Genomic DNA, 72,089 nt, shown 5'->3' on the forward strand with positions numbered 1-72,089 from the left:
TCGATAAATCACTTGACAATCGTCAAAGAATGTTAGGTCAGTTTTTTTGTAAATGGGCAAAATAAGGGATTGTTTGACTCAGGTAAATATTTCACCCCACGTTCACTTAAGAACTTAATGAGGTTTGGATCCCAGAGCACATTTGCATCTTTAACATGTTTCAAGCATGCTTGTCCATATTTAAAACATATGTAGGATCAATTAGAAATCTCTTTCTTATAAAATTCCAAGCTATTAGAGTTGAACTAGTGGAATTTCCACAACTTGGATATCAAAACTTTTGTGTTCATATTTGGTGTGTGAATAAATTTTCCTTACATACATTTGTTGTAGTTTTAAATTTTTGGCATACATAAACTCTAAACTGTTCATTTGGTTGTGATCTATTTGCCTTTTTATCTCATTGTTTACAAGATAAAGGGAAAAGTGAAAATTCAAGTTTTGATTTAAGAAAAAAGTATACATGTAAAATGGAAATGCACAAATGTAGAGAGAGATAACTCCAAAAAGTGTAGTTAATTTTTAGGAATTTCAAAATCCTCCTAGTTTTTATATATTAGGTTTTGCAATCGTCAGGAAAAGGGGAAGGTGGGGTATTTTCAACCGAGTGTTGACTCCCAATCCATAAGTCATTTCTTACAAAAATAAAATTCGGTACGCATGATTGACAGATAAATCACATTACAATCATCTATGATTGTTTGGTGAGTTTTTTTTGTAACTTGTAAAAATAATGGCTTGTTTGACTCGGGTAAATATCCCACCGCTCATTCACTTGAGAATTTAATGAGGTTTGGATCCCATAGGTCATTTGCATCTTAAACATGTTTCAAGCATGCATATCCATATTTAAAACATGTGTAGGATCTATTAGAAATCTCTTTCTTATAAAATTACAAGTTATTAGGGTTAAAATAGTGGAATTTCCTAAACTTGGATATCAAAACGTTTGTGTTCATTTGTGGGGAGTGGATAAATTTTCTTTACTTACATTTTTTGTTGTTTTAAATTTTTTGCATACAAAAACTCTAAAATTTTCATTTTGTTGTGATTTATTTGCCATTATCTATTTGTTTACAAGATAATGGGAAAAGTGAACAATCAAGTTTTGATTTAAGAAAAAAGTATACATCTAAAATGAAATTGCACAAATGTGGAGAGAGATAATTCCAAAGAGTACCCGAAATTTTTAGGGATTGTAAAGTCTTTCTAGTTTTTATATATTAGGTTTCGCAATCATCGAGAAAAAGGGGAGGCGGGGGATTTTTAACTGAGTGTTGACTGCCAATTAAATCATATCTTAAAAAAATATAGCCCGTTACGCATGATTGAACGATAAAGCACATTACAATCACCTATGATTTTTAGGTCAACTTTTTTGTAAATGGGCAAAATAATGGCTAGTTAGACTCAGGTAAATATCCCACCACACGTTCACTTGTGAATTTAAAGATGTTTGGATCTCATAGGTCATTTGCATCTTTAACATGTTTCAAGCATGCATATCCACATTTAAAACATGTGTAGAATAAATTACAAATCTCCTTCTTATAAAATTCCAAGCTATTAGGGTTGAACTAGTGGATTTTTCCAAACTTAGATATCAAAATGTTTGTGTACATTTGTGGTGTGTGAATAAATTTACTTTACTTACTTTTGTTGTTGTTTTAAATTTTTTGCATACATAAACTCAAAAAATTTTATTTTGTTGATATCTATTTGCCTTTTATCTCTTTGTTTACGAGATAAAGGGAAAAGTGAAAACTCAAGTTTTAATTTAAGAAAAAAGTATACATCTAAAATGGAACTGCACAAATATATTTTTAGGGATTGCAAAGTCTTTCTAGTTTTTATATATTACGTTTCGGAATCGTGGGGAAAAGGGGGAGGTGAGGGATTTTTATCTGTGAGAAGACTCCCAATTCATAAGTCATTTCTTACTAAAATATAGCCCGTTCCGCATGATTGTCCGATAAATCATTTTACAATTATCTATGATTGTTAGGTCATCTTTTTTGTAATTGGCCAAAATAATTGCTTGTTTGACTCGAGTAAATATCCCACAGCATCTTCACTTGAGAATTTAATGAGGTTTGGATCCCATAGGTCATTTGCTTCTTTAACATATTTCAACCGTACATATCCATATTTAAAACATGTGTAGGATCTATTAGAAATCTCTATCTTATAAAATTCCAAGCTATTAGGGTTGAACTACTTGAATTTACCAAACTTGGATATCAAAACTTATGTGTTCATTTGTGGTCTGTGAATAATTTATTTTTACTTACATTTGTTTATTTTTTAAATTTTTTGCATACATAAACTCTAAAATTTTTATTTTGTTGTGATCAATTTGCCTTTTTATCTCTTTGTTTACTAGTAAAGGGAAAAGTGAAAACTCAAGTTTAGTTTTAAGAAAAAAGTATACATCTAAAATGGAAATGCATAAATGTAGAGAGAGATTATTCCAAAAAGTGTCCATCATTTTTAGCGATTGCAAACTCTTTCTTGTTTTTATATATTAGATTTTGCTTTCGTTGGGAAAAGGGGGAGGGGATTTTCTACTGAGTGCAGGGGATTTTCTACTAAGTGTTGACTACCAGTCCATAAGTCATTTCTTACAAAAATATAACCTGTTACGCATGATTGACAGATAAATCATTTTACAATCATTTTACAATCATTTATGATTGTTTGGGTAGTTTTTTTTGTTAATGGGCAAAATAATGGCTTGTTTAACTCGTGTAATTATCCCACCATAGGTTCACTTGAGAATTTAATGACGTTTGGATCCCATAGGTCATTTGCATCTTTAACATGTTTCAAGCATGCATATCCATATTTAAAACATGTGTAGGATCAATTAGAAATCTCTTTCTTATAAAATTCCAAGCTATTAGGGATGAACTAGTTGAATTATCTAAACTTGGATATTAAAACATTTGTGTTCATTTGTGGTGTGAATAAAAGTTCTATACTTACATTTGTTGTTGTTTTAAATTTTTTGCATACGTAAACTGTTAAATTTTCATTTTGTTGTGATCTATTTGCCTTTTATCTCTTTGTTTACAATCCTAAAGTCATTTCTTAAAAAAATAAAGCTCGTTATGCATGATTGACCGATAAATCACTTTACAAGCATCTATGATTGTTAGCTCATTTTTTTTTGTAAATGGGCAAAATAATGGCTTGTTTGACTCGGGTAAATATCCCACCGCATGTTCACTTGAGAATGTAATGATGTTTGGATCCCATAGGTCATTTGTGTCTTTAACATGTTTCAAGCATGTATATCCATATTTAAAACATGTTTAGGATTAAATATAAATCTCTTTCTTATAAAATTCCAAGCTATTAGGGTTGAACTTGAGGAATTTCCCAATCTTGGATATCAAAACTTTTGTGTTCATTTGTGGTGTGTGAATAAATTTTCTTTACTTACATTTGTTATTGTTTGATTTTTTTTGCATTTATAAACTCTAATTTTTTAATTTTGTTGTGATATATTTGCCTTTATCTCTTTGTTCACGAGATAACGGGAAAAGTAAAAACTCAAGTTTTGATTTGAGAAAAAAATATACATTTAAAAAAGAAATGGACAAATGTAGAGAGATATTTCAAAAAAGTGTCCGAAAGTTTTAGGGATTGCGAACTCCTAGTTTTTATATATTAGGTTTTGCAATCATTGGGAAAAGGGGGAGGCAGGGGATTTTTGATTCAGTGGTTACTCCTAATCCATAAGTCATTCCTTACAAAAAAAATAGTCAGTTACACATGATCGACTGATAAATCACTTTACAATCATCTATGGTTTTTACGTAAGCTTTTTTGTAAATAGGAAAAATAATGGCTTGTTTGACTCGGGTAAATATCCCACCGCACGTTCACTTGAGAATTTAATGAGGTATGAGAATTTGCAAACTCTTTCTAGTTTTTATATATTAGGTTTTTCAATCGACGGGAATAAGGGGAGGCATGGGATTTTTACCTGAATGTTGACTCCAAATCCATAAGTTATTTTTAAAAAAAATACAGCCCGTTACACATGATTGACCGATAAATCACTTTTTTGTAAATGGGAAAATAGTGGTTTTTTTATTCGGGTAAATATCCCACCGCACGTTCACTTGAAAATTTAATGAGGTATGGATCCAAGAGGTCATTTACATCTTTAAAATGTTTCAAGCATGCATATCCATATTTAAAACATGTATAGGATCATTTAGAAATCTCTTTCTTATAAAATTTCATGCTATTTCAATTTAACTAGTGGAATTTCCAAAACTTGGATATCAAAACTTTTATGTTCATTTGTGGTGTGTCAATAAATTTTCTTTATTTACATTTGTTGTTGTTTTAATTTTTTTGTTTACAAAAACTCCAAAATTTTCATTTTGTTGTGATCTATTTGCCTTTATCTCTTAGTTTACGAGATAAAAGGAAAAGTGAAAGCTCAAGTTTTGATTTAAGAAAAAAGGATACACAAAAAATGGAAATGCACAAATTTTGTGAGAGATAATTCTAAGAAGTGTCCGTAATTTTTTGGGATTGCAAACACTTTCTAGTTTTTATTTATTAGGTTTTGCAATCATCGGCAAAAGCTGGTGGCAGGGGATTTTTAACCGAGTGTTGATTCCCAATCCTAAAGTCATTTCTTACAAAAATATTGCTCGTTACGCATGATTGACCGATAAATAACTTTACAATCATATATGATTTTTAGGTCAGCGTTTTTTGTAAATGGGAAAAATAATGGTTTGTTTGACTCGGGTAAATATCCCACCGCAAGTTCACTTGAGAATTTAATGAGGTTTGGATCCTGTTTGCATCTTTAACATCTTTCAAGCATGAATATCCATATTTAAAATATGTGTAGGATTAAATAGAAATCTCTTTCTTATAAAATTCCAAGCTATTAGGGTTGAACTAGTGGAATTTCCCAAACTTGGATATCAAAACTTTTGTGTTCATTTGTGGTGTGTGAATAAATTTTCTTTACTTACATTTGTGATTGTTTTAAATTTTTTGCATATATAAACTCTAAAATTTTAGTTTTGTTGTGATTTATTTGCCTTTATCTCTTTGTTTACGAGATAAAGGGAAAAGTAAAAACTCAAGTTTTGATTTGAGAAAAAAAGTGTTTGAAAGTTTTAGGGATTGCAAACTCCTTCTAGTTTTTATATATTAGGTTTTGCAATCGTTAGGAAAAGGGGGACGCAGGGGATTTTTGACTGAGTGTTGACTCCCAATCCATAATTCATTTCTATAAAAAAAAACTCGTTACGCATGATCAATCGATAAATCACTTTACAATCATTTATGATTTTTAGGTCCATTTGTTTTGTAAATAGGAAAAATAATGGCTTGTTCGACTCGGGTAAATATCCCACCACACGTTCACTTGAGAATTTAATGAGGTTTGGATCCCATAGGCCATTTGCATCTTTAACATGTTTCAAACATACATATCCATAGTTAAAACATGTGTAGGATCAATTAGAAATTTCTTTCTTCTAAAATTCCAAGCTATTTGGGTTGAATTAGTGGAATTTCCAAAACTTGGATATCAAAAATTTTGTGTTCGCTTGTGGTGTGTGAATGAATTTTCTATACTTACATTTGTTGTTGTTTTAAATTTTTTGCATACTTAAACTCTAAAATTTTCATTTTTTTGTGATCTATTTGCCTTTATCTCTCTGTTTATGAGATAAACGGAAAAGTGAAAACTCAAGTTATGATTTAAGAAAAAAATATACATCTAAATGGAAATGCGCAAATGTAGAGAGATATAATTCAAAAAAGTCTTTGTAATATTTTGGGATTGCACTCTTTCTAGTTTTTATATATTAGGTTTCGCAATCGTCGGGAAAAGGGGGAGGCAGGGGATTTTTTGACAGAGTGTTGACTTCGAATTCATAAGCCATTTCTTACAAAAATATTATCTGTTACACATGATTGACCAATAAATCACTTTACAATCATCCATGATTGTTACGTCTGTTTTTTTTTAAATGGGCAAAATAGTGGCTTTTTTATTCGGGAAAATATCCCACAGCACGTTCACTTGAGAGTTTAATGAAGTATGGATCCAAGAGGTCATTTGCATCTTTAACATGTTTCAAGCATATATATCCATATTCAAAACATGTGTAGGATCAATTAGAAATATCTTTTTTTTAAAATTCCAAGCTATATGCATTGGTTGAACTAGTGAAATTTTCCAAACTTGGATATCAACACTTTTGTGTTCATTTGTGGTGTGTAAATAAATTTTCTTTATTTACATTTGTTGTTGTTTTAAATTTTTTGCATACATAAACTCCAAAATTTTCATTTTGCTGTGATCTATTTGCCTTTATCTCTCAGTTTATGAGATAAAGGGAAAAGTGAAAACTCAAGTTTTGATTTAAGAAAAAAATATACACAAAAATGGAACTGCACAAATTTTGAGAGAGATAATTCCAAGAAGTGTCCATAATTTTTAGGGATTGCAAACACTTTCTAGTTTTTATATATTAAGTTTTGCAATCGCCGTAAAAAGCGGGAGGCGGAGGATTTTTAACTTAGTGTTGATTCCCAATCCTAAAGTCATTTCTTACAAAAATATAGCCAGTTACGCATGGTTGACCGATAGTTCACTTTACAATCATCTATGATTGTTAGGTCAACTTTTTTTGTAAATGGGCAAAATAATGGCTTGTTTGACTCAAGTAAATATCCCATGCAAGTTCACTTGAGAATTTAATGAGGTTTGGATCCCATAGGTCATTTGCATCTTTAACATGTTTCAAGCATGCATATCCATATTTAAAACACGTGTAGGATTAAATAGAAATCTCTTTCTTATAAAATTCCAAGCTATTAGGGTTGAACTAGTGGAATTTCCCAAACTTGGATATCAAAACTTTTGTGTTCATTTGTGGTGTGTGAATAAATTTTGTTTACTTACATTTGTTATTGTTTTAAATTTTTGGCATATATACACTCTAAAATTCTAAGTTTGTTGTGATCTATTTGCCTTTATCTCTTTGTTTACGAGATAAAGGGAAAAGTAAAAGCTCAAGTTTTTATTTAAGAAAAAAGTATACATCTAAAAAGGAAATGCACAAATGTAGAGAGATATAATTCCAAAAAGTGTTCGCAAGTTGCAGGGATTGCAAATTCTTTCTAATTTTTATATATTAGGTTTTGCAATCGTCGGGAAAAGGGGGAGGCAGGGGATTTTTTGACTGAGTGTTGGCTCCCAATTCATAAGTCATTTCTTACAAAAATAATGCCCGTTACACATGATTGACTGATAAATCACTTTACAATCATCTATGATTTTAAGGTCAGCTTTTTTGTAAATAGGCAAAATAATGGCTTGATTGACTCGGTTAAATATCCCACCGCACATTCACTATAGAATTTAATGAGGTTTGGATCTCATCTGTCATTTGGATCTTTAACATATTTTCAAGCATGCATATCCATATTTAAAACATGTGTAGGATCAATTAGAAATCTCTTTCTTATAAAATTCTCGGCGATAAGGGCTGAACTAGAGGAATTCCCAAACTTGGATATCAAAACTTTTGTGTTCATTTGTGGTGTGTGAATAATCATTACTTACTTTTGTTGTCGTTTTAAATTTTTTGCATACATATATTAAATTAATTAAAAATAAAATATCTTAATAAAATTTAATTAATCAATTTTTTTTAAAATAAAAATGTTGTCATTCTATTTTTTTAAGATTTTGTAATACTGGATCATACTAGTGGAAACCCCGTGTATTTTTGTTACTATCTCGTAAAATAAATCAAAAAATTAAATTAAAAACTCTTTAAGATTAAATAATTTTGAGTTAGATGAAATTCATATTTTGTTTTATATTTTTCAAAAATTTTAATCGATTTTGGTCGATACAATTTAATATACATATTTTATCATTTAACTAATGTTGAATTTTAAATTTTTTGTGTAAAACATCATAAAATATATATTTTTTATATTAATAAAATATTTATAAATAAAAAAATGAAAAACCATGTAGTAGGAGTTATAAAAAATGGAAAAATGGGAAGTTTGGAAAATAGTAATGATAAGGGTATATGAATCTCTCTCTTTCTTTCTCTCTCCAACTTTTTTTAAACCTATCTACAAGTGGTGAGGATACTTTTCTTGAGGGCCTTTTTATAAGCTAAGCTACCTCACATGTTTCACCAAATCATTGCTTGCTTTCCAGCAATATGTGGTGAAGAGGGCAAGCTACAAAAAAGGTGGAGGGAGACCCTTAAAACATTAAAAATGGGGTTGTGAGGCAAGGTGAGATTCTTGCATGTAAAGCCTTATTCCCCACCCACTTCATTCAATGGGATCCACTTATGGTGAACCCCACTTGAGTCCAATTGCTTCTTTTCTCATTAAATTTTATTAATTAATAATTAATAATTAATAATTATTTAAATTTTATTTGAGAATTAGACATCATTATCTTGGTTTTTATATATTTTTAACTGAATTTGATGTGTCAACATGCTATTGGATAAAAATCTATGTGAGAATTTACAATTTCTAGGCCATATTAATAAGTTATTCGAATTAAAATTATATAATATTGTGTGAAATTTTATTTATTACCTTCTTATAAATAATATATTTCTAGTATAATGTTAAAACTTTTAACAATGACCGAATTCTAGACACTGTCCATTAACAAAATACGCTAAAAATTTGATCATATATTTAATATAAATTATAAAAATACATTTTTTAACATGTCGGATATATACATGTTTTAAGAAACGAGGAAACTAATATCTATCAACTATTGCAAATCTGATACATATCGATTGATACAAGTTATATAATGCACTTTGTATTAGCCAACCAAAGGTAACAAATTGATATTGGGAGAAAAAATTTAAATATATAAAATATTTATTTTATTTTATTAAAAATACAAATATTTTGAAATATTAATATTGTTTGGATTAAAGAAACCTGGGGTAGGATTTGTTCTACAGACTAAATGTGTTAACTTGAGTTTATGATATTTGACAAACAAAATCTTACCATAGACTAACAGTGTCCTAATTGCATTGGTGTAATTAAGATGAGTCTAACAAATGATAAAGGATCAACATGCGATTGGTTAACTTTAATTCACCAATAAATATTCATAATTATGTGATTACTGATCACATGACAAAATTATGTGACCTTAAACTAAAATTTATAATGTTATTTACTTATGAGAATACTTCATTGTAAGTTAGATCTTAATACAAGAAAATTAGACGCCAAAATAAATGAAAATAAAAATAAAAAATGATTTTTTTGGTTAGACTTAATTACCTTTACTTAGGTTTGATCAGAGATTTGGTTGCCTATGGTTTTTTGGGTGATAATTTCTCCTTTCAAATCTAACTTTTTTAGTCAAATCTCATTGAGATCTCCCATTGTCAGGTAGATCTTATCATCAATTACATCTCTTTTTGTATACTTGGAGTTGGGAGATGAATCAAGAAGGCAAGCGTGTGGTGAAGGATTGGAAGTTGACAAAGGATAGACTATAGTCGATTAGATAGAAAGATGGAAACTGCCGAGATATGGTCTCCTTCAACAAGTTCAAAGGAACACATGGGGGGTTGAGGGGGTTAGTCAACTTGAAGGACGAGATGATCTTCAACCGCATAACGCCCTTCAACACTTGAAGTCATTAGTGGAGCGCAGATGAAGCTTCATCTCGATGCAGGGGATGAAGGGGTCCTTCATCTCCACGGTTTAATTTCGATCATCTGGAAGAAGGCCTTGTTTGATCTTCTTTGAATTGAAGGACGGGCGACGCTGGCTTTTTCCCTTCTCTCTCCTCGCACCCCCCCCCCTCGCGCGTCGTCATTTCTCATTTTTTCTTCCTCTCTCCCACACTCCCTCTCGTCTCCCTGAACCCCGACGTCGCTGCTGCCATAAAATCGATCTCGTCCTTCGTCTCTGGCCACTGTCTCAGTTCCCTCTCGTCTCCAACCTCATCTCTCGGTCTTCTCTCGGCCTCGCCCTCTCTCTCACACCCCCTCTCTCGTCTCCGTGACTCCCTCTCTTCTCTCGGACTCGCTCTCTCTCGCTTATCTCTTTCTTATCCCTCCGGACCTCCCTTTCTTCTTTGTCTTCTCTGTTATGGTCCTGGGTTAAGTACCTATGTCTTCCGCTCCTAACAGGCCAGTCTTTTGGGTAGTATTGGCTAGGTGCTTAACATTTGGTATCAAAGCTAGCGCTACATCCCAACTTCGAATCCCCGTGATTGCACGGCGCAGTGTGGACCGCACGCCCTTGGCGGTCGCCGTTAATTCGGTCTCTGGTGTTGTGTTAAGGCCGTCGTGGTCGTCGGCTCGGGCAGGCGGGGTGTAATGTTATGGTCCTGGGTTAAGTACCTATGTCTTCTGCTCCTAACAGGCCGGTCTTTTGGGTAGTATTGGCTAGGTGCTTAACATTCTCCCTCTCTTCTCCCTTTTGGCCTCCCACACCCTTCTCTCTCTGGCTAGTCTCCTTTCCCCCGAAAATACCTTCCGATTTCGTTCGATTTCTCCATTTCCATTTCGATTTTCTTCGATTTTGGATATTTAGCATCGATTGCTTAATATCTACTTCGATTAGGCATCGATTGCTTAATATCTACTTCGATTAGGCATCGATTTCAACCTTCGACTTCGGTTTTCCCCAAATTTCAGAAGGTATGCCTAAACCCTAATTTTTTTCATTAAATTAGTGTTTTATTTGATTTAAATTTATTTTCAGTGCGTAATTGGGGGTTATTTGTGCATTATTTTGGGATTTAGGGTTACGGTTTATAGTTTAAATTCTTGATTCATGTATGGATTATTTTTAGGGTTTGCTGCTCAGTATTTAAGGGTCCTGTAATTAGGGTTTAGGGTTTATGGTTAAGGATTTAGGGTATTTTAGGGATTAGGGTTTTTAAGGTTTAGGAGGTTTAGGGTTTTTAAGGTTTTGGGGGGTTTTGTGTTTTTAAGCTATAGGGTTTTTTGGGTTTTGGGTTTGGAATTAGGGTGTAGGGTTTAGGGTTTAGGGCTTTTAATATATTAAGTTCTGGAATTAGTGTTTAGGGTTTAGAGTTTAGTAGGTGATAGGGTATAGGGTTTGATGGTTTAGGTTTTTTTTTATGGTTTGTGTTTCGGGTTTAGGGTTTAGGGTTTAGGGTTTAGGTTAAGGATTTAGGGTATTTTTAGGGATTAGGGTTTTTAAGGTTTAGGGGGTTTATGGTTTTTAAGGTTTTGGGGGTTTATGGTTTTTAAGGTTTTGGGGGTTTTGTGTTTTTAAGCTCTTGGGTTTTTTAGGTTTAGGGTTTGGAATTAGGGTTTAGGGCTTTTAAGGTATTATGTTATGGAATTAGTGTTTAGGGGTTTTTAGTCCAATTCAAACAAGGTTGAATCACCTACACGGACGTCCATTAGCCAACGAAACTCAACCCCCATCACTGACGAGGTACAATTCATAGTGACTGTGAAGTTATATGGGGCTCTACCAGGGGTTTTCAGTGAATTTGGACTTGATGTGTGTGTGTTGTCATTGTTTAGTGCATATGCATTAGTGAAAATAATTTAATTAATTTTGAACTATGTGAGAATGTTGTAGAGAATTTTTGAAGTGCTATGGAATGTTTTTGCCATGTGGTGAGGAGATTCGGGTATTATACATATCCACCACATGGTATTTTTTTATGGTTTGTGTTTCCGTGACGAGTAAAGGTTGTCTGATAAAGTTTTTTTCGTGAGGACCGTCTCGAATTTAGATTATACATGGCTGCAAGAAGACAACCAAGTGGTCGAACATATGATATTTGGACATTCAATGATGATAGTAAAATGCTCGATCTCTTGATTGAGCAGGTCAATCTAGGGAATAAGTTGCCTAACGGGGTGTGGAAGCATGAGGTATACATGGACTGTGTAAATAAGTTCAATGAAGACGCAGTCATGAAAAAAACTATTGAGCAGGTGAAGAATCGAACAAGAGCATGGAAGAAAACATACCAAACGGTAACGAACTGTATCAACACTAGTGGGTTTGGTTGGGATGCAACCACACAAAAAGTTACTGCATGTAATTTTGTATGGCTTGACGACATAAAGGTCAGTAAATCTGTATGGCTTGACTACATGATGTACTATAAAATATTTTTTATGTTTTCCGCGTTAGTATAACTCTATTCCAAGACGTCTAAATGATGTTTTATTCTTGTAGGAGCATAAAGATGATGAGAAGTACAGACGTGAAGGCTGCCCCCTGTACGAAAAATTAGCTGTGGTGGTGGGAAACACAATAGCGGTAGGGTCAGGAGGTGCAACCTTTGTAGATTAGGGCGATGCGGTGATCCGTGAATCGGAACATGTCTCGATGGATGAGCCAGAGAATGTTGATATAGTTAGGGATACTCCATCGCCATTATTAAGCATGGATGAGTCTCTAGGTAATCAATCTGAAAGAAGTAAACGGTCATCTTCAAGTCATCGTAGAAAGAGAACTGAAATGCCCGATGATGACACTAGTAGAAGAATCTTTGATGCAATAGATCGAATTGCTAAGACATTTGAGAATTTCATGATGAAAGACGATATTGTAAGAGATTGGGTCAAAGCCCTCAGGGAAATCCCGGACTTGCCTATAGAATTGAAGTTTTGCGCTCCTTCATGGTTGGATACGCCAAGTAAGAAGATCATGTTTACAGAGATGACAGTGGAAGAGCGGGTCAAGTGGATTAAATTTTGTTTTGAAAACTAATTGTAATGCGTTATAAATACACTATTCTTTTGGAATATTGTTATGTATTAGGTATGATATTTGAATTATGACGTTGCAAGACTTATTAGTATGGTTTGTATTTAAATTTGATATGTTGTTGTGTTTATATATTGCATGGATGAATATGGTGCTTTGAGTATGGATGTGGACAATTAAATGAATATGATTGCATAGGGATGTGATTGAATGTAGGATGTGGGAATGTGGATGAATATGGTTATTTATAGGTGTGATTGCAAATAGGTTGTGATTGAAGATTGATGTTTACTTGTGTTTATGAATTTTAGGCGATTGAATTTGTGGATTTCCATAGATACTATGACAGACGATGAAAAGGTTGCAACTATGGTTGCATTGACAACTTTATTGATCGCCATGGAAAGATACTATCTATACCATTGCAACAGACGTGTACCACGTTCTTGTGAGATGAATGGTCTATTGTATTTGCAAAAGGCACTAGACAAATCACCAGTTAAATTTCAGGAAGTTTACAGGATGAACCAACTGGTATTTCACAAATTGGCAGATATACTTACTAGTAAAGGGTTTTTATCAACCACATAGACTATCTCAGTTGAAGAACAACTTGCATATTTCCTCCTAACTGTTGGTCAAGGACAAGTGTATAGTGTCACAACAGAGATGTTTGAAAGATCAAACTGGACCATAAGTAAGTATTTCAACAAGGTGTTGGATGCAATCCTCAAACTTCACTCTGATTAGGTCAAACGCCCTTCGGAACGCACACACTCGAAGATTTTAACCAATTCAATGTTTTATTCTACTTCAAGGTAACATCACTTCCTATAACTAAATAGTTTTAGATTAATATACAAAGTTAGTAAATATTAATTGAAAATGTATAATTAGGATTGTATTGGAGCTATTGATGGAACTCATATCAAAGCCAACATTCCACTTGAAGATCAACCAAGGTTTTGGAATAGAAAAGGCTATCTCTCACAAAATGTGATGGCAGCATGTTCATTTGATATGCAATTCACTTATGTACTTGCTGGATGGGAGGGGTCAGCAGCTGATTCCCGTGTACTAAAGGACGCATTGACTCGTCGAGAGAAAATCTTTGTACCTGACGGTAAGTAATATATTTTTATGTAGCCATTTTTTTATCTATTTGATCTTCAATTATTTTATGTGGTATATAATTTCTATTATAGGAAAATATTTTCTAGTCGATGCTGGTTATGCAAATCTTCCAGGATTTTTGGCTCCATATCGAGGAACCCGATATCATTTGCAAGAATTTGGAGATAATATTCCTATAAATGAAAAAAGAATTATTCAACCGAAGACATTTATTTTTATAGAATATTATTGAGCGAACTTTTGGTGCTTTAAAAGCTCGATTTCAAATGTTAGAAGGCACTCCTCCATTTTCTTTTAAGATCCAGGTGAAAATTGTACATGCTTGTTGCATATTGCACAATTATATACGTGTAGAAGATTATGATGATATATTTGAAGATGAAGATGATGATTCGGGTGGCGAGCTCGGTGGAGAAGGTGATGTTGTCCAATTAAGTGCAATGGATGATACAGACAACGACGATTGTGATGATCTTGAGGATGTGGGTAGCCAAGTAACAAGCATTCGGAGGCAGAGTGCATTAGAATCCACAAGAGCCGCACAATTTTGAGATGCCATATCGACTTCCATGTGGAACGATAAATGATGGTTTACTCTTATTACTTTTGAACATGCGTCATTTATATGTACTAAACTTGTAACTTGTTGATTTTAATATTAAAGGCACGAACTCGTTATTTGAATAATTTTTTTAGGTTATTTTCAAAGTTGTATATGTATTTATTTATTATTTTTTTCAATTTTATTACTATATTAAACTTCATATTTAAGTCTCTGGTAAATAAAATATAATGATTAATTAATTACTTTTAATTTTGTCAAAATATAATATTAATTAATACCATGCAAATCTATCTTATGTTATTAATATAATATTTTATTCATTAATCATAATTTTTTTTATTTACTCTATTGTATTAGTGATTTAATAGTGGTAATTAAAATATTGTTAACTAAAACATTTGGTTTAATTAATTTATTTTTATAATTAATAAAATTAATGGTTTTAAATTTCGAAGATGAAGATGAAGATGAAGATGGAGTTGTCCGCACTAAGGGGAGGTTAGTCCACAATGAAGTGGAAATGAAGTGGAAAATTGAATTGAAGTGAGATGAATTGCTTCCACTTCAACTCATGTTTGGGTGTTAGTCCAGGCCAGTTGAAGTGGTTGAAAAATAGATTCTAGTGTTAGTGCTCGGAAAACAGATTCTAGTGTCCTTTTTTTAAATAAAGGAGAGAATGAGTACATAATTAACCAATTAATGATTGCAATTCATTATAAATTAATATACTAATTACGTGTGACTAGAATAAATTATATAAAATTAATAAAAATTAAAAAATAATAGAAGGGAATATAATAAATAAACATAATGGTTTAATTAATTATAGCAATTGGATAATTAACCAATTAATGATTACAATTCATTATAAATTAATATACTAATTACGGGTGACTAGAATAAATTATATAAAATTAATAAAAATTAAAAAATAATATAAGGGAATATAATAAATAAACCTAATGGTTTAATTAATTATAAAAATTGGATAATTAACCAATTAATTATTAAAATTTATTATAAATTAATATACTAATTACGTGTGACTAGAATAAATTATATAAAATTAATAAAAATTAAAAAATAACATAAGGGAGTATAATAAATAAACATAATGGTTTAATTAATTATAGCATTTGGATAATTAACCAATTAATGATTAAAATTAATTATAAATTAATATACTAATTACGTGTGACTAAAATAAATTATATAAAATTAATAAAAATTAAAAAATAATATAAGGGAATATAATAAATAAATTTAATTATTTAATTAATTATAGAAATTGCATAATTAAACCAATTAATGATCACAGTTTATTATAACTTAATATACTAATTACCTGTGACTAGAATAAATTATTTAAATTACATAAAACAGTTAAAAATAACATAAATGAATATAATTAATAAATAAATTATTTTGTAATAACATAATATATAGTATAAAAATACTTAATAAATTAAAATACTTAATAAATAAAAATAAAACACGTGACAAAAAGGTATAAAATGACAAAAACTTTCCTTGCATCCTCAGTATAATGATATTTGCCATATGGATCGATAAGACTATTTGTGACATAAACATCAGACTCCAACCCCAATTTGATAGCATATGAGTGGATCTCTTTGCTCGCATCAATTAACTGCAAGCTAGCAATTGATTTCAGAATAGTGGACAATGTTGTTTGGTTACAGTTAAACCCTTCTTTTTGCATCTCACAGAAAAGTGATATGACTTCTTCATCATTCAAATTTTGTACGTAGGCTAAGATTATAGAATTCCAAGAAATTAAATCATGCATAGGCATCAAATTGAAAACCCTTCTTGCATCCTCCATAAGACCACATTTTGAGTACATATCAACAAGTCCCACACAGACAAATACATCAGTATCAAAACCCACTTTGATCAAATGTGAATTAATTTGCCTGCCCAAATCGATCATTCCCATGCCTGCACAAGCTTTAAGAATACTAGATAGAGTGAACTTGTTTGGAGTTGTGCCTAACACTTTCATCTCTTGCAACAATTCCAGTGTTAGATCATGGAAACCATGAAGAGCACAACCTGCAATAAGAGTGTTCCATGAAACAATATCAGGTAGCAAAATTTTCTCAAAAACCATCATAGCAGCTTCAATATCTCCTAATTTAGCATAAATATCAACAAGTGCATTGGCTGAAAAGGAATCAGCATCATATCCAAGTCGTATCAAAGATCCATTAGACATATGCAACCTTTCCATACAACATTTACTAGTTCGCTCAATTGGCTATGCAAAGAAAAGCCTTAACTAGTTCACTGAATTGGCTATTCACAGAAGAGAAGACCTTTTACAAGGTCGCACTGATACACTTTAGCTATCAGGTACAGCAACTATCTGCAAGCCAATTTATAAAAGACTTACTGCTTAGTTCGGTTTATGATTCTACAATAAATTCAAAAACAAGATACTAATTTTTATGCTATATCTTGTAAAGGAACCATACTGACTCATGTAAGTCAGCACTGATAAAACTTATGGATCTATTCTCACATAATAATCTCCGCTCTGTGGTCTTCCAAACCTCCTTTCAGTGAAACACTGAATGTCACTCTACTTTACCTCAAGTTTATTTTAAAATCGTGAGAATTTCATAGAAATAGCTCCAAGAAAACAAAATGCAAAGAAGTCAGCCTTTATCCGATGGGGAAGTTTCTCCCTCAACGATATGTTGGAGACCGCCTAGCGTTTACTTTTACCTAAATTCAACCACACAAATACAACACAGAGAAGTTTCTCCCTTTGGAACAGGAGTTTGAACTTGCACACACTTAGCCAATGCAGGTACATCAGAATTGACATCCAGAAACTTAGCCAACAACAACAGCAAATGGAAATCAGAAATTCTTTTTACAAATGGAAGGCTTTTTGCACGGTCTAAGTGGGTCTTCAGTGCCCTCATGGTGACTGGATTTATTCGGTTCTCAATTGGAAAAGAGGGCCCTGCATCCAACATCAACATTGTGGGTGAAACATATTATGATAATGGACCTAAAGATAAGTAAGGGTGGAACCAGAAATGAAAGATCAGCTACCACTAGATTAAATATCCATCATGGCATCCAGATTCTAGAAACCTGCCTCGTATAAAACTGGCCAACAGAATAATAAGCTTCCAAAGTTGTCTAACGTTTTAAAATTAGCCACAATCAAGATAAATTACGCACAAAAATTAAAATTAACTCAAACACAAAACTAAATTAGTTGAAAAAAAAATTAGGGTTTCGGATTACCTTCTGAAATTTGGGGGAAATCACCATCGAATGGGAAAATGTAAGCCCAATGGAAGAAATCGACGCCTAACTGTCGAAAATCGAAGAAGATTGAAGGAAATCGAAGGATATCGAAACCGGAATAGGTTAAATCAAAGGAAATCGGGGGAGGAGGAAAGAGAAGAGCGAGAACGAGAAGGAAGAGGGAGGCCGAGAGTGAAAAGAGATGGAGGCCTAGAGGGAAAAGAGAGAGGGAGAGGGAAGAGAAAGGCCGAGAGAGAAAGAGACGAGAGAGGGAGATGGGGCGAAAACGAGAGACAACAAAAGAGAGGGAGCAGAGAACGAAGACGATCGCCGAGCGAGAGGAGCAGAGCGAGCAGAGACAGCAAAAAAGAGAGAAGATGTCGGGCAAAATTTTTTGTCCAGAGACGAAGGCTGAGCGAGAGGAGAGGAGAAAGGAAATGAGCATGATTTTTTTGTTTCGGGGGGGGGGGGGGAAGAAGCGACGCCGTCGCGGTAAGTGGATGACTTGAAAAAAAGGGCAAAAACAGAATTCTGTCGTTTTTGCCTGAGGAGATGAAATGGTGTTATCTCATTTCAAGTCCAAGTCATTCTGGATTAATGCCATAAGTGGGATGAACCAGGTAATACGGGGGGAATTCATTCCACTTCATTGTGGACTAACCCCCCTAACACCTTATTTCGAAGATTTCAAAGATGAAGTTATCCACACTAATACTCATTTTGAAGATGAAAATCATGTAGATGCATAAGATGAAGATGAAGATGAAGATCAAATTTTTATTTTATTAATTAACCCCCTTTAGTCCACAATGAAGTAGAATGAATTTTCCATATTACCTAATTTATTAAAATACGACGTTAGAGTAGAATGAATTGAATTGAAGTGAAATTATATCACTTCAAATCACTTCATTCTCGGCAAAAAACGGGATTTTGGTTTCCCACTTATTTTACGAATCATTCAGTTGAATCCCCCCCCCCCTGTAACGAAAATTTTCCTCTCATTTCTCTTTGTTTTCGCCCCATATTCTTCCTTTCGTCTTCGCTCTCTCTGCGTTCTCCCGTATCTATCGTTTTCGCTGTTGGCTTCCTCTCGTCTCTCTCGGCCTCACTCTTCCTTCTCTCCCTCTCTCGTCTCCCTCTCTCTTTTCCCTCTCGGCCTCCCTCTCTTCTCACTCTCGGCCTCCCTCTCCCTTCTCGCTCTCGCTCTTCTCTTTCCTCCTCCCCCCTCCCCCCGATTTCCTTCGATTTATCCTATTCTGGTTTCGATATCCTTCGATTTTTGACATTTAGGCGTCGATTTCTTCGACTGGGCTTAAATTTCCCCATTCGGCGGTGGTTTTCCCCAGATTTCAAAAGGTATGCCGAAACCCTAATTTTTTTTCAACTAATTTAGTGTTGTATTTGATTTAATTTTAATTTCTGTGCGTAATTTATCTTGATTGTGGCCTAATTGTTGGATTTTAGGTTAGGGTTTATGGGATTTAGGGTTCAATTTCGTCTTGATAGGTTAATTTCGGGATTAGAGTTGGGGTTTGGGACTTTTAGGGTTTTAAGGTCTAGTGTATTTATATACCGATGTATGAATTGCTAAATTTTGTATCTTTTCCTATTTGAACATTATTTTTAACTTTACTGCTGTGAAGCAGAAATTAGTGGTGAAAGCAGTCTCTCTTGCTATTGCTCGAGATGGTGCAAGTGGTGGTGTTGTTGTGAGTTTTTTCTCTTTTTCAATTCTTTTCAAATCTGTGACAGTTTTATTCTTTTTTCACATATGAACTATAAAACCTGGTCCCATCCAGCAAGAATTTAGTGTTTCTTTTCATTTTGTAGTAAAATTTGAGTTAGATTGACACATGGGGGGTTTTCTGGTATAAGTTATTGGGTTCAAGTGTCACCAGGGGTATTGGGATAGTGAGGTTGGTACAACTGGTTGAAAGGCTTATTTTATTGAACCAATAGATGGCAGAAATTTAACTATAATTGGCTCATGTTGGTTGGAATCTAATAAATAATAATTTTTTTCTGCCAATCATTGCCACGCATGGATGAAATAGGCTTCTTTTCTCCCAATTCAAAACACATTGATTCTCTAAGTATATTATGCAGGTTACTATAAAATAAACTGCTATTTGATTGTCAACCTGTGCTGTGCACATTCTCAATTTCTGTGATCCTTATGTTCATTTGTTAATCACTGAGTGTCGTCATTATCCATGATCAATGGCCTATTCAAATTAATAATCTCCCCCTATCCTGGGGGCACATTCCTTTCCTTTTTGAAAATTCTTGGATCTTGCTGGAAGTTTTTAACTCTTCCATTCCGGTCTGGTGGCAAGAATTGACCCGACACCCTAACCTTGGCTGGAATCTCGCCCTGAAATTAAAAGCTCTGAAATTGAAGATTCATTCGTGGTATGCTTCCCACCGTGTTGCTGCTGCTGCTGCTGCTCGGAAGGACTCGGTTCGCAGACGCATCTCGGAGCTCGACTTACTCGAAGAGCAAAGGTCTATTTCTTCTTCTGATTTAATTCTTAGATCTTAATTACATTTCGATCTTTCTACTATGCTATGTTGCGAAACTGTTCGTTGGAAACAGCGAGCAAGATTTCGTTGGATGGCCGAAGGGGATGGAAATACAAAAAATTTTCATGCTATTGCCTCGGCTAGAAGGAAGGTTAACCGTATCACTTCCATCTCTCATGGAGACCAAGTGATAACGGATAGCCCCTCTATCCCTAATCTCTTCGTGAAGTTTTTCTCAGAACTATATGCTGAAGAACGTTTCAATCAGCCGAAATTGCATCAACTCGATTACTAGAGAATCTCCTTGTCCAAAGCTGCAAACTTAGAAAAGTCCTTCAGCATAGAAGATGTTGAACTGGCTGCTATGGGGCTCCCGAAGGATAAAGCCCTTGGCCCAGATGGGTTTAATGGTGAGTTTTATCATAAGTATTGGGATACTATTAAATCAGATGTTTATGTGTTCATCCAAAATTTTCACTAAGTCGGCATCACCCATAAGGCAATTGGTGTTTCTTTTATTGCCCTTATCCCAAAAAAAATCCCCTGCCAATCTTCCTCAGGATTTTAGACCTATAAGTCTGACCACAAGCTACTATAAAATCATAGCCCGTCTGCCGGCTAACCGCCTTTGGACCCACCTCCCTAAAATTATTAGCCCCTGCCAAAGTGCTTTTATCCGAGACAGAAATATTCTAGATTCTGCCATGGCTGCCCACGAGCTCTTAGACACTTTCAAAAAATCAAAACAGCCAAGATTCGTCCTGAAAATAGATTTTGAAAAGGCCTTTGACAGAGTAAATTGGAAGCTAGCTGATTATCTTTTAGATAGAATGGGTTTTGAGACTTGGTGGAAATTCTGGATGAGGAGTTGCATTTCTTCCCCACATTATTCTGTTCTAGTAAACGGGTCCCTTTGCGGATATTTCAAAGCTACTAGAGGAATAAGACAAGGCGACCCACTGTCCCCATTTCTGTTCACTCTCATGGGGGAACATCTTGCTTATGTGGTCGGATTTGCCAAACAGACTGGTTGGCTTAAGCCTATCTCGATTAATTCTGAGCAGAACATTCCTCTATTGCAATATGCTGATGATACTATATTTTTTGGAGAAGGTTCACTTTCTCAAGTCTCCCACTTGAAAGCTCTATTAAACCTCTTTGAGCTGTCTTCTGGGCAGAAGGTAAGTTGGGCTAAATCTTCCATTCTGGGTTTCAATATTGATCCTTTGGTTCTTAATTCCATGGCAAACTATTTGGGTTGTAAAGTTGCCACTTCTCTGTGTACGTATTTGGGTCTCCCCCTTTTTCCTGTATTACCCAAAAAATCTTCTTGGCACCCAGTCATTGAATGGCTTGAAGGTAGGCTCGCTTTCTGGAGGTAAGTTTTTGTCTAAAACTGGTAAACTCACTCTGATTAAGTCATGTTTACATGATATTCTATCTTACTTTTTATCAAAGTACTATTGCCCAACCTCTGAAAGGAAGAGAATAAAGTTTTAGAAAAGAAGATTTTTATGGGGTGGGCAAAATGGTGAAAAAAAATATTTTCTTGTAAAATGGGTTGACATATGTAAACCTTTTGCTGAGGGTGGCCTTGGAATTCGCAACACTGCAACAACAAACTCGGCTCTGCTTTTGAAGTGGATCTAGAAATTCAACATGACCCTGTCTCTGGATTGGCAAAACATGGTGGCGAGTAAAGCAGATAAGTTTTTGGGATGGTGGACTGAAGGAGGAAGGTATAACAGATTATCTCCTATCTGGAAAAAAATAGCTAAGTTGTTGCCTGTCTTCAAAAACGTTATCAAGTGTTATATTGGATTTGGAAGTAGGACAAGGTTTTGGACAGATTGGTGGATAGGTCAGGCTAGTCTAAACTCTTGCTATGGTCAAATCTACTCTCTCGCTAGAAATAAGGAGGCTAATATTTCTACTGTTGGACAAAATTCTTGTGATTGGAACCTAAATCTCCGTAGAGGGCTGACGGAAAGAGAAACTATTGAAGCCGCCGAACTCATTACGAGTCTATCTTCGGCCCGTGTCAAAAATGGCCCAAACACCCTGATATGGACACTTTGTCCCAAAGGTACGTTTTCTGCTTTATCTGCCTATAAAGCTCATCTACCCCCCTCCCATGCTCAATCTTGTCACCCATCAGCCATTGCGTGGTCCCTACACGTACCCCCGAGAGCAAAATTCTTTATCTGGACTGCTTGCCAAAACAAAATCCTAACATCAGATGCGCTAATTCGTTGGGGAACGCATGTTTTGGATCCTCTTTGCCTGTTTTGCATGTCCTCCACTAAAACTGCAGATCATGTACTTCTGCATTGTAATTATGCGCACTCGGTATGGACAAATCTCATCAACAAAATTGGCTTGCACTATTGCTCATCCCAAAATCTCGTTTCTACAATCCACACGATTACAAAGGTTAATCTCCCTAAAATTGGAAAGTTATTAATCTCCTGCAGCGTCGGTCACATGATCTGGGGCCTTTGGAAAGAACGGAATAACAAAAAGTTTAATAACAAATCCCTTCCTGACTACATTCTTTGCAATCAGATTGTGGGGCAAGTCACCTCTTGGATTCGGATGCGAAAAGAATTCAAAAGTCTTGGAGGGATCATTCTTCGTGAGAATTGAGATCTTGTTGCAAAATTGTCCTATCCCCCCCGCCCTCCGACTATGGAGACTTGGTCTCTTCCTTCGACTGGATTTTTTAAACTAAACTTTGATGGAAGTGCGTTAGGTTGTCCGGGGTTAGCTGGATATGGGGGGGGGGGGACCAAGGAAAATTGCTCCTCTCTTTTTGCGGGCCACTCGGCATATCAGACTCAACAACTGCTGCGTTATCTGGGTTGTTCAATGGCCTGAAGTTGTTTCATCAGAGAATGGAAGGACCTTTATTTGTCGAAGGCGATTCACAAGTTGTTATCAGTTGGTGTAAGAAGACATGCAAACCCCCATGGCGGCATTGGGATCTTTTTGATGATATATGTACTTTAATTTCCCAAATACGATGCAAGTGGAATTATATTCCTAGATCCGCAAATCACTTGGCGGATAGTGGGGCTAAAACAGGTGTTTTTCTCCAACAACTTGTTGTGGAGGAAGGTCCTGTTTAGTATGGTTTGTATTTTTTTTCTCTCTCAGTAATATATTCACACCTTAAAAATTGCCTTACAACTGCTGCAACTTTTTTGTTGTTTTCATTCTATTTTTATTTGTTCTTTACTGTTGTGGCTTATGACTGTTATTTTGCAGATAAACTCCGAAGGTGTGAGTAAAATTTTTATCCTCTTGATGCTCTGCCTCTTTGGCACGAGGAGATGGAACCTGTCAACTCGTACCTGGATGTAATTACCTCGAGCAACGGAGCCAGGGTTCATCTTGTAATGTATTAAAAGTATTATTCAAATAAACCTCTTGCTGGTTAGATCGAAACATACGGGGGAAGAACCAGAGGGAGTAGGAGAGGAACGGAGGGAGGGAAGGAACACGCAGAGAAGAAGAGTATCCAGGTTTAAGGATCGTTCGACGGCTAGGAAGGATAAGAGTTCTAATCTGTTTAGCAGATAAATAGAAATTCTGTTCGTTGTTTGGTCCATGAGAGATGTACCAGTGGCGGAAATTCGAGTTTTTCGAGGAGAAATCCTCGGGAAAATGTTCGATGCCGAAGGAAATTGAGGGAAACATAGAATGTTGTTCGAGCGGACGAGGGAAGATTGTTGTGGGTTGTGACGATGGTACCGTGAATTTGCTTGATCGAGGGCTGAAGTTCATGTATGGTTTCCAGGCCCACACATCTGCTGTCTTGTTTGTTCAACAGTTAAAGGTAGTGACTTTTCTTTCTTTGTATTGTCTTTTGATGGCGTTAATCTGTAATTTGTATGGAAATGTCTTTCCCGTTTTTCTGCTAGAGATTATGATTCTCAATGTTTAAAGCTGCGTGTATTTGGTGGAAATCCTTTGTTTTGCTTAGCATCCTTACTTCGTTGGTTTTAATTTAATTACTTTTAGCTTCCTTGGCAGAGTTCGTCTCTGTGGTGTTGGCACAGTATCTCAATGGTGTAAATACCTGTCTTCCCTTTTTGTTCACTGTTATTTGTCCATTTTAGTTCTTGATTACTACTTATGCTGTTATTGTAATTCATTTTTGTTTTAGCCCATTCAATTTTTCAGTTTTAGTTTCTCTCTCTCTCTCTCTCTCACACACACACACTCACTCTTTTTCTTTTCCTACAGTTGAGGGTTCATTAGAAACTCAATCTTATATCTGCTTGGTCTGATTTTAAAACTTATAGTCGGGGTTTTCTTAGATTATATTCTTTGATATTTTATTCTATGCTCATTCTACATCTTTCGTTTTTGTGTGCTCTAAACCAATTTGAAGTCCAGCAAGACTTTCACATTCAGTTCTAACTCATCATGCATCTTTTAGCAGCATAATCTACTTCTAGTTCTACCTACGGTTTTAACTCATCATGCATGTTTAGTTCGGAGCAAATAAATACTTTGTCAATACATTACACCAATCTGCTGTGCCTCTGTGGGCCTATTACTTGCAGACATTAGGACATCTTGTTGCAGGGAAGAACAGGAATGCTACTCGAATCTGTATAATATTTGAATCCTTAGAATGGAAATCTTGCTGCTTAAATTATGTACTGTGGATGCCACATTAAGTCATTTATTCCTCTCTTAATTACTCAGCTACGTAATTTTCTTGTAACTGTTGGAGTGGATGAGCAAACATCTCCACAGCTATCACCAATCAGCCTGAAGGTTTTTGACCTGGACAAGATGCAATCAGAAAGCTCAAGCACTAATATTCCAGTTTGTATCCAAATTTTACGTATATTTACCAGTCAATTTCCAGTTGCAAAGGTATATAAAGATGTCCTTTCTATCTGGCTTCTCTCTCTCTCTCTCTCTCTCTTTCTCTCTCTGTATACTTTTTATTTTGATTACATGCTTATTTGCAGATAACATCATTCTTAGTTCTTGAGGAAGCTCCGCCTATATTACTCATATCAGTTGGACTGGACAATGGTTGTATTTACTGCATCAAAGGGGATGTTGCGAGGGAGCGTATCACTCGTTTCACACTCCAGGTGGAGAATACATCTGAAAAGAGTAGCTCTTCAGTCACAGGATTAGGTTACAGAGTCGATGGCCAATCCCTGCAACTCTTCGCTGTTACTCCTTCTTCGGTGAGCTTGTTCAGTTTGCAGGATCAACCACCTAGGCGCCAGACATTAGATCATATTGGATGTGATGTCAATAGTGTAGCAATGAGTGATCGCTCGGTATGCAGTTTTTTGTTTTTTTTTGTTTTATGTCTAACTATTATTTCTATTTATCTTTCGTTATGGTAATTTTCCTTTGTATTCCTCCATAAAAGAGCTGTCTTGGAGCATGGTTAATTAGATGGTTTAAAGTGGTTGATTACTTTGTTTCTGCTGGCAAAAAGCTCCATTAAATTTATATATTCTGTTGTTCATCTTTCAGGAACTAATAATTGGTCGTCCCGAGGCAGTTTACTTCTATGAAGTTGATGGTCGTGGGCCCTGTTGGGCTTTTGAAGGGGAGAAGAAATTTCTGGGGTGGTTTCGGGGATACCTACTATGTGTCATTGCAGATCCAAGAAGCAATAAGAATACCTTCAATGTTTATGATCTTAAGAACCGGTTGATTGCCCAAAGCATGATAGTTAAGGAGGTATCACATATGATTTGTGAATGGGGTAACGTAGTTCTGATACTTAATGACAAAACAGCTTTAGTCATTGGAGAGAAGGACATGGAGAGCAAATTAGATATGCTCTTCAAGAAAAATTTGTATACGGTTGCCATCAATCTTGTTCAGAGTGCCCAGGCAGATGCAAAGGCCACAGCTGAAGTCCTAAGGAAGTATGGGGACCATTTATATGGGAAACAAGACTATGATGAAGCCATGGCCCAATATATCCACACTATTGGTCATCTTGAACCTTCTTATGTGATACAAAAGTTTCTTGATGCCCAACGTATCTATAATCTTACAAACTATTTGGAGAAATTGCATGAGAAAGGACTGGCTTCAAAAGATCATACAACCCTATTGCTAAACTGCTATACAAAATTGAAAGACGTAGAAAAGCTGGATTTGTTCATTAAGAGTGAAGATGGGCTTGGAGAGCACAAATTTGATGTGGAGACTGCCATTAGAGTCTGCCGTGCTGCTGGCTATCATGAGCATGCTATGTATGTTGCTAAGAAAGCGCACAAACATGAGTGGTACTTGAAGATCTTACTTGAAGACCTTGATAGGTTTAAGGAAGCACTGGATTATATATCAAGTCTTGAACCTTATCAAGCTGGGATAACTGTGAAGGAGTATGGTAAGATTCTTGTGGAGCATAAGCCGGTAGAGACTACTGATATTCTAATGAGATTGTGCACTCTTGATGAAGAATCAAGCACAAAGAAGGCCTCAAGTGGAACCCACTTATCTATACTGCCATCTCCTGTAGATTTTCTCAATATCTTCATCCACCATCCTCAGGCTCTTATGGATTTTTTTGAGAAGTATATTGGCAAAGTGGAAGACTCCCCTGTGCAAGTAGAAATTCACAATACCCTCCTGGAGCTATACCTATCTAATGACTTGAACTTTCCGTCACTCTCACAGGAAAATGGCTTTGTTGCTCCCTATCTGGAAGGAACTAGTTCCTTAGGTGCTTCAACATCCACAACGGCTGAAAGCAAAGATGTGAATAAAGAGGAGCACAAGCAACGGCTTGAGAAAGGACTGGCATTGCTCAAGAGGGCATGGCCTGCTGACATGGAACAGCCTTTATATGATGTGGATCTTGCTGTCATTCTTTGTGAGATGAACTCATTCAATGAAGGGCTTCTGTTCTTATACGAGAAAATGAAGCTTTATAAAGAAGTGATTGGTTGCTATATGCAGGCCCATGATCATGAGGGGTTGATTGCTTGCTGCAAGAGGCTAGGAGATGTGAGCAAAGGTGGGGATTCATCTCTTTGGGCTGATCTGCTCAAGTACTTTGGGGAACTTGGAGAGGATTGCTCCAAGGAAGTCAAAGAGGTGTTGTCATATATTGAAAGAGATGACATATTACCCCCAATTATAGTTCTACAGACTCTTGCTAAGAACCCATGTCTTACTCTCTCTGTTGTGAAAGATTATATTGCTCGGAAACTTGAACAAGAATCAAAGCTGATTGATGAGGATAGGAAAGCTATTGAGAAGTATCAGGTTAGTTTTCTTGGGGATGGACATCATTTAGCTATTTAAATGTTGAGTCTTAGCAGCTGAATACAAAAAGTAGAATATCGATTCTTTTTTTTTCTTTTGACAAACCTTCATAATCATTTAACAAGCTTGAAATGATAAAGTTGTTAAAGTTGTTACTCTAATTCCTGTCTGAGCTTCTGCACCTGGATTCACCTGTTTTTTATTTTTCATAGAAAGCTAAAATTTTCAATAAGTATGAAAACAACATGTTTCTCTAGGAGTGCCAAGTACTGCTTGCTCTTCTCTTTTTATCTCCACCTTCAAATATTCTCCAAGAATGAGGTTCAACCAAATGCACCTTTATTCTTAAGAGTTATAGCCTTGAAATCATTTCCAACCTGCCGACCTTGAGGCATGTGGTTTTGAAAACCAATGAATACATGTAGTGGGAAAGGAAGTTGGACTCAAGTTTAACCAACTTTAGTTACACCCAATTTTACTTCTTCAAAAAAGTCATTCATTTTTTTTTTTTTTAATTAAGGATGCCATTGACTTCTACCTATTCATAATAATGCCATTATCTTCATTTTATCATTAAAAATTGATACGGACTAAAAAAAATAACGCAAATGAACATCAATCAAGAATGCATGGGATTATAAAATATATCTTCAATATGAAGAAATCAATCATTTCAAAAAAGAAGAAGAAGAAATCAAGTTTTAAACCATTTAATTCAAAGTCGAAAGTTAAATAACAAATTTGATGCACCTAGCTTTAATGGATTTTGGTCCAGACTCTTTTTTTCATATATGTATATGTGCTCTACCTTAGAGTAGTGCTATTCCCTGTTAGTCAGATCTTTTAGAAATAAAAAAACTATATACTCAAGTTAGGTACACCATTGTTATCAGTGAAGAGCTTCATTATAAACAAAAATCCATTTTTTTTTTTTTTGAAATGGTTTCGGATCAAATCCATTGAAAGCCTTAGAAGCAGTAACATTACAAATGAACTTCCAAATTGTGAAGAAAAGCAGGAACATTAGAAATGATCTTCCTAATTGTGAAGTATGTGGTGATATGTGATCTTTGTTGTGCAGGAAGAAACCTCAGCTATGAGGAATGAGGTCCAGGATTTGAGGAACAACGCAAGGATCTTCCAGCTGAGCAAATGCTCTGCTTGCACTTTCACACTTGATCTTCCTGCAGTCCATTTTATGTGCATGCATTCGTTTCATCAACGGTGCCTGGGTGACAATGAGAAAGAGTGCCCTGAATGTGCACCTGAGTACAGGTCAGTCCTAGAGACGAAGAGAAACTTAGAACTGAATGCCAGAGATCATGATCGATTCTTCCATCAAGTCAAGAACTCCAAAGATGGGTTCTCTGTAGTTGCTGAATATTTTGGTAAGGGTATTATCAGTAAAACCATTGAAGTCCCACAAGATAATACTACCTGATCAGTCTTCCCTGGTTTGCTGGAAGGAGGTTATTTAAGCAAGTTCTTTTACTGTCAATGACTTGTGGAGAAATGATTTATTTCCAGAGCTCGAATACAATACAAGTTCAAGCACATCAAGTTCCAACTCATTTTTATCGGGCCTCAAAATTTTTATTGTTTGGAAGGTTCCCGGCTGCGAGAGCTAGTCACTTCTGCTCCAAGAACCATTTTTAATGTGATACTAATCTCGAAAGTTTACCCTGTGAATTTCTTGTATCCTTTATATTATGTCTGCTTACAACTGCTGTTATGTAAGTTCTGGAGAGTGGGGATACCTGCCTTGTAATGATTTTGTTGCTGTTTCATCAGTATAACATTTACATGCTTGCATGCAATGTATCCCCTGAACTTCGTCAGATATGTGTTCCTGCAAATTGACAACAGCATTGATCTATTTTGTGTTTATGCCTCAGATTATTGTTTCAAAACCTGATCCCTTGAATCATTTTTAAAGGATTAGCAGCCTCTAAACGACAACAATTTGCATGAACCGGACACATGTTCTAGTGCATATTGAATGTACTGGCAATAAAACCAGAAAAGAGGTTGCAAAATCTAAAAACTTAGATCAAAGTGGATTAGATTGGACAGTTGAATTGGGTTCAATCAGACTGGATTTCTTGTCTGGGTTATGGATTTTATTGACCTCGAGAATGACAATTGATCAGCAGGAAGGGTGGAGACTCCTTCCCTACATTATTTACTCAATAGATATGGAAAAAATGACAAAATTTACTTAAAAGTATATAAAATAATTAAAGTATAATAAATAATATTATCCGATAAAAATCTAGAATAATGTCACGCAAATATGTAACGCGCAAATATGTAACAATATTTACCTAGCCTCGTAGAGTTGTTGCTCGGGACCCATTTCTGGTCGCCACCCTTCGATACAGGAAGCGCCGACTTAGTGTCTTAACTGCTTGGCTCTCCATGGTGCAGGCTCGCTTTGTCTCCTAATCGCTCAGTGCGGCACATTCCTTTGATACTGCGGTTGCTGCATGAGTCTCAGGCCGGTTTTCGGAAAACTCTTCTCAAAGTGCCTCAGAACAAATATAACTTGCGATGGTATCAGTAGGAATTATTCTTAGTAGGAACGGTGAGTTGGAAATTATTCGTAATCTCATTTCTTCTTCGGCCAACGACATGAGGCGCTACGTATTGGAAATTCTACAGCGCGAGCAATGTTAAGGGAGGTGAGGCTGGTCATTATCAGTGTCGGCGGAGCTCCTTTACTCATCGAAGCTGCTGTGTCTGGTAAAATGGTTTAAGTACTAGGGCTGCTACTGCAATTGGGTTGCTCGGTCTGAAGGGTCCGTCAAATTCTTGTCGGTTTGGCTGTAGTGCATGTGCTTGTTCGCTTGCTAAGGGAAGGAGATATACCTACAAAGCTTACTGCAGGTATTGCTTTAGGTATAATCTAGTCCCACATAGACTATATAAAACCAGTCGCATGCTCTGGGCTATTCCTTTATTTACTCAACTGCTTGAAGGGCTGGAACCGCTTGGACGAGAAATAGCAGAAGATGTGTTTTGTATTTTGGCTGTTGCAGAGAAAAATGCTATAGCTATAGTTGAACATGTTGTTAGAATTCTTTGAAACGGTAATAACGAAGTAAAAGCTGCTGCAGCGGACGTCTTGTGGGATCTATCAGGTTATAAGCATTTCTTTTCAGTTCTAGTAAATTTAGATGCAATCTCTCTTTTGCTTGAGCTATTAAGGGGTGGGATTGAGGATGGCAGGGAAAAGGATTCTGGGGCTACAGCCCAATTAAGCTATGATGAGCGTGACCGCGAACCATTGGTCCGAAGATCGTATTTTACGAAAAAAAATATTTCTAGTGGTTGATATGCAGTCCTTTCGGGAGTTACAGCACAGATTTGTTAGGTTTCGTATGTCAGATGTTTACACAGTGAGGTCATTGTGGCAAATGAGCATTGATCAGTTTGTGGCAGAGCCAAAGCTTGCCTAATATGGGTGAGCTTTAATATTCAAAATTTTGATTGATGTGTTGACCTGTAATCCAAATATCAAGGAGTCAAGTTTAAGGAGCTTCATTGAAAGTTTGAAGATTATATGTTTCTTGTATCCTTTACATTTAGTGGGTGTATATTTCGCAGCAAGTAAAATGAATTGGTTTTGCCAATTTGCATCAGGGTACCTGAGAACTTGAACAAGTTTAGGCAATAATGTGGTTTAAACAAGTCCTTTTTTTTTTTTTTTTCTTTTTCTGTTTGTTGGGTTGCAATAGTAGATGGGCTGTTGCTTGTGGTTATCAAATCTCACTCTTTTTCCTATGTCAAAGGCTGATAGTCAAAGAGGTACTGTCTTACCTTGTCCATTGCATTGTAACTGTTACCTCCCCAGGCACAGATATTTCCATTTACTTTTGGTTCTTTGCCTTGAATTTTTTTGTTCTTTAGTTTTTGTGCTCCTAATGACAAGATCTTGACTGAATTTCTCTTATAGCATGTTTAATATTTTGGCAAACCCTATTCCTCCCATACTAGTATCCTTCACATGTTTGTCTAACTCAACTTGTGATTCTAGATCGCTTAGCAGAATCATTTGCCCTGGAACTCATTCTGTAACAAAGTTTAACAATTCAATAGGTATAATTTTTTTTTTTTTTTGAGAAAAATTCCTTAGGTATAATTTTAGTGTCAAAGTTTTGAATTCGAAGGTTCAAATGCAAGTTCTGCTAAATATAGGGTACATAATATCTGGTGGTTGCAATGTTTCTGTTTTTTAGAGTGTTAATATTCGCACATACCATAAAAAAAAAGTAATTCTTGTCTTGTAGAAACTTATTTTACCAAAACTGCTCAGTCTCAAACTCTATGAGTACCTTCATTCTCATGATTTTGTCTATCTTCATATGATGATATAGAATGCATTCTGCTAAAAAAGAAAAGGTGAGTATTGCTCAGTTTAGGTTTGCATATAAATAGTATTTGCCATATTCGTTTGTGCACAAACCATATCTAACTGCTCACATCAATCACAGGATAGATTCAAAGGAGTAAGAAAGAGCTTGATGTTGCTCTTTCTTTTTATAACCATAACTTCTCACTTATTTTTCCAAGCTTCATCCAAAAGAGTACTTCCATATGCTAAAAAGCTTCTAGGAAGTCCCCCAAAGGAGTAGGTAGAAGACCATAGAGGAGGTTAGTATTATCTATTATTTTATAATTTGTTCAGACATGATTGAATGACAATTTTCTCTCTTCTTATTTTCTTATATTTTTAGTATATTTTTCATATTTTCGCAATTCCAAAGTTGCATATCCTTTGCAAGCTACTTTGTCCTTTTCAATGACACAATTTGCGGATATTTAAAGGGAACAAAAGGAATCAGACAGGGAGACCCCCTCTCCCCCTTGATCTTCAATGTGGTGGTAGAATACCTATCGTCCTTGATCTACTCGGCCAAGAACATGGGATGACTCCTACCCACGACTGACTGCACAACCTTTGATATTCCGATTCTCCAGTTTGCAGATGATACTATTTGCTTCGGGGTTGGTACTATGGATCAGATCAGAAAATTACGTGCCATGCTGGGATTATTTGAATTGGCTTTTGGTCAGAGCATAAACTGGGGAAAAACCATTCTCTTTGGCTATCATATTGATCCAATTGGACTTCGGAATATGGCGGCCTATCTGGGATGCTCTGTGGGATATATGCCAGCTACGTATCTTGGACTCCCACTTTTTGATTTTCGGCCTTCGGCGTCACTATGGTCCCCCCTCATTGAGAAATTTGAAAAGAGGCTAGCCACTTGGAGGGGTAAACTCTTATCCACAACGGGGAGTCTCACTCTCCTCAAGTCTTGTCTGGTGGGGCTTCCGAATTATATATTATCATTCATGCACTGTCCGACCTCCGTTTGCTCCAAAATTGATGTCATCCGTCGACGATTTCTGTGGAGGGGTTCAGAAGATACCTTTAGATACCATCTGGTCAGTTGGAAGGATTATGCATGCCCCATAATAGGGGAGGATTGGGCATCCGACCTACAAAAGAAATGAACAAAGCTCTAATGCTCAAATGGATTTGGAATTACAACAACAAGTATAACAGTTAATGGAAGAATATGGTGAAATTCTACCTTCAGTTTTTGGGTGCATGGTGGAGAGAGGGTGGCACTGCTCGCCTCCTATCCCCAATATGGAAAACAATTTTCAAGCTCCTTCCAGTATTCAGAGATGCTACCACATTTCACACGGGCAACGGAAAAACCCTTCTCTTTTGGTCGGACGAATGGTGTGGCCCCCGATCTCTCTCAGAGGACTTTCCGGGACTGCATAGGGTGGCAAATAACCTCTCTTGCTCTATGGCTGATTCATGGAGTGATCACTCGTGGAACCTTCAGTTTCGTCGGGGATTAAATGATGAGAAATCGTTGGCTTTTTGTTCTCTCCTTACTAAACTGAGCAATACTATTATTTGAGAGCACTCAGTTGATAAGATGATTTAGAAGCCCAACAATAATGGCTGATTCACTGTCACTTCGGCTTACTCTCATATCAGAAAGCAAGACTATAATCCTTATGAGCACAAGGCAAATTTGGCTTGGAAACTCTCAGCACCAAGCAAAATCAAGTTCTTCGTGTGGTCTGCCATCAGAGAACAAATTCTTACTTTAGACAACCTCCACCGAAGAGGCTTCACTGCCCCCGATCTTTCTTGTCCCCTATTCGGTGAGTGTGAAGAGACAGTCCAACATGTCCTCTTACACTGTGGATTTTCGTGGCAAGTTTGGATGAAGATATTTCAGAAAATCGGACTCCACCTGGGGCTACATTAGAACCTCTTTGACACCTTTGAGATGGTTCGAGAGATTCTCCTTCCTCGGCTGGGCAAGTTAATTCTTTCAACCTGTCTTGCGCATGTTTCATGGTGCATTTGGCTCGAGCGGAACAACCGAAGATTCAACTCCAAAGCTAGCACCCCAGACAACACGGCTTCTCATGCCGTCAGCCTCATCTCGAGCTGGCTTCATACAAAGAAGGATTTTACCACTCTCTCAAGGGTTTCCCTTCGGGAAAATTGGAACTTGATCGTTCACATGTTTGGCCCTAGCAGAGCACCTAGAATGGCTATCTGGGATCTTCCCCCCAGTGACTACATAAAGCTGAATTTTGATGGTAGTGCTATTGGATGTTCTGGTCCAGCAGGAACATGTGGTGTATTCAGAGGTCACAATGGAGACCCCATTCTTTCTTATGCTGGTCCGGTGGGCATTGCCGCTTCTAATACTGCTGAAGTTAGTGCTCTGCTGTTCGACCTTCAAATCTTCAGAGATCGTCTTCATGGCAAGTTAATCATTGAAGGCGACTCAAAGACGGTTATTAGTTGGTGTTCCAAAGATAGCTTCCCCCCTTGGCGCCATTGGCCCATCACTGACAGCATTGCTGACATTGTATCTTCTTTGCATTGTAATTAGAATCTCATTCCTAGATCAGCCAACTCTTTGGCTGATAAATTGGCTAAATTCGGTACTTTCCAACAATCTCTCATTGTATGGGAAGGATTCCCTCATTTTTAATATGCTCTTTTGAGCTTTTGTCTTAATAAAAATCAGCATCATTTAAAAAAAAATATTTTCGCAATTCCGAACGAATATCATATACTTCATGAATCATATCCGTACCTACAGCACTCTATGCTTGTGTGTACTGTGTCGGTGGTTTGATACTCCTGCAAGAGAGAATGGCGTCATTTACCGAAAGCAATGGAAGAAGGCAAAAAGTACAAGGAATCTTCCACTAAAGTCGAACAAATCGATGGGTCTTTCTTGACCCACCCTTCCATTCCGCCATTCAAACTCTGAAGCAAGAAAAAAGATAGAAAGCGGCCAGTGAAGGGAGAAAAATCGAAAACTAAAACCATTTTTTCAACTCCATCTCGAAATGTGATCAGTGATCACTGCTCCGATGACCGATCCTTCTTTTTCCTGAAACACGCGTCTTTTGACGGGTTTTTGTCCATGCCCACTTCATGCACTTTTTGTCAACTTTTTTGAAGTTTGATGATATGGGAAGCGGTGAATTCTATTTGATACCCTTTTGTGCCTCGTTGTTCTCTTGGAATTTCGATGTATGAGAGGTTCTAGAGGCCGGGGTTTTGGGAACGGGATGCGGGAAATGAGCAAAGTGCGGTCTCCAGAGCCTTTCGATTTCTTTATTTGGATTGTTGAGGTACTTTTTCTGTTTCCCGTTTTAGCTTGTGTGCGATCAAATCTGTTTTGATATTTTGCGATTTGTGAAGATCATTGCTGAAGTGCGGTGTACTTGGAGGGACTAGAATTTGTTTGTGTCAATTACTGGGAAAAGGTGGCCGTTTTGTATGTCTCTAGTCGTCGAGAATTTTTGAGCTTTATTCTCTGCGTTATCTCATATTTTAGTTTTCTTAAGACCCTCACCGAAACAAAAAAAACTGACAATTGAGACTGAGTTATGCTGGTCTTCTGAATTGTATATCTCAATTATCCTGCTACTTCGAATTAAATGGCTCCGGGTTAGAGTGAAAGTGTTTGGGAGTAGTATTTACATTCATTTAGGGAGGATACGTGGTTGAACAATTGCAAAAGATGTACCTGAGGTTCCCAAAACCGCTGTCACTGCAACAACGTTAATGAATTTCATAAAAGAGAAAACTAAATAAAAAGCAGTTAGAATATGGAGAGAAAATGCATGTACATAGCTTTTCTTCCTCTTTCTTACAAAATAATTTTAGGAGAAGATGCAAATTATGTGCATTGAGCTAAAGCTTAGTTCAATATGTGACTTATTTGTTCAGAACTTGTGGTTGTTTGGAATCAATTTTTTGAAGAAAAAGAAGTGGGGGCAAATTTTCCTTGTGGTTGTAGAAGCTAAATTGGCTTGGGCCATCTTGGCTTAGATAATTTTGTTTTATTGCATGCAAACTATACAGAGGATTTTTTGCTTTTTTTTTTATTTTTTTTATTTTTTTTTTTAAGAATTGTCTTATCCAGAATCTGCAAGCAGAGTATGTGCTTTTACTTTTATACCGAATTCCATTCATGTAATTTTTTTTAGGTGTTTGGATGCAAAATTATAGTGTAAAATGTTCAAGAATATTGTAACAACAAAATCCATTTGTTATCAAAGAGGAGAAAATGTGTTTGGTTGTCTGCATCTCTCGATAAAGTTTTTCTGAACACTATCTTAGCATGCTTGATATTACTGTAGGATGACAAATATCCCACTTCTAATAATAATGTTCAAACTGGAGCAAAAATAGGATCTAAAACTGCCACTGTAATTAGTTATCCAACAATCCAGATCCCTAAAATGCCCTTGGATTATTAGCTGCTTGCAGTGGGGCCAAATCACGTAGTGGTGTGAATGGTTTGAGGACAGTTCTTGGGTTTGTTTTGTGATCCTTCATTAGAAGTATATACAAAAAGCTAGCATTAAGAGAAAATAATATTGTTCATTTAATATTCTTTTCTTATTTTGTTTACTTATGTCTTTTTTTATCTTCTTCAATTGATTTAATGAATTTCTGAGATCATGGCCCTCAAATTTGTGTTAATTTCACCTAAGAAAACAATCCCTAAAAATGGTTTGAGGAATTGTAAAAAGGGAGTTTGCTAAGTCATTTAATCTGATATTTTGAGATTTGTCAATGAAAAATATACACTCAACAGTTGCAAAGAAAAAGACAGTGGTCCAGTTGGGGAGTTGCATAATTATGGAAATTGTTAGCCTTTTTTATTGTTTTTAGTCTCACATCTTGAGATTTGCTAATTCCATGGCCGATGTTTTGGCCAAGCAGGGAGCCTCCTTTAAATTCTTTGTTGTTAGGGTTTAATTCCCTGAGTTTGTTGCTCCTTGTTATCTCTCTTAATAAAATCATCTTTCATAAAAAGAACTCTTCTAATTCGTCCCGAGACTAGTGAATCCCGATCTGATTCGATCAATCTTATTCGAATTTTCATGTATCAAAGTCAGGTATTGAATTGAAGTAAAAAAAAAAAAAAACCATGATTTTGATCCCACTTTAAACATATGAAATATAATTTAGGTTGAGATGGTATAACTAATGCCACCAATTGAAACAGAATCTAATTTTATTCCAAAATTTTAATGTTATTTTATCTTTTTCTCTATTTGTGTAGCATAACCTAAATGGTTCATCTTGTAATGTATTAAAAGCATTATTCAAATAAACCTCTTGCTGGTTAGATCGAAACATACGGGGGAAGAACTAGAGGGAGTAGGAGAGGAACGGAGGGAGGGAAGGAACACGCAGAGAAGAAGTGTTTCTAGGTTTAAGGATCGTTCGGCGGTGAGGAAGGATAAGAGTTCTAATCTGTTTACCAGATAAAGAGAAATTCTGTTCATTGTTTGGTGCATGAGAGATGTACTAGTGGTGGAAATTCGAGTTTGTTAAAATACAAGTTCAAGGGTATTTTGGTCATTTATTATATTTCCAATATTACATGTATGGCTATTAGATAGAGAATGTCTTATTTTATCTCTAGTTAAATTTTCATTCAATTTAAACATGTATTTTAGGAGATATGTAATTTTGAGTATTGAGGGGCATTTTTGTCTTACTGTAAAATTTCACTTAAACGCTGATAATAAAGAAGCAGGAAGGGCCTTTCTGGCTCGGATTCCAAGGTAGCAAAGCTGCCTTTCTTCCAGACATCCATTTTCTCTTCTATTTTCTCCCCAAATCACTATTTTTCATGGTATCAGAGTAATAACGCAAGTCTTGGGCAAGTTTCTTTGGATTTTTGTGGATCTTCTCTCCATATTTAGCAATATCCTTGAAGGTTTTTCCCACATTTCTGGACTGGTAGGGTAAAGTTTTCGTTTTTTTTTTGGTTTTTGTGCCTATCTTAGCCTATTGGCTAATGATTATTGCTTCTATTTGACTGAATGTTGGGATTTAGAAGTGTTTAATGATCCCAATTTGAGGAAATTTCTGAAATCTGCCAGTGTCGTCAACCTAATGCTTGCGTCATCATCCATATAGCCTACACCATCTTGATTTCTTGCAATTAGGTCATTCTTTCATTGATGAATGATCTCAATTACTGGAATTGATCACTATTGGTTCTAAATTGAATGAATTGGGTGTTGTATTGCCCTAATTGAATTCGGTGTGGGGCCCACTTGACTACGCAAATATTGAAATTTGGGGAAATGCTTTCCTTTGGTTAATTGACGCTCTAGTGTACTGAAGTGTGGTGTTTGGTGATATTTAATGGCTGATTCCTGCACACAGGTTGCTGTCCAAAGGACAGCTGAGAATTCAGATGCGAAATTCTCTCAGTCTATTCAGATAACTACGATCCGGTTGAATGGATCGAATTATGTAAACTGGTCTAGATCAATTTTGATGTATTTGAGGGCCAGAAGAATGACAAAATATATAAATGATGATCCCCCGGTACCTATTACTGAAGATTGGGTGGCAGAAGATAATTTAGTAATGACCTGGTTGGTAAATAGTATGAAATTCAGATTTAGTAATCAGATTTTGAGTTGCAATACTGCTAAGGCAATGTAAACTACATTGGCTTCCATTTTGTCTCAAGAAAGTAATTTATCAAGGATCTATGAGTTATATGTGAAGTTCTTTAATATGAAGCGTGGAGGTAGATGAGTGACAGATTATTTCACTGAGATGAGGGGAGTACTATAAGAGATTAGTACATTCCATCCTTTTACTACGAATGTTGAAGACATCCGTAAGAAAGAAAATCAGATTCAAGTAGCCCGGTTTTTGGATGGTTTGGGGCATGAGTATGATGCTATTAGAGCCCAATTGTTGGTTAATGAGGATGTGACCACTCTTGAACAAGCTTTTAACAGAGTTCTTCGAGCTAAAAGTGCAGTTGAAAATAAGAATGAGTCAGGTGGAGCGCTCTCAGAAGCAGCTGCTCTTAACCTTCAATCTTCTACTAGTAAGCCCGACTGTCAGTTTCATGGTGGTAATAATAGAGGTAGAGGTCGCTCTTACACAACCCATGGTCTTGGCCGAAATGGTCGGGGGGATCGAAAATGTGTTTATTGTGGTAGGACTAATCATATTTCTGAGAAATGCTGAGACAAATTTGGTAAACCTACCTGGGCCAATTCTATAGTCACAGATAAGGACACCTCCTCACACATTGGATCGTATAAGGAAATTCCGCAGTTATTACAACGATTGGGTCAACTGACTGCTTCATTTACTACTTCTTATATTACCGAGACTCTTCCTTCTTCCTCAGCGAGTACCACGATGGCCAGTCATTTTGGGATAGGGCCTTGGACTCAATTTAACAGAGTTCTTCGAGGAGAAATCCTCGAGAAAATGTTCGATCCCAAAGGAAATTGAGGGAAACATAGAATGTTGTTCGAGCGGACGAGGGAAGATTGTTGTGGGTTGTGACGATGGTACCGTGAATTTGCTTGATCGAGGGCTGAAGTTCATGTATGGGTTCTAGGCCCACGCATCTGCTATCTTGTTTGTTCAACAGTTAAAGGTAGTGATTTTTCTTTCTTTGTATTTTCTTTTGATGGCGTTAATCTGTAATTTGTATGGAAATGTCTTTCCCTTTTTTCTGCTAGAGATTACGATTCTCAATGTTTAATGCTGCGTGTATTTGGTGGAAATTCTTGGTTTTGCGCAGCATCCTTACTTCATTGGTTTTAATTTAATTACTTGTAGCTTCCGAGGCAGAGTTCGTCTCTGTGGTGTTGGCACAGTATCCCAATGGTGTAAATACTTGTCTTCCCTTTTTTTTTTCACTGTTACTTGTCCATTTTTGTTCTTGATTACTACTTATGCTGTTATTTTAATTCATTTTTGTTTTAGCCTATTCAATTTTTCAGTGTTAGTTTCTCTCTCTCTCTCTCTCTCTCTCACACACACACACACACACACACACACACACACACACACACACACACACACTATCTTCCTCTTTTCCTACAGTTGAGGGTTCATTAGAAACTCAATCTTATATCTGCTTGGTCTTATTTTAAAACTTATAGTTGGGGTTTTCTTAGATTATATTCTTTGATATTTTATTTTATGCTCATTCTACATCTTTCGTTTTTGTGTGTTGTAAACCAATTTGAAGTCCAGCAAGACTTTCACATTCAATTAACTAACATCCACTCCCCACAATGGAGAAGTAGAAACTATGTCCGTTGGAAAAAAATAATGATCAAGAGCTCTCTTTTCTGTTTTGTCGTTTGAAAATAATAAGTGCTTTAAATTCCTATAGCGCTTTTTCTTTGTTCTAAAATGTAAAGAGAACAATGGCTATCCACTATAACTTCCTCAATGTGCCTTTTAAATCACCTGTGAACTTATCTTCAGGTTAATGATGCTAGTTTTTTACTCAATACATATTACTTATGTTAAAACTATATAATAATTGTTGTTCATCCTATCCAGGAAGACGACTAGTTGCTTGTTTAGTCTAAAGTACAATTGCACTTGGTTGGATCTACCAAAACAAGATGATGGAAAGTTTGGGTTAAGAATTGATTACATACTTTTCTGTTCTATACCATGATTAATTTTGGGAGATCATCTTATATTTTTCTTTTTTGTAATTTTTTTTCTTTGACTTGACCTACATTGTGCGTTGTGATGCGTATTATATTTTTAGCAGCATAATCTACTTCTAGTTCTACCTACGGTTTTAACTCATCATGCATGTTTAGTTCGGAACAAATAAATACAGTGTCAATACATTACACCAATCTGCTGTGCCTCTGTGGGACTATTACTTGCAGGCAGTAGGATATCTTTTTGCAGCGAAGAACAGGAATGCTACTCGAACCTGTATAATAGTTGAATCCTTAGAATGGAAATCTTGCTGCTTAAATTATGTACTGTGGATGCCATTTTAAGTCATTTATTCCTCTCTTAATTACCCAGCTACATAATTTTCTTGTAACTGTTGGAGTGGATGAGCAAACATCTCCACAGCTATCACCAATCAGCCTGAAGGTTTTTGACCTGGACAAGATGCAACCAGAAAGCTCAAGCACTAATATTCCAGTTTGTATCCAAATTTTACGTATATTTACCAATCAATTTCCGGTTGCAAAGGTATATAAAGGTCTCCTTTCTATCTGGCCTCTCTCTCTCTCTGTATAATTTTTATTTTGATTACATGCTTATTTGCAGATAACATCATTCTTAGTTCTTGAGGAAGCTCCAATGGTTGTATTTACTGCATCAAAGGGGATGTTGGGAGGGAGCGTATCACTCGTTTCACACTCCAGGTGGAGAATACATCTGAAAAGAGGTATTTACTGCATCGAAGGGGATGTTGGGAGGGAGCGTATCACTCGTTTCACACTCCAGGTGGAGAATACATCTGAAAAGAGTAGCTCTTCAGTCATAGGAAGAGTTGATGGCCGATCCCTGCAACTCTTCGCTGTTACTCCTTCAGTGAGCTTGTTCAGTTTGCAGGATCAACCTCCTAGGCGCCAGACATTAGATCATATTGGATGTGATGTCAATAGTGTAGCAATGAGTGACCGCTCGGTAATGCAGTTTTTTTTTTTTGTTTTATGTCTAACTATTATTTCTATTTATCGTTTGTGATCATAATTTTCTTTTGTATTTCTTCATAAAAGAGCTGTCTTGGAGCATGGTTAATTAGATGGTTTAAAGTGGCTGATTACTTTGTTTCTGCTAGCAAAAAGCTCCATTAAATTTATATATTCTGTTGTTCATCTATCAGGAACTAATAATTTATATACAAAATTGAAAGACGTAGAAAAGCTGGATTTGTTCATTAAGAGTGAAGATGGACTTGGCGAGCACAAATTTGATGTGGAGATTGCCATTAGAGTCTGCCGTGCTGCTGGCTATCATGAGCATGCTATGTATGTTGCTAAGAAAGCGCACAAACATGAGTGGTACTTGAAGATTGAAGACCTTGATAGGTTTAAGGAAGCACTGGATTATATATCAAGTCTTGAACCTTATCAAGCTGGGATAATTGTGAAGGAGTATGGTAAGATTCTTGTGGAGCATAAGCTGATAGAGACTACTGATATTCTAATGAGATTGTGCACTCTTGATGAAGAATCAAGCACAAAGAAGGCCTCAAGTGGAACCCACTTATCTATACTGCCATGTCCTGTAGATTTTCTCAATATCTTCATCCACCATCCTCAGGCTCTTATGGATTTTTTTGAGAAGTATATTGGCAAAGTGGATGACTCCCCTGTGCAAGTAGAAATTCACAATACCCTCTTGGAGCTATACCTATCTAATGACTTGAACTTTCCGTCACTCTCACAGGAAAATGGCTTTGTTGCTCCCTATCTGGAAGGAACTAGTTCCTTAGGTGCTTCCACATCCACAATGGCTGAAAGCAAAGATGTGAATAAAGAGAAGGAGCACAAGCAACGACTTGAGAAAGGACTGGCAATGCTCAAGAGGGCATGGCCTGCTGACATGGAACAGCCTTTATATGATGCGGGTCTTGCTGTCATTCTTTGTGAGATGAACTCATTCAATGAAGGGCTTCTGTTCTTATACGAGAAAACGAAGCTTTATAAAGAAGTGATCGGTTGCTATATGCAGGCCCATGATCATGAGGGGTTGATTGCTATCTGCAAGAGGCTAGGAGATGTGAGCAAAGGTGGGGATTCATCTCTTTGGGCTGATCTGCTCAAGTACTTTGAGGAACTTGGAGAGGGTTGCTCCAAGGAAGTCAAAGAGGTGTTGTCATATATTGAAAGAGATGACATATTACCCCCAAATATAGTTCTATAGACTCTTGCTAAGAAAACACACTAACTCTAAAATTCTCTTATGGAAAAAAAATGTCTGAAATCTATATCTTACTAATAGAATGTGACATGTATTTTCTAGTAATGCAATTCCACACTCATTATTTTTGGAGTTTTCTCACTTTACGCTAGGGATAATTGTGTGAAAATGTCGAACAGTGCTCTATGTGCTCATTTATGGGCTCTTCATAGAGATAAAAAGATTAAAATGTTCAATCTCTCCTTGTGAGTGCTTTTATTATGCAAAATAACACCTGGAGAGCTATTCGGGCATACCTTGGAACTCATTTGAGCTACCAAGGGCTTATGTGTTTCTATCACTTCTAGTGAATCTATGTCATAATTCATTTTTTTTCCTACCAACCTGAACCTTGGTTAGAGGACTTGCAAAAACCAGATAGAGTATTTCTTGTATTTGTTTGGTTAGTTTGCGACATTCAACTTAAGTAGATGAAAAAGAAATAATTCTTTTGTTTAATTTTTTCCAAGTTTCTTTAGCACCTTTTAATTTTTCTTTCTTTCCTGATATTTTCTGTACTACGATGGGAAGAAATGGAGGTGGCCTGAATTAAACTTGGATGGGAATAATTTGTGATTTAAGTAATACTTGGTTCAATTCTATGTTTGTTATCACTTGAAACTTGTAGGTTTAGAGAATACTGAACTTTGTGAATGTTAGAAATAAGTATTGGTTGGCTTGCATGGATCCAAAGTGATTAGACTGTGGAGTTTTGGCAAGCAGTTATGGAATGTGATGTGACAAATGATGAACCCAAGCTGCTGGAGAACCATTCCTTCACTTGGCTCCTTTTTTATTCTTTATTCTCAGCAAGAGTGAACAATTGCTCGGCCATTATTCTGTCTCCAGCAATGTAGGGCATTGCTGGAGACAGAATAATGGCAATGTAGGGCATTGCTGCCTGCTGTATACCTCAAATGGTACCATTTGCACTTCTCCAGATGATTACCCAGCCATGTTCTTGCCTCCAACAACTGCACCTGTCTACTTCTAACCCATTCTTATCAACTGTTTGATAATCAACTCTGCCTTTGAAGCTTACTTCTTTTGGCTTCACTAAACTTCATTTCATGCATTACTATTACTGCAGCTAGAATCGTGTTACTCCAGGCTCAGATACAATACTACACCATTCATGGACTTAATCTAATGTAGCACCAAACAAACCGGCATAGGACCCTAAAGGTCATATATGAGAAAGTGGCATGATATGACTAGGTCAATCTTTCTAAAGGAACATATTACTTCCTTATTGTCTACGTTATTGGTGACAGTAACTGGTGCATGTACTTCAGGCTGGTCTGATTTACCACCACTGGTTGGTATTTCTTCGCTTTAGACTTCTTATGTTCTGGTTTTTGCAAGTATTTTTTTTTAATTGTCTTATTCCATTTACTTTTGGTCTTTGTCTATTCTCGTGAAACTGGAATCGAAGAAAAGCACTTACAAAGCCTTATAAGATGCAATAATATTGTAAGGGGGTTTGTTGATTGGGCCTTTGTCTCTACAGCCAACCTTTTTTTGGGATATGGGAAATGTAGAGGTCCTTTGATATGAGAGGCTCTACATTTTATGGTCTATCCACCTTCTTGTCTTCAGCATTTGCAAAAGCATATACTTGTTTTCAGTTCTTTCTTCATGGACCTAACACACATGAATTTGCATTTGCTACAGCTGGGTACTGCATAATTCGATTTTGTTTTGACTGGACAGTTTTGCAGCAGGAGTATTGGTAGCACTGTGTTAATGGAGCCTTCCTACTCGAATTCCTGCTACTGTGAGCTTCTGTGAATAACTGGCTCAGGAAGTAAGGAGCAATGTTCTTGTAATTGTACAACTGGTCAGTACCATATGAGAATTTTAATCATTGTATTACAAGAACACCAAATGGGGAATGAAGATTGCACTTCAGCTATAGTTGTGCAAGTTACTTCTTTTGCTTCCCCTTTGTTCAACGAGAGGGATCATTGATCTTCTTTTTTCTGTACAAAGTCTTTCTATGGTTACTTCAATGGTTGAACAATAGACACTCCCCGCCACCCACTCCAAAAAAAAATAAGAAAAAAGTAAGAATTATTATCTTGGTCATTCAATAATGGAATCATTTTAGATGAATGGCCATGCCTGATTTTTTACTTTCTGTCACTGATAATGAGCAGTCTTTTTTCTTCAACCAAAGAAGATTTGTGTAGATATGGAATAGACATCAGGTGTCCATCCTCGAGCTGAAGTAGAAGCATCTGGACTAAGCTTCATCCTACTTCACACCGGTGAGCAAGATGAGACTAGAGCAAGCTTTTGGCCCCATTTCTGCTCTTTGTAGTATTTGCCATGTTCATTTGTGCACAAACCATATCTAACTGCTCACATCAATCACAGGATAGATTGAAAGGAGTAAGAAAGAGCATGATGTTGCTCTTTCTTATTATAACCATAACTTCTCACTTATTTTTCCAAGCTTCATCCAAAAGAGTACTTCCATAAGCTAAAAAGCTTCTAGGAAGTCCCCCAAAGGAGTAGGTAGAAGACCATAGAGGAGGTTAGTATTATCTATTATTTTATAATTTGTTCAGACATGATTGAATGACAATTTTCTCTCTTCTTATTTTCTTATATTCTTAGTATATTTTTCATATTTTTCACAATTCCGAACGGTCGATCGAAATGGCATTTAATTTCGTATATTTCATGAATCATATCTGTACCTACAGCACACTACGCTTGTGTGTACTATGTCGGTGGTCTGATACTCCTGCAAGAGAGAATCACGTTATTTACCGAAAGCAATGGAAGAAGGCAAATAGTACAAGGAATCTTCCACTAAAGTCGAACAAATCGACGGGTCTTTCTGGACCCTCCCTTCCATTCCGCCATTCAAACTCTGAAGCAAGAAAAAAGATAGAAAAGCGGCCAGTGAAGGGAGAAAAATCGAAAACCAAAACCATTTTTTCAACTCCATCTCGAAATGTGATCAATGATCACTGCTCCGATGACCGATCCCTCTATTTCCTAAAACACACGTCTTTTGATGGGTTTTTTTCCATGCCCACTTCATGCACTTTTTGTCAACTTTTTTGAAGTTTGATGATCGGGGAAGCGGTGAATTCTATCTGATACCCTTTTGTGCCTCATTGTTCTCTTGGGATTTCGATGTATGAGAGGTTCTAGGGGCTAAACAAGTTTAAGTCATAGGGAAGGACTCAATTTTTTTTTTAAATTATGGAAATTGTTATCCTTTTTTATTGTTTTTAGTCTCACACCCTGAGATTTGCTAATTCCATGGCCGATGTTCTGGCCAAGCAGGGAGCCTCCTTTAAATTCTTTGTTGTTAGGGTTTAATTCCCCTGAGTTTGTTGCTCCTTGTTATCTCTCTTAATAAAATCATCTTTCATAAAAAAACATTCTTCTAATTCGTCCTGAAGCTAGTTACCACACTAGTGAATCCCCATCTGATTCGGTCAATCTTACTCAAATTTTCATGTATCAAAGTCAGGTATTGAATTGAAGTAAAAAATAAAAAAAACCCTGATTTTGATCCCACTTTAAACATATGAAATATAATTTAGGTTGAGATGGTATAACTAATGCCACCAATCGAAACAAAATCTAATTTTATTCCAAAATTTTAATGTTATTTTATCTTTTTCTCTATTTGTTAGCATAACCTAAATGGTTCATCATGTAATGTATTAAAAGCATTATTCACATAAACCTCGAATCCAATTGGAATTTGGCTTAAACTCTTGCTGGTTAGATTGAAACATACAGGGGAAGAACCAGAGGGAGTAGGAGAGGAAAGGAGGGAGGGAAGGAACACGCAGAGAAGAAGTGTAGCCAAGTTTATGGATCGTTCGGAGGTGAGGAAGGATAAGAGTTCTAATCTGTTTAGCAGATAAAGAGAAATTCTGGTCGTTGTTTGGTGCATGAGAGATGTACTAGTGGCGGAAATTCAAGTTCTTCGAGGAGAAATCCTCGGGAAAATGTTCGATCCCGAAGGAAATTGAGGGAAACATAGAATGTTGTTTGAGCGGACGAGGGAAGATTGTTGTGGGTTGTGACGATGGTACCGTGAATTTGCTTGATCGAGGGCTGAAGTTCATGTATGGGTTCCAGGCCCACGCATCTGCTGTCTTGTTTGTTCAACAGTTAAAGGTAGTGACTTTTCTTTCTTCTTATTTTCTTTTGATGGCGTTAATCTGTAATTTGTATGGAAATGTCTTTCCCATGTTTCTGCTAGAGATTATAATTCTCAATGTTTAAAGCTGCATGTATTTGGTGGAAATTCTTGGTTTTTCTCAGCATCCTTACTTCATTGGTTTTAATTTAATTACTTTTAGCTTCCGAGGCAGAGCGATATAATGATAAAGTTGTCACTCTAGTTCCTGTTTGAACTTTTGCACCTCGATTCACCTGTTTTTTTTTCATAGAAAGCTAAAATTTTCTATAAGTATGAAAACAACTTGTTTCTCTAGGAACGCCCAGTACTGTTTGCTCTTCTCTTTTTATCTCCACCTTCAAATATTCTGCAAGAATGAGGTTCAACCAAATGCACCTTTATTCTTAAGAGTTATAGCCTTGAAATCATTTCCAACCTGCCGACCTTGAGGCATGTGGTTTTGAAAACCAATGAATACATGTAGAGGGAAAGGAAGTTGGAACTTTTACTTCTTCAGAAAAGTCATTCTAATTACAAGAGTGCCATTTTTATTTTTATTTTATGAAGGATGCCATTGACTTCTACCTATTCATAATAATGCCATTATCTTCATTTTATCTTTAAAAAATGATAAAAACTAAAAAAAAAAAAACGCAAATGAACATCAATCATGAATGCATGGGATTATAAAATAAATCTTCAATATGAAGAAATCAATCATTCCAAAAAAAAAAAAAAGGAAGAAGAAATAAAGTTTTAAACCATTTAATTCAAATTCGATAGTTAAATTACAAATTTGATTCACCTAGCTTTAATGGATTTTGGTCCATACTCTTTTTTTCTTATATGTATATGTGCTCTACCTTAAAGTAGTGCTATTTCCTGTTAGTCAGATCTCTTAGAAATAAAAAACTAGATACTCAAGTTAGGTACACCATTCTAATCAGCGAAGAGCTTCATTATAAACAAAAAGTAGGAAACTGAAGATAGTTCAGAAATGACTGTATGTCAATGTCAAGCCTCACAAACTATCATTTAAACCTTTGTAAGCTTAGTTTTAGATTCATCAAAATTTATGTAAAAAACTTTCCCTAAAGAATTAGGAGGCAAGGTGAAGGGGCCACTGTTTTTTTCTTCATTCTGTGTGCAAAGGCTTCCAGTTTTAAAAAATTAAGAACATGTATTCTGCAGTTCTTCTAGATCCAAAGTATGTGATTTAAAATAGAAAGAGCATGAACCTACTTCTTTGTGAAAATAACCCTAAAAAAACTTAATTCCTATTACAGAAGCTCTTTGCAGTCTCTCTGTCCTATAATACATCCAGTCTGTGAGCAACTGGAATTTTTTAAGTCCTATCCAGAGAGGCTTTGGCTAAATAACTTGGTGACAGTGAGGAAGTCCCACTGTCTGTTCAGAAAATTCCTTTTTGTCCATAAACGACACTGTGTTGGGTGAACTGGTTGTTTATTGTTGGTCGATACATTCAAACAACATTTTGTGTCTTGGTTTCAAGCCAGCTGCCTACATGCAATTCATTTTGGAGTAGCTGAAGTTGACTCTACTTGAAATCGAAGTTGAGTTGTATCTTGGCTCCTCTCTGGTTGATTACTAAATTCCTTTCAAGTTTTCTTGCCTTGGTCCATCTGTCCAGCAAATAGTGCAGCCTGGTTGGGTATACCTGCCTTTTTTTCTCAGATCAAATCCATTGAAAGCCTTAGAAGCAGTAACATTACAAATGAACTTCCAAATTGTGAACAGAAGCAGGAACATTAGAAATGAGCTTCCTAATTGTGAAGTAGATTTTCTTAATTTTTAATGTGTTGGCTGAAGCCACTTATCTCATACGCTATACAGAAGGCGTCCAACTATGAGAAATTGCTTAGTAATGAGTCTTCTTGTCTGAATTTTGAGACCTTATGTTTTGAAGAACTCCTGAAGAGTATTAGGAATGATAATCAGGTGGGTTACCCTGACAGAGAATATCAAAGTGCACTGGTAATTTTCATTTTGGGTACTGTCTATCCTGATTTATCCTTTCTGAAGAGGATGGAGGTTTTGCAGTCTCTGTCTACCTGCTTCTTCTTTCTACGACTACTTACTTGCATTTCTAAAATTGATGGAGAGCTGTCAAGAGATACTAATTCAGAGCTTTGGGGGTGTTTGGCATTAACCCAGTTCAGAACCCCCAAGTAGCTGAATTAAAAGTTGAACCAAGTCTTCATGAAGGCTCATTTATCCCCTCACATCTTCTTGATAATCCACAAGGTTCTCTGAGAACTGAGGTTCCTCAAGAATTAGAGAATACTGACAGTGTATCCTGTCCATCAAATGGTGGGGGCAATTGCTTATCTTTGAAGGAGATTGAGGAATTCTGTGAAGGATTAGAAACATTGATTTCAAAGCTCAACCCTTCTGTTGATCATTGCTGGAAACTTCATCCGCAGTTGGCAAAGAAGGTAACTCTGGCTATGGCTACATGTTACCTGTACTCCAGATGTTTGGCTTCTATTTGCCAGTCTGCTAAAAGTAATGAGCATGATGACTGTAGACATATAATTTTATCCAATTCAGATGATCAGTTTTTGGTCCATTGGAGAAGTGCTCTGATGGGGATAGCTGAAGCTGTTGTCAAATATGAGCAAAATCATTGTTGGCAAGTGGCATCTTTTATGCTGGACTTTATACTTGGGCTGCCTCAATTTTTTTGTTTGGAACATGTGGTTCCCACTATATGTACTTCTGTTAAGCACTTCTGTTCTCAAGCTCCAAAAATTTCTTGGCGACTTCGAACTGAGAAATGGATAACAATGTTATTAGCAAGGGACATTGGTAGCCTCCAAGATGGTCAGACTTTTTTGGGTGATTTGTTCTGTACAATGCCTGGTTATTCTGAACCAGAGCAAAGATCTATTGCAATACAACAGCTAGGTAGACTTGTTGGTCAGGGTACACATGAACCTGCAAGATTTCCTTACTCGACTCGTGAAAAGTCATTTGTCTCCCATTCACTTATATCCATTCCACCAGCTGTTCTTTGCTTTCTAGTCACAAGTACATGGGATATGGTAGCAGCAATAGCATCATCAGATACCTGTATGATTTTGAGGACCCATTCTATGGTGCTTCTATTAGACTATATTCCTTTTGCTCAGAGGAACCAACTGCAATCATTTCTTGGGGCAGCAGATAAGATTCTTCATGCTTTGGAAAAACATGCCTATCCAATGCGTGAGGGCCCTATGACTTTCACTGGCTCTTATTGGGCATGCGTGCTTGTACTCCCCTGCCAAGGACATTGCTTTAATACCTGAAAGTGTTTGGAGAAACCTTGAGTCCTTGGCAATGCCTAAGGCAGATATTATTCAAAATCCTTTTGATTAAAGTTGCTTTCTGATCACTTATTTCATCAAAGGTATCTAATATTGTCTGTTTGCATGACCAAGTAATATAATGCACTTAGAAGACGAATGATTTCCACAGGACTTGAAGGAATAATGTATAATAGTTTTACAATTGTGACCAGTGTTTATTTTTTTCTTTTTTCTTTTTTCTTTTTGGAAAAATACCAGTGTTTACTTCACCTGATCTTTGAATAATGGAATGCACCCAATTAGTCCTGCACAAAACAGTTCTTTTAAAAAATTATACTCTTTTGGTGCATTTTTTAGGTAGAGTTAGTAAAATCTGCTAACGTTTGTTTAGAAGTAAACTTGGTATGATGTGCAGAGGGAAGGTTTGGTGAAACAGAAAAGACTTGCCAGTCTCTGTGTAAACTTCGAAGTGAAGGGGATGATGCAAAAGAGGTACTTTTCCTACTATTTTTACAAATATATGTTGCATGTTCTTTTGTGAGATGGTTTGCTACTAGGTATAGAGAATGGTTAGAAATAGAAGCTTTTATTCTAGTTACTTCTAGGTGTCAATACCAATAATTGTAGTCGTAGGTGAGACTACAGCTCAGTGGTCTCACAGGAGTTTTCTTGTAGGTGAAATCATTTACATACAAATGCTCCACCTACTTTTTTTTTTTTTTTTAAGTTCTCATCTACAATACATCATTTCTTTATAAAGGCTGCTACTCTTCAATTGCTTGCCAGGTTTGGAGGACTTATGTTAGGGTTTTAGGTTGATATGGATTTGAAAATTGATGTTGGGGAAACCATTTGAAAACTTTAGAAATCCTAGTATTTTATCCTAATTATGGTCCAAACAGCCTGTCCATGAAGAGTGAAAAATATAAAAGAAAGGAATCAAGAATTGATTGTTTCTTTGATGTGTCTTAGTCTCCATTGGTGTGAGGCCTTGGGTTCTAGTCTCACTGGGCTATGGGTTGTAATGTGTTCAGGTAATCAAATTTTCAAAAAAAAAAAAAGAAAAAAGAAAAAAAGCTTTTGACATTGTCATTGAATTGAAATAAAGAAAGCAAGAAGAAATAGAGGGCAATAGGTGTAAGGAGACAAAGCAGAGAAAATGTCCATGTAAGCATCAAACTTTTTTTGATGAAGATGTATTTCTATTAAAAGAAAAGAAAAAGAAAAATTACAAAGGCGGAGGGAGCAAATCCCTTACAACGAGAGATTGCAGGAAAGCTCCCTCCTTGGCAAGCATATCTACTACCGAATTTGCAGATCTCGGAATGTGAGACCAAATACATGAAAAAGAAGATACAATATCCAAAATCTCCTGGAATACGTCCCAGTGCCTCCATGGGGGAGAAGTATTAGGCTGGCACCAACCAATCACCACCTTGGAATCCCCTTCAATGTGAATAGGCCCATTACATTTGTCTTTGAACACCTGTAGCCCATTAAGAAGGCCATGTAACTCAACCTACGTTGAGTCGGATATGCCTAAAGGACCAACATAAGAAAAACATTGATTCCTAGATGAGTCTAAAATGATGCCCCCAAATCCCGCGATCCCGGGATTGCCAAGAGAAGATCCATCAAAGTTCAGTTTTAGGTAGCCAGTTTCCGGGGGGGGGGGGGGGGGGGATCCATTCCTGCATAACTGAGATTTTGGCTTCAATGTGCATCCTCGCCAAATTGCTCCAGTTGTCTCGAATGCCGGTGCCTTTGAAAGAGGTGTTTTTTTGTCAATAGCCAGGTTGATATTTGCCCTGTTATTCTATCAACAACTCTAACCTCAGATTCGCTTTTAGCATCAAACCACCTTCTATTCCATTCGTTCCAAAGCCCCCATGGAACGAAACTAGCACGAGCCGAGATAATCAATTTGCTGAGGCCAGGAAGGGGATATCCATGATCGACTTGCAAAAGCTTATCAGGTCGACAACAATACAAAATTGAATCTCCAATTTGCTTAAAATAGAGGTCCACACATTCCATGAGAACTGACATTGAAGAAGAGTATGATTGGTGGATTCATCTTCATTGTGGCAGAAAGGGCATAGTGGATTTATAGATGGGTGACCTCTTCTTCTGAGCACATCAGCCATGAGAATTTTACTTTGACAAACACTCCACATGAAATTTTTTACATAAACTTTAAAATTTTCATTTTGTTTTGATCTATTTGCCTTTATCTCTATGTTTACGAGATAAAGGGAAAAGTGAAAGCTCAAGTTTTGATTTGAGGAAAAAATATACATCTAAAATGAAAATGTACAAATGTAGTGAGGGGTAATTCCAAAAAGTGTCCATAATTTTTAGGGATTGCATACTCTTTCTGGTATTTATATATTAGGTTTTGCAATCGTCGTGAAAAGGGGGAGGCGGGGGATTTTTAACTGATTGTTGACTCCCAATTCATAAGTCATTTTTTACAAAAATATAGCCCATTATACATGATTAACCGATAAATCACTTTACAATCATCTATGATTGTTAGGTCAGTTTTTTTTTGTAAATGGGCAAAATAATGGTTTGTTTGACTCGTGTAAATATCCCAAAACACTTTCACCTGAGAATTTAATGATGTTTGGATCCCATAGGTCATTTGCATCATTAATATATTTCAGGCATGCATATCTATATTTAAATCATGTGTAACATCAATTAGAGATCTCTTTCTTATAAAATTCCAAGCCATTAGGGTTGAACTAGTGGATTTTCCCAAACTTGGATATCAAAACTTTTGTGTTCATTTGTGGTGTGTGAATAAATTTTCTTTACTTACATTTGTTGTTGCTTTAAATTTTTTGCATATATAAACTATAAAATTTTTATTTTGTTGTGATCTATTTGCCTTTATCTCTTTGTTTACATGATAAAATAAAAGTGAAAACTCAAGTTTTGATTTTAGAAAAAACTATACATCTAAAATGGACAAGAACAAATGTAGAGAGAGATAATTCCAAAAAGTTTCCGTAATTTTTGGGGATTGCAAACTCTTTTTAGTTTTTAGATATTAAGTTTTACAATCGTCGGGAAAAGGGGGAGGCGGGGGATTTTAATTGAGTGTTGACTCCCAATCCATAAGTAATTTCTTACAAAAATATAGCTAGTTACACATGATTGATCGATAAATCACTTTATAATCATATATGATTGTTAGTCAACTTTTTTGTAAATATGCAAAATATTGGCTTGTTTGACTCTTGTAAATATCCCACCGAACGTTTACTTGAGAATTTAATGAGGTTTGGATCCCATAGGTCATTTGCATCTTTAACATGTTTCAAACAGGTATATCCATATTTGAAACATGTGTAGGATCAATTAGAAATCTCTTTCCTATAAAATTCCAAGCTATTAGGGTTGAACTAGTGGAATTTCCAAAATTTGAATATCAAAACTTTTGTGTTCATTTGTGGTTTGATAATAATTTTATTTACTTACATTTGTTGTTGTTTTAAAATTTTTGCATTCATAAACTATATATTTTTCAATTTGTTGTGATCTATCTACCATTATCTCTCTATTTACGAGATAAAGGAAAAGTGAAAACTCAGTTTTGATTTAAGAAAAAATTATACATCTATAATGGAAATGCACATATGTAGAAGGGAGATTATCCCAAAATATTTCTGTAATTTTTAGGTATTGCATACTCTTTCTAGTTTTTAGATATTAGATTTTGCAATCATCGGGAAAAGTGGGAGGCAGTGGGTTTTTAACTGAGTGTTGACTCCCAATCTATAAGTAATTTCTTACAAAAATATAGCCTATTACGCATAATTGACTGATAAATCACTATACAATCATCAATGATTGTTAGGTCAGCGTTTTTGAAAATGGGCAAAATAATGACTTCTTTTACTCGAGAAAATATCCCACTGCACCTTCACTTGAAAATTTAATGAGGTTTGGATCCCATATGTCATTTGCACCTTTAACATGTTTCAAGCAGAAATATCCATATTTAAGACGTGTAAGATCAATTAGAAATATCTTTCTTATAATATTCTAAGCTATTAGGGTTGAACTAGTGAAATTTCCCAATCTTGGATATAAATTTTTTTTTGTTTATTTATGGTGTGTGAATAAATTTTCTTTATTTACATTTGTTGTTGTTTTAAATTTTTTGCATACATAAATTTTAAATTTTTTATTTTGTTTTGATCTATTTGCCTTTATCTCCATGTTTACAAGATAAAGGGAAAAGTGAATGCTCAAGTTTTGATTTGAGGAAAAAATATACATCTAAAATGAAAATGTACAAATGTAGTGAGGGGTAATTCCAAAAAATGTCCATAATTTTTTGGGACCTCATACTCTTTGTGGTATTTATATATTAGGTTTTGCAATCGTTCTGAAATGGGGGAGGCGGAGGATTTTTAACTTATTGTTGACTCTCAATCCATAAGTCATTTCTTACAAAAATATACCTTGTTATACCTGATTAATCGATAAATCACTTTATAATCATTTATGATTGTTAGGTTAACTATTTTTGTAAATGGGCAAAATAATGACTTCTTTGACTCGGGGTAAATATCCCAAAGCACGTTCACCTGAGAATTTAATGAGGTTTGGATCCCATAGTCATTTGCATCATTAACATATTTCAAGTATGCATATCTATATTTAAATCATGTGTAGGATCAATTAGAAATCTCTTTCTTATAAAATTCCAAGCCATTAGAGTTGAACTAGTGGATTTTCCCAAGCTTGGATATCAAAACTTTTGTGTTCATTTGTGGTGTGTGAATAAATTTTCTTTACTTACATTTGTGGTTGTTTAAAATTTTTTTGCATACTTAAACTATAAAATTTTCATTGTATTGAGATTTATTTGCCTTTCTCTCTATTTACATGATAAAGGAAAAGTGAAAACTCAAGTTTTGATTTTAGAAAAAAGTAAACATCTAAAATGGAAATGGACAAATGTAGAGAGAGATAATTCCAAAAAGTGTCCGTAATTTTTAGGGATTGCAAACTCTTTCTTGTTTTTAGATATTAGGTTTTGCAATCGTCGGGAAAAGGGGGAGGCGGGGGATTTTTAATTGAGTGTTGACTCCTAGTCCATATGTAATTTCTTACAAAAATATAGTCCGTTACACATGATTGATCGGTAAATCACTTTACAATCATCTATGATTGTTAGGTCAGGTTTTTTGTAAATGGAAAAATATTGGCTTGTTTGACTTGTGTAAATATCTACAACACGTCCACTTGAGAATTTAATGAGGTTTGGATCTCATAGGTCATTTGCATCTCTAACATGTTTCAAACATACATATCCATATTTGAAACATGTGTAGGATCAATTAGAAATCTCTTTCTTATAACATTCCAAGCTATTAGGGTTGAATTAGTGGAATTTCTAAAACTTGAATATCAAAATTTTTGTGTTCATTTGTGGTGAGTGAATATATTTTCTTTACTAACATTTTTTGTTGTTTTAATTTTTTTTGCATACGTAAGCTCTAAAAGTTTTCATTTTGTTGTGATCTATTTGCTTTTATCTTTGCGCTTACGAGATAATGGGAAATGTGAATACTCATGTTTTGATTTAAAAAAATGTACACATCTAAAATGGAAATGTATAAATGTAGAGAGAGATAATTAAAAAAAGTGTCCGTAATTTTTAGGGATTGTAAACTCTTTCTATTTTTTCTATATTAGGTTTTGCAATCATCGGGAAAAGAGGGAGGCGAGGCATTTTTAACTGAGTGTCGACTCCCAGTCCATAGGTCATTTCTTACAAACATATAGCCCGTTACGCATGATTGCTCGATAAATCACTTTACAGTCATCAATGATTGTTAGGTCAACGTTTTTGTAAATGGGTAAACTAATGGTTTGTTTGACTCAGGTAAATATCCCTCCCTACGTTCACTTGAGAATTTAAAGAAGTTTGGATCCCAATGGTCATATGCATTTTTAACATTTTTCAAGCATGCATATCAATATTTAAAACACGTGTAGGATTAATTAGAAATTTCTTTCTTATAAAATTCTAATCTATTAGGGTTGAACTAGTGGAATTTTACAAACGAAGATATCAAAACTTTTGTGTTCATTTGTGGTGCGTGAATAAATTTTCTTTACTTAGACTTGTTGTTGTTTTAAATTTTTTGCATACATGAACTTTAAAATTTTCATTTTGTTGTGATCTATTTTCCTTTATCTCGTTGTTTACGAGATAAAGAGAAATGTGAAAACTCAAGTTTTGATTTAAGAAAAAAATATATTTCTAAAATAGAAATGCTCAAATATAGAGAGTGATAATTCCAAAAAATGTCCATAATTTTTAGGGATTACAAACTCTTTTGTTGTGGACTCAATAGCACACCGAGTCACACAACGAAGAAGACAACAACAACTTACTCAATAGGATTTAATTCTTATATTTCTTTGAATAGAATTTATTTCTTATATTGTTTTAAGTAGGATTTATTTCTTATATTGTTTTAAGTAGGAGTTATTTCTAATTACTTTATATGTAAGGGCATTATGGGGAATTATTGTAACCCTAACCCTAAAACTCCCTATTTAAGGGATAGGTATGAATGAAATAGGTAAACTTTGAGATTTTAGAATAACCTAGTCTAAATAGGTTGAGATCACCTCTTGATCTCGAGTTTAGGGTTTACTCCAAAAATCCAACCTATCCTTCACCCTCTATTGCCATTCATCTTCACCCAAATTCATCCACCATCATCCCTACTAAGAAAAGGAGCTTGTTGCCCCTTTTCCAAGCCCAAAGAGGTCTATCCTCCCTCTTGGCAGCAGCAGCAAGAGAGGCCGAATTCCTCCCTTACCAAGCAGCAAAGTGAGGATTTTTATCCTCAAATCTTGTGCAAATCCTGGTGCAACGTGGGAGCTGATCATAACATCAAAGAAGAGGTATTAATATATCCCAAACTCGTGTTTCAAGTTATTTAAGAAAGAAGGATTGCATTCTTAGCTAGAGCAGCAACAAAGAGGGCCAAACCCTCTTTGCCGTGACCAAAAAAAGAGAGCACTTTGCTCTAGCAAGGTCAGCATTGCTGTGAGGTCTTCTACCTAGCACAACAACTCGGTAGGACCCTCAAAAGAGGATCTTTCCTCCTGGCCAAGCACTGGTTAAGGAGAAATACTCATACTCAGACCCTTGACGTGAAATGAGTAAATTCTGAGTGCTGGATTCACAAATCCCACGCCGTGTTACTCGATCCATGTCTCGGGACCGTAACAACTTGGTATCAGAGCAGGGTAACATGGGGGATCATATCAGCAATGAAGAAATCCAAACCAGGATACAAAATATAGAAGATAGCCTTGAAACAGCACAACCAGTGTTGGGAAAGGTTTGTGGTTTGGAAGAAGAGATGAGCCGAATCATTAGCATGCTACAGAAGTTGAGGACAGAGAGACATCAAAGTCCAGAGGTGCGAGAGGTTGCTCAACCATATCACAGAAGAGGGGAGCAGTGGCCTAGGCGCACTGCTGTCCAAGCACCTCAGCTGGAGGCACAATCCCAAGGTACACCAAGTTAGAGTTTCCCCCTTTCAATGGTTCTGTGGATCTCGTAATTTGGTTGCATATATGTGATTTTTTTTTTTTTTTTTGAACCAAGGGACTACTGAATGGGATAAGGTGTAACTAGCCTCTTTCCATATGACAGATAAAGCCATGTTATGGGTGACTCAAGTAGAGAAAGAGAGACCGGGAATGACTTGGGGCGAATTTAAAAATCTATGCACAGTTAGATTTGGGCCTCCCGCCAACAGCAACCCCTTGGGAGAGTTAATCCTATTGAGACAAACGGGTTCAGTGGAACACTATCAAAAACTCTTCCAGGAAAAGTTGGCTCGTGTTGGAGATAGGGTATTGGTTGACCAACAGGTCTCCTTATTCACAGCAGGTCTCAATGAGTATTTACGGCTAGAGGTAGAACTCCTTATGCCCACTGATCTAGCTCATGCCATGAATATGGCCCAAGCAATGGAACAACGACAACAGTTGCAGCAACGTAAGTCGGGTTGGTCGAGTGAGAGGAACACTTCCTCCACGTGGCAAGGGCGCCGTTGTAATTCATCTCAGGGAGCATCTACAGCAGCAACATCCAGACACACTTCGACTACGACCCGGGTAGCCGATCCCTGCCCTGGTAATTCCCTACCGAGCTTTATAAAAAAATTGATGAGTGTGGAGATGGCAGAAAGGCAGTCCAAAAATCTCTGTTATAACTGCGATGAGCAATATCGGGTCGGACACCAATGTAAACGATTATTTTGGCTCGAGATGGAGGATTCAGAGGATCCAGAGGAACCAGAGGATATTATCGAGGAGGAACCACCAGAGATATCCTTGCATGCTATTACTGGGCAGAAATCGCCTACTACAATGCAAGTCCGAGCTCATGTCATTGACCGAGAACTGGTGGGGCTAGTCGACTCGGGGAGTACACACAATTTTCTGAGTTTGACAGCCGCACAACATCTCCAGTTCCAGATACACACTCATCCGACAGCCACTGTCTCAGTGGCCAATGGCGAGAAGGTCCCTAGCTATGGGATTAGTAAGGCGGTAACTTTTTTCATTGGATTTACTTCATTCAATGCGGAATTTTTTGTTATTCCCCTAGCGGGATTTGATATGGTTTTAGGCATTAAATGGTAACAAACATTGGGGCCCATTCTGTGGGATTTTTCGGCTTTAACCATGAGCTTTGATTTGGCCGGAAGTCGGGTGCTCTTACAAGGCTGTCAGGTGGACAAGACCCACCGCATACACACTTTGCAGACACAGGATCAGCCTGCCAGTACTAGTGATGGTCTGGTTGAGGAGTTCTATGACCTCTTCCAGGAGCCTTTGGGGCTGCCTCCCATGAGGCACTGTGACCACAAGATCTGTCTGAAACCAGGTTCTGAGGTAGTGGTCGTGCGACCATTCCGTTACCCACACCTTCAGAAGGACGAGATAGAGCGTCAGTGCCATGAGATGTTGAAACAGGGTCTTATTCGTCCCAGCCGCTCCCCGTTCTCTTCACCCGTCTTACTTGTGAAGAAACATGATGGGACATGGAGGTTCTGCGTGGATTATCGGGAGTTGAACGTGCAGACAGTAAAAGACAAGTTCCCGATTCCGGTAGTGGATGAGCTTCTGGATGAGTTACATGGGTCGTGGTTATTCACTAAACTCGACCTCCGTTCGGGATACCATCAGGTCCGGATGCACCCCTCTGATATCGAGAAGACGGCGTTCCGCACGCACCATGGCCACTTTGAGTTCGTCGTCATGCCGTTCGGGTTATCCAATGCACCCTCCACTTTTCAAGCTTTGATGAACGAGGTATTTAGCCCCTACTCTTCGAAAATTTGTTCTTATATTTTTCGATGATATTTTGATATATAGCAAGTCGGTTGAGCAGCACTTGGCACACTTGAGGATTGTTTTCGACTTGTTAAGAGCACATCAACTCTATTTGAAACACTCCAAGTGTTTTTTTGCGGCTTCACATGGGGATATCTGGGACACATTATCTCACACGAGGGGGTTACGGTGGATCCCGAGAAGATCCGAGCTATTCACGAGTGGCCGCAACCACATTCGTGTTCTACATTACGGGGTTTTCTGGGTCTTGCGGGCTACTACCGCAAATTTATTCAGAACTATGGGCTAGTGGCAACACCATTGACGAGTTTACTCAAGAAAAATTCCTTTATTTGGAATGAGGGGGCCACCACGTCATTTGTGGCACTCAAAGCTGCTCTCGCATCCGCGCCAGTATTACAACTTCCCAATTTCGACGAATTGTTCGTGGTAGAGTGCGATGCTTCAGGCGTGGGCATGGGGGCCGTTTTACAGCAACTGGGCCATCCTATTGCTTATTTTAGCAGACAGTTGGCAGTTCGCCATCACAAACTGGCTGCCTATGAGCGCGAATTGATTGGGTTGGCCAAAGCGGTCCAACATTGGAGGCCTTATCTCTGGGGCCGGGCTTTTCTCATACGCACGGATCACTACAGCCTTAAATTCTTACTAGAACAACGTTTGATGACGTCGCCACAGCAGCACTGGATCAGTAAGTTGTTGGGGTTTGACTTCTTGGTGGAGTATCGTGCGGGGAGATTAAATAAGGTGGCAGATGCCTTATCACGGTGTTTTGAAGATCAGCAGTCGGTCTATTCTATCAGAATCTTTTTTTTTTATAAAATTCCAAGCTATTAGGGTTGTAGTGGAATTTCCAAAACTTGGATAACAAAAATTTTGTGTTCATTTTGTGGTGTGTGAATAAATTTTCTTTACTTACATTTGATATTTTTTTTAAAATTTTTCATAAATAAACTCTAAAATTTTCATTTTGTTGTGATCTTTTGCGTTTTCATCTCTTTTCTTTGTTACGAGATGAACGGGACGTGGAAACTCAAGTTTTGAATTAAGAAAAAAGTACACATCTAAGATGGAAATGCACAATGCACAAATGTAGAGGGAGATAATTCCAAAATGGGTTTGTAATTTTTATGGATTTTAAAATCTTTATAGTTTTTATATATTCGGTTTTGCAATCATCGAAAAAAAGGGAGAGGTGGAGTATTTTTAAACTGAGTTTTGATTCCCATTCCATAAGTCATTTCTTACAAATATTTAGCCCGTAATGCTTGATAAATCACTTTACAATCATTTATGATTGTTAGGTCAGCTTTTTGTAAGTGGGCAAAATAAATGCTTGTTTGACACGGGTTAATATCCCACCGCAAGTTCACTTGAGAATTTAATGAGAGTTTTTTATTATTTTTAAAATGATTGGATCCATAGGTCATTTACATCTTTAACATGCATCAAGCATGCTTATTTATTTTTAAAACATGTGTAGAAATAAATTCATTTCCTATAAAATTCCAAGCTATTAGGGTTGAACTAGAGGAATTTCCCAAACCTTTCATTTGTGGTGTGTGAATAAATTTTATTTACTTACATTTGTTATTGTTTTAAACTTTTTCCATATATATACTCAAAAATTTTCATTTTGTTGTGATCTATTTGCGTTTTCATCTCTTTTCTTGTTTACGAGATGAAGGGGAAGTGGAAACTCAAGTTTTGATTTAAGAAAAAGGTATACATCTAAGATGGAAATGCACAATGCACATATGTGAAGAGAGATAATTCCAAGTAGTTTTGGAATTTTTAAGGATTGTAAACTCTTTCTAGTTTTTATCTATTAGGTTTTGCAATCATTGGGAAAAAAAGGAGGCGGAGGATTTTTAAATTGATTGTTGACTCCCAATCCATAAGTCATTTCTAACAGAAATATAGCCCGTTACGCATGATAAATCACTTTACAATCATCTATGATTGTTAGGTCAGCTTTTTGTAAGTGGGCCAAATAATGGTTTGTTTGACTCGGGTAAATACCCTACCGCACGTTCACTTCAGAATTTAATGAACGTTTGTTATTCTCTTTAAAAGTTTTGGATCTATAGGTCATTTGCATCTTTAACAAGCTTCAAGCATGTATATCCATTTTTAAAACATTTGTAGAAATAAATCTCTTTCCTATAAAATTCTAATCTATTAGGGTCGAACTAGTGGAATTTCATAAACTTGGATAACAAAATGTTACAGTCTCGGATCTGACACAAGGATTCTTTGGGTGGATCTACAATCTGCCACGGATTGCCGTATAGATAGTAAGGATTGAAGGAAGACATGGAGAACGAAAACGAAAGATCAAACCAAAGGTAAGCTTGAAAACCCTAGAGCTCGTTGAGGAGAACTTTAAGCTTCTTTACGCTAGATTTAACCTAATTCTTAATACTTCATTGCTTCCTTTTTTCATTACTCTTACCCCTTAAATAGGGTTCACCCTGTTAGAGTTTAATAAAATATTACAAAAATATCCATATGAATAAAATATTCCAAAAATATCCCTATTAATAAATAATTCCAAAAATACCCCTGTGACCTAAAACTGAAATAAAATAACGTAAATTAAAGAAAACACTAAAATAATATTGTTACTGCGTGCATAACATTACATCCCCCTTGGAAGACGAGCTTGTCCTCATGCTCGGAAGTAGTGTCTGTATGCCGATGTCTCCTGATGCAAATCATTCGTCAATAAAATGATACTGCTTGGTCCCTTCCCTCCAATCATGTTCAGTATCAGCTACACAAAAGCAGAATAGTCCATAATCTGTTGAGTACCAGTGGTTGGCCCTAAACATAATACATCGTCTCTGCTACAACACCACATTCTCCACCAGAATCTATAGTGGCATAGAAGTAACCAGATCCTGGCCAGGCGCGTTCATGTTTACCACACGCTATCATATATGGAACAACAGAAGCAATAGGTTCCCTTGGTGCCATAAACTGGTCCCACTGCGAGATATATCCATTTGCAGCCGCTATGTGAGCCTTGAAGCTGTTTTCATCAAACCCATAGCCTTGGTATGCTCTGCAATACCATCTTCCTCTTGTTCCCTGAATGCCATCAAGCTCAAGCAAGGCTTTGGAGGCTGCAACTGACAGAACAGGATAGCTTGTTGACCACTTGATCACAATATTTCGAGGCTCATGAAGTGGGTTTAGAGACACAAGGAAAAGGAGTCCAGTGTCATCAATATTCTGAATCACATTGAGCCAATATGTGAGGCGTACATTGTTACTCATGTTTCCAAGAGAATTCCAGGCACTCCATGCTGAAGGGTTCGTAGTCATCAAATTTGTACCACGGTGAAGGCAAATATAACTGTAGACATTGAAATGCACCAAGGATTCTGGTTTGTTCATTAGTAGCTTCTTCTCCTAAAGCTCGCACGGCATCTGCCAGAATTGCTGGTATGGGCAGCACTGTTTTGGAAACAGCAATCAAAAGGACAATATCACCCAACTTCAAAATATGCAAGTGGTCTGGAAATCAAGAAATTGTATCACAATGATGGATAGAATCCCAAAGGAACATGAATGGTTTCAGATCTAATGTCTTCCTTGCAGGGACAGAGGCACAAGCAGTGCCAACAGTGACAGTATGGAAGGACACTTCTACGGAATTGCCTCCAAATTTTCCAAATTCATCACCAAAGTCCTTTGCAAGAGAATGGTAAAAGTTGTGGTACTCTTCAGCAGTAACCTCTTCATTTGATTCCTCATCCTCTGCTGGAATTGCTGACTCAATCTCCCTGCTTGCCCCGAGATAGATGGGGAAGTGGATTTCAGAGTATCTTGTCACCAATTCCTTGTGATTGCTACTCACTTCATCTCTCTCAGTCCACACAAAATTTTCTTCGCTGTAATCCTCTCGTCACAAACTGCTCTGTTTTTATCCACTTTCGTTCCAGAAACAAGACCCTCCTCAGAACACGGCTCTTCATAGACAACCTTTGTTCGTAAAAGATGAGAGGGTCCTTCATCCTGGACAGTTAACTGTTCTTCTGGGCCAGATTTTTCTCTGTGAGTAGAACTACTGTTCTCATGACCAAAATCTGTTTCATAACCTGCTTGAGCTTTGGATGCCAATTGTGGTTCTGAATCCAAATCATTTTTCTCCTGATGGGTCTCTTGATTAGAAAATTGACCTGAACCTTTCTCAGGGGAAACATCATCATGTGGGCAAAAAGGATACTCTGCAGCGAAATTATGATTTGCTAGATTATCCATGCCATCACTAGAATTAGATTGTACTGATACAGACCCTAAGGCCAGTGACAGAATGGTAGATGGTGCAAACCAAGACCCATCCGACCTTCGAACAACCACCAAACCTGTACCCCTTTTGTAGGTAGGAATCACCCCTACTGTTGCAACTGTTAAAATTTCCTGTCCTTTAGCTCCTTTGAGCACATCTATCCTTCCCAACATCCCATAAAAAAATCCCTCTTGAAAGTCATACACACCAGCCGTAAAGTAGCCAAAACAATGCTGGATGTGTTTCTTTGTTTCCCGAAACAAAAACTCACCAGGCCAAAATTTCGAAAGTGAAGTTCGTGGCCGAACAACATACAGGGGATCCAGAAAATTAAACCCCACATCTGCAATTTGAAGATTCACAGCCGCACAGGTATTGTGCTCATGCACAGAAAAACAAAGGTCATAGAGACAGAAAATGCGTTGGCGTGGCAGAGGCTTACCCCAAATGACGGTGAAGTGGTTTCCCCGCAGAACTGTCGAGACCTGGAATGGGAGGGCCAGGTGGTGGTCGGAAGTTGGATCCCACTGGACTTGCTTCCGACGGCGCCGACGGAGACGCCTTCGTGTCCGGTGGTGAAGAGCAGCCGTTTTGGGCGTCGCCGCCTGGTAATTTTTCGAGACCAAGGGCTCTCAGAAACACACCCCTGTCGGAAGAATCGCCGGAAGACACTGGGCTGCCCATGGGGAGGGGTTTTGGGAGGTGGAACCCCCACCCTTTATTACCGACGGGAGCGAGGCATAATACCCTTCTGAGATCCTAAAAATTGAGGTCCCGCTAGGAGGTTGCGGAAATGTGGAGGCCAAAATCGGCTGTGATTTCCTAGGTGCGATTTTGAAAATGTTGAGGTTGAAATTGACACCCCTTTTTGTTAAAAAAACAACGTCCACCTCTTCTACATGGATTTTTTCCGGTAACGATGACGAAATTTTTGATTTTTCCAGCCCTTGGCCTGTTGCCCTATCCGAGATAGCTTCTGGTACTTCATGTTGGTCGGAGATTTGAGGTCGTGTGACCTATTTTGCTGTAGTAACGAGTTCCTCCCTTGAATAACGTTCAATGGAAGCATTTAACTGTGTTCGTATTTCTTCCAATTCCTTACCCATAGCCATCCATCTTTCTTGAGATATAGAATAACCCATTGTGTTCTTGCTTTGATACCAGTTGTTACGGTCCCGGATCTGACACAAGGATTCTTTGGGTGGATCTGCAATCTGCCACGGATTACTGTACGGATAGTAAGGATTGAAGGAAGACATGGAGAACGAAAACGAAAGATCAAGCCAAAGGGAAGCTTTAAAACCCTAGAGCCCGTTAAGGAGAACTCTAAGCCTCTTTACGCTAGATTTAACCTAATTCTTAATACTTCAATGCTTCCTTTTTTCATTACTCTTACCCCTTAAATAGGGTTCACCCTGTTAGGGTTTAATAAAATATTCCAAAAATATCCCTATGAATAAAATATTCCAAAAATACCCCTGTGACCTAAAACTGAAATAAAATAAAGTAAATTAAAGAAAACACTAAAATAATAATGTTATTGCGTGCATAACACAAAAATTTTATGTTCTTTTGTGGTGTGTGGATAAATTTTCCTTACCAACATTCGTAATTTTTTTAAACGTTTTCCAGACATAAACTCAAAAATTTTCATTTTCTTGTTATCTATTTGCGTTTTCATCTCTTTTCTCGTTTAAGAGATGAACGTGAAGTGGAAACTCATGTTTCGTTTTAAAAAAAAATTACATATCTAAGATAGAAATTCACAATGCACAAATGTAGAGGGAGATAAGTCAATAAAGTGTCTGTTATTTTTAAGGATTATAAACTCTTTCTAGTTTTTATGTATTAGGTTTTGCAATCGTCGGGAAAAGGGGGAGGTGAGGGATTTTTCAACTGAGTGTTGACTCCTAATTCATAAGCATTTCTTACAAAAATATAGCCCGTTACACTAGATAAATCATTTTACATTCATCTAAGATTGTTAGGTCACCTTTTTGTAAGTGGGCAAAATAATGACTTGTTTGACTCGGGTAAATATCCCTACGCACGTTCACTAGAGAAGTTGATGAGCGTTTGTTATACTCTTTAAAAGGTTTCGATCCATAGATCATTTGCATCTTTAACATGCTTCTAGCATAAATTTCCATTTTTAAAACATGAGTAGAAATAAATCTCTTCCCCACAAAATTCCAACCTGTTAGGGTTGAACTAGTGGAATTTCCCAAACTTGGATAAGAAAAATTTTGTGTTCATTTGTGGTGAGTGAATAAAATTTCTTTACTAACATTTCTTATTTTTTTAAGCCTTTTCCATACATAAATTCCAAAATTTTTATTTTGTTGTGATCTATTTGCGTTTTCATCTCTTTTTTCGTTTACGAGATCTAGGGGAAGTGGAAACTCAAGTTTTTATTTAAGAAAAAAGTATACATCTAAGATGGAAATACACAATGCACAAATGTAGAGGGTAATAATTCCAAAAAGTGTCTGTAATTTTTAGAGATTGTAAACTCTTTCTAGTTTTTATATATTAGGTTTTGCAAACGTCGGGAAAACGGGAAGGCGGGGAATTTTTAAACCGAGTATTGACTCCCAATCCAAAAGTCTTTTCTAACAAAAATATAGTCCGTTATGGATGATAAATCTGTTATGGTCCTGGGTTAAGTACCTATGTCTTCCGTTTCTAACAGGCCGGTCTTTTGGATAGTATTGGCTAGGTGTTAACATTTGGTATTAGAGCGGGCTCCCACGTCGCGAGTTCGAGTCCCGGGGCGCGCAAAGGCTGGATTAAAATTACTGGTAGGTTTGGAAGGGGCGACCTAGCGGAGGGGGCAACCTGGAGAACTGCTAAGGAGCACTAGGAGTAGGCCGCCGCTAGAGTAGGCCACCGGGTTGGGCCAGTGTCATTACGCCGTCGTGGTCATCGGCTCGCGAAGGTGGGGGTGTGATATTATGGTCCTGGGTTAAGTACCTATGTCTTCCGCTCCTAACAGGCCGGTCTTTTGGGTAGTATTAGCTAGGTGCTTAACAAAATCACTTTACAATCATCTCTAATTGTTAGGTCAGCTTTTTGTAAGTGGATAAAATAATGGCTTATTTTGACTCGAGAAATATCCTACCACTCGTTCACTTGAGAATTTAATGAGCGTTTGTTATTCTCTTTAAAAGATTTGGATCCATAGGTCATTCGAATCTTTAACATGCTTCAAGCAGCATATCCATTTTTAAAACATGTGTAGAAATAAATATCTTTCTTTTAAAATTCCAATCTATTAGGGTTGAACTAGTGAAATATCAAAAACTTGGACAAAAAAATATACATTTGTGGTGTGTGAATAAATTTTATTTATATACATTTGTTATTTTTTTATACTTTTTCCATTCATAAACTCTGAAATTTTCATTTTGTTGTTATCTATTTGCATTTTCATCTCTTTTCTCGTTAACGGGAAGTGGAAACTCATGTTTTGATTTAAGAAAAAAGTACACATCTAAGATGGAAATCCACAATGCACAAATGTAGAGGGAGATAATTCCAAAAAGTATCTGTAATTTTTAGGGATTGTATACTCTTTCTTATTTTTATGTATTAGGTTTTGAAATCGTCGGGAAAAGGGGGTTGCGGGGGATTTTTAAACTGAATGTTGATTCCCAATCCATAAGTAATTTCTTACAAAAAAATAGCCCATTACACTTGATAAATCACTTTAAAATCATCTATGATATTTAGGTTAGCTTTTTTTAAGTAGAAAAATAAAGGCTTGTTTGACTCTGGTAAATATTCCACCGCACGTCCACTTGAGAATTTAATGAGCGTTTCTTGTTCTCTTTAAAAGGTTTGGATCCATAGGTCATTTGCATCTTTAACATCCTTCAAGCATGCATATCCATTTTTAAAACATGTGTAGAAATAAATCTCTTTCATATAAAATTCCAAGCTATTAGGGTTGAACTAGTGGAATTTCCCAAATTTGGGTAGCAAAACTTTTGTGTCCATTCGTGGTGTGTGATTAAATTTTATTTATTTACATTTGTTATTGTGTTAAACTTTTTTCATACTTAAACTCTAAAATTTTCATTTTGTTGGGATCTTTTTGCGTTTTCATCTCTTTTCGCGTTTACTAAAGGGGAAGTTGAAACTCTAGTTTTGATTTAATAAAAAAGTATAAATCTAATATGGAAAGGCACAATGCACAAATGTAGAGGGAGATACTTCAATAAACTGTCTGTAATTTTTAGGGATTGTAAACTCTTTCTAGTTTTTATGTATTAGGTTTTGTAATTGTCAGAAAAAGGGGGAGGCGTGAGATTTTTAAACTGAGTGTTGACACCTAATCCATAAGTCATTTCTTACAAAAATAAATCCTGTTACGCATGATAAATCACTTTACAATCATCTATGATTGTTAGGTCAGTTTTTTGAAAGTGGGCAAAATAATGGCTTGTTTGACTCGGGTAAATATCCCACCGCATGTTCACTTGAGAATTTAATGAACGTTTGTTATTCTCTTTAAAATGTTTTTGATCCATAGGTCATATGCATCTTTAAAATAAGTGCATCTTTAACATGTTTCATGTATGCATATCCATTTTTAAAACACGTGTAGAAATAAATCTCTTTCCTATAAAATTCCTAGCTACTAGGGTTGAACTAGTGGAATTTCTTAAACTTGGTTAATAAAACTTTTTTGTCTATTTGTGGTGTGTGAATAAATTTTCTTTACTTACATTTATTATTATTTTAAACTTTTTCCATACATAAACTCTAAACTTTTTATTTTGTTGTGATCTATTTGCGTTTTCATCTCTTTTCACGTTTACAAGATGTAGGGGAAATGGAAATTCATGATTATGTTTAAGAAAAAAGTATACATCTAAGTTTGAAATGCAGAATTCAAAAATGTAGAGGGAGATAATTCCAAAAAGTGTCTGTAATTTTTTGGAATTTTAAACTCTTTCTAGTTTTTATTTATAAGGCTTTGCAATCGTCGGGGAAAGGGGGAGGCGGGGGATTTTTACACTGAGTGTTGACTCCCAATCCATAAGTCATTTCCTACAAAAATATAGCCCGTTACGCATGATAAATCAATTTACAATCATCTATGATAGTTAGGTCAGCATATTGTAAGTGGGGAAAATAATGGCTTGTTTGACTCGGGTAAATATCGCATCGCACGTTCACTTGAGAATTTAATGAACATTTTTTACTCTCTTTAAAAGGTTTGGATCCATAGGTCATTTGCATCTTTAACATACTTCAAGCATGAATATTCATTTTTAAAACATGTGTAGTTATAAATCTTTTTCCTAAAAAATTCCAAGCTATTAGGGTTGAACTAGTGGAATTTCCCAAACTTCGATAACAAAACTTTTGAGTTTATTTGTGGTGTGTGAATAAATTTTATTTACTTACATTTGTTATTGTTTTAAACTTTTTCTATGCATAAACTCTAAAATTTTTATTTTGTTGTGATCTCTTTTCTCGTTTACTGAAGCGAAAGTTGAAACTCAAGTTTTGATTTAAGAGAAAAACAAACATCTAAGATGGAAATGCATAGTGCACAAATGTAGATAGAGATAATTCAATAAAGTGTCAAGTAATTTTTAGGGATTGTAAGCTGTTTCTAGTTTTTATGTATAAGGTTTTGCAATCGTCGGGAAAAGGGGGAAGCGGGGGATTTATAAACTGAGTGTTGACTCTTAATCCATAAGTCATTTCTTACAAAAATATAACCCGTTACACATGATAAATAACTTTACAATCATCTATGATTGTTAGGTCAGCTTTTGAAAGTGGGCAAAATAATAGCTGGTTTGACTCGGGTAAATATCCCACCGCACGTTCACTTGAGAATTTAATGAGCATTTGTTATTCTCTTTAAAAGGTTTTTATCCATAGGTCATATGCATATTTAACATGCTTCAAGAATGCATATCCATTTTTAAAACCTGTGTAGAAAAAAATCTCTTTCAAATAAATTTCTAAGCTATTAGGGTTGAACTAGTGGAATTTCCCAAACTTGGATAACGAAACTTCTGTGTTCATTTGTGGTATATGAATAAAATTTCTTTACTTACATTTGTTATTTTTTTATGCTTTTTTCATACATAAACTCTAAAATTTTCATTTTGTTGTGATCTATTTGTGTTTTTATCTTTTTTTTCATTTACGAGATCAAGGGGAAGTGGAAACTCAAGTTTTGATTTAAGAAAAAAGTATACATCTAAGATGAAAATGCACAATGCACAAATGTAGAGGGACATTATTCCAAAAAGTGTCTGTAACTTTTAGGGATTGTAAACTTTTTTTAGTTTTTATATATTAGGTTTTTCAATTGTCAAGAAAAGGGGGAGGCGGGGGATTTTTAAACTGAGTGTTGACTCCTAATCCATTAGTTATTTCTAACAAAAATATTTCCTGTTAGGTCACCTTTTTGTAAGTAGGCAAAATAATGGTTTGTTTGACTCGAGTAAATATCCCACTCAACGTTCAGTTTAGAATTTAATGAGAGTTTATTATTCTCTTTAAAAGGTTTGGATGCATATGTTATTTGGATCTTTAATATGCTTGAAGCATGCATATCCATTTTTAAAACATGTGTCGAAATAAATCTCTTTCCTATAAAATTCCAAGCTATTAAGGTTGAACTAGTGGAATTTCCAAAACTTGGACAATAAAACTTTTGTGTTCATTTGTGGTGTGTGAATAAATTTTCTTTACTTACATTTGTTATTTTTTAACACTTTTTCCATACCTAAACTCTAAAATTTTCATTTTGTTGTTATCTCTTTTCTCATTTACGAGATGAACGGGAAGTGGAAACTCATGTTTTGATTTAAGAAAAAAGTACACATCTAAAATGGCAATGCACAATGCAAAAATGTAGAGGGAGATAATTCCAAAACGTGTCTGTAATTTTTAGGGATTGTAAAATCTTTATTGTTTTTATATATTCGGTTTTGCAATCGTCGAAAAAAGGGAGAGGCGGGAGATTTTTAAACTGAGTTTTGACTCCCATTCCATATGTCATTTCCTACAAATATATAGCCTGTACCACTTGATAAATCACTTTAAAATCATCTATGATTGTTAGGTTAGCTTTTGTAAGTGGGCAAAATAATGACTTGTTTGACACGGGTAAATATCCCACCGCAAGTTCACAAGAGAATTTAATGAGCTTTTGTTATTCTTTTTAAAAGGATTGGATCCATAGGTCATTTGCATCTTTGACATGCATCAAGCTTGCTTATTTATTTTTAAAGCGTGTGTAGAAATAAATGCCATCCCTATAAAATTCCAAGCTTTTAGGGTTGAACTAGCGGAATTTCCCAAACTTGGGTAAGAAAAACTTTTGTGTTCATTTGTGGTGTGTGAATAAATTTTATTTACTTACATTTGTGATTGTTTTAAACTTTTTCCATACATATACTTTAAAATTTTCATTTTGTTGTGATCTATTTGCGTTTTCATCTCTTTTCTCGTTTAGGAGATGAAGGGGAAGTGGAAACTCAAATTTTGATTTAAGAAAAAAATATACATCTAAGATGGAAATGGACAATACACATATGTGAAAGGAGATAATTCTAAATAGTTTTGGAATCTTTAAGGATTATAAACTCTTTCTAGTTTTTATATATTAGGTTTTGCAATAGTTAGGAAAAGGGGGAGGTAGGGGATTTTTAAACTGAGTGTTGACTCCCATTCCATAATTTATTTCTTACAAAAATATTGCTCGTTACGCATGGTAAATCACTTTACAAACATCTATGATTGTTAGGACAACTTTTTGCAAGAGGGAAAAATAAGTTCTTGTATGACTCGGGTAATTATCCCACTGCACGTTCACTTGAGAATATAATGAGCGTTTGTTATTCTCTTTAAAAGTTTTGGATCCATAGGTCATTTGCATCTTTAACATGCTTCAATCATGCATATCCATTTTTAAAACATGTGTAGAATAAAACTCTTTCCTATAAAATTCCAAGCTATTAGGGTTGAACTAATGGAATTTCCCAAACTGGGATTACAAAACTTTTCTGTTCATTTGT

The 72,089-nt window shown here is 36.2% G+C and overlaps 4 protein-coding genes and 1 pseudogene across 7 annotated transcripts; 4 read left to right on the forward strand and 1 right to left on the reverse strand.

Moving 5' to 3' along the window:
• Nucleotides 1–15,950: 15,950 nt before the first annotated feature.
• On the reverse strand, nucleotides 15,951–16,715 carry LOC137935251 (pentatricopeptide repeat-containing protein At4g39530-like). The gene has a single exon (XM_068779941.1). It carries the CDS (start codon nucleotides 16,713–16,715, stop codon nucleotides 15,951–15,953), a length of 765 nt encoding a protein of 254 aa, XP_068636042.1.
• A 2,038-nt stretch (nucleotides 16,716–18,753) lies between these two features.
• LOC137933899 (vacuolar protein-sorting-associated protein 11 homolog) lies at nucleotides 18,754–29,432 on the forward strand. Of its 4 annotated transcripts, XM_068778000.1 has the most exons (8): nucleotides 18,754–19,123; nucleotides 20,104–20,272; nucleotides 20,559–20,700; nucleotides 23,558–24,128; nucleotides 25,007–25,180; nucleotides 25,279–25,602; nucleotides 25,805–27,556; nucleotides 28,638–29,432. In XM_068778000.1, the coding sequence occupies exons 4-8, from the start codon at nucleotides 23,907–23,909 to the stop codon at nucleotides 28,995–28,997; spliced, it is 2,832 nt and encodes a 943-aa protein (XP_068634101.1). In that variant the 5' UTR covers nucleotides 18,754–19,123; nucleotides 20,104–20,272; nucleotides 20,559–20,700; nucleotides 23,558–23,906; the 3' UTR covers nucleotides 28,998–29,432. The 4 variants fall into 4 exon arrangements, with proteins under 4 accessions (XP_068634101.1, XP_068634100.1, XP_068634099.1 ...); XM_068777999.1 differs by lacking the exon at nucleotides 20,559–20,700; XM_068777998.1 differs by lacking the exons at nucleotides 20,104–20,272; nucleotides 20,559–20,700.
• On the forward strand, nucleotides 21,950–22,936 carry LOC137935253 (uncharacterized). The gene has a single exon (XM_068779942.1). It carries the CDS (start codon nucleotides 21,950–21,952, stop codon nucleotides 22,934–22,936), a length of 987 nt encoding a protein of 328 aa, XP_068636043.1.
• A 3,709-nt stretch (nucleotides 29,433–33,141) lies between the features above and the next one.
• Nucleotides 33,142–33,855, forward strand: LOC137935254 (uncharacterized). The gene is made up of 2 exons (XM_068779943.1): nucleotides 33,142–33,449; nucleotides 33,579–33,855. Exons 1-2 carry the CDS (start codon nucleotides 33,142–33,144, stop codon nucleotides 33,853–33,855), a joined length of 585 nt encoding a protein of 194 aa, XP_068636044.1.
• A 3,582-nt stretch (nucleotides 33,856–37,437) lies between these two features.
• LOC137935255 (vacuolar protein-sorting-associated protein 11 homolog) lies at nucleotides 37,438–48,155 on the forward strand (annotated as a pseudogene).
• The last annotated feature ends 23,934 nt before the right edge of the window (nucleotides 48,156–72,089 follow it).

The sequence above is a fragment of the Aristolochia californica genome, unplaced genomic scaffold (genome assembly GCF_029961685.1).
Source record: "Aristolochia californica isolate CCGP_79_NKW_82.1479 unplaced genomic scaffold, dmAriCali1.0.hap1 SCAF_6, whole genome shotgun sequence".
In the NCBI taxonomy this organism is placed as follows: domain Eukaryota; kingdom Viridiplantae; phylum Streptophyta; class Magnoliopsida; order Piperales; family Aristolochiaceae; genus Aristolochia; species Aristolochia californica.

Excerpts from the sequence above, each read along its gene's own strand:
- LOC137935253 (XM_068779942.1), top strand. The coding sequence starts at position 21,950 with ATGACCCTGTCTCTGGATTGGCAAAACATGGTGGCGAGTAAAGCAGAT.
- LOC137935254 (XM_068779943.1), top strand. The coding sequence starts at position 33,142 with ATGGTGAAATTCTACCTTCAGTTTTTGGGTGCATGGTGGAGAGAGGGT. Across the intron at positions 33,450-33,578 it reads GGATTAAATGATGAGAAATC|AAAGCAAGACTATAATCCTT; the intron begins GTTGGCTTTTTG and ends CTCTCATATCAG.
- LOC137935251 (XM_068779941.1), bottom strand. The coding sequence starts at position 16,715 with ATGTCTAATGGATCTTTGATACGACTTGGATATGATGCTGATTCCTTT.
- LOC137933899 (XM_068778000.1), top strand. The coding sequence starts at position 23,907 with ATGTACCAGTGGCGGAAATTCGAGTTTTTCGAGGAGAAATCCTCGGGA. Across the intron at positions 25,181-25,278 it reads GTCAATTTCCAGTTGCAAAG|ATAACATCATTCTTAGTTCT; the intron begins GTATATAAAGAT and ends GCTTATTTGCAG. Across the intron at positions 25,603-25,804 it reads TAGCAATGAGTGATCGCTCG|GAACTAATAATTGGTCGTCC; the intron begins GTATGCAGTTTT and ends TTCATCTTTCAG.